We start from the raw sequence: 61,787 nt of genomic DNA, 5'->3' as shown, positions 1-61,787 counted from the left end.
CACGTGATACAAGCTGGAGGGAACAACATCAAAAAAATAGCCTGGGATTTTCGAACCATTTCCATGCCTCCCTGTCATTTGATAGCGACCGAACGGCAGCCGTGCATGGCAGTACCTTACGGAAGAAAAATAAATGTCTGACACATCAGAATTCATGTTCAGGGATCGTGTTTGTTGACATCCTATCAGCTTAAAGCATGAGTAAGCATACCAAACAAGCAGTTGTTATTCCTTTTATATACGACGTCAGTGGTGAAGTGGATCATTAAATTTCCACGTCTGGCGTCATCTTAAAGGTGCAGCACTGGGCACCTCCACAACAGACTCAGCCCTCGGTGGGTCATGCACTAATTAGTATGGAGATAAAGTGATGCCACTTGCTTTGATGTCCTCACCACGTCCTCCATGTGAGAAACAGTTACAGTAAAACAAGGAAATTCAAGAGTAATTAACACGAAGAGCTCTAAAGTGTAACATGTACAATCACCGCAAGATACAGTTCCACCAACAATACCGCTGAGTGGCCGGCCTGGCTAATGAGAGTGGCTGGCCTTGAGTGCATGTAACTTTTCTTGCGAGAACAACAACGTAGTAATGGCGGTGCTTGTCTCAACGCATTGTAGTGTATACTGTGCGGTCTTGCCATAACGTCCGCTTGCTAAATTAGAAGCTACGTGGGCAGTGCAGAACAATGCGGATGAGAATTTCCTTATTTACTTCATCATATGAGGGAAGTTTGTCGTATGGAAGGACTCGCCTGTGCACCATGAACAGCCGCATGCTGACTGAACTGATATCTGAATAGATAGGTGCAGGAGGAGGTTCCTTCACGCCTGCCCTCTCGCCCCTCCGGCCCTCCCTCAGCTCACGACCACCATGCTACGGATGGAGGGAGTTCGGGGCCCACCCCGCACCCCTCCCTGCAGGTGCCCCAGACCGGCACTCTCCCTAGGTGCGTGCCACCCCTGCACACACACACACACACACACACACACACACACACACACACACACAATTAGCAATTACTCCTAATTTATGGTTAGAATCCTATTTTAGAACTGTAATTGTTATTAACTTTTTTCACAGAACGCTTAACCTGCACTAATACCCGCCTGCCTCCCCCACAGCCCTGCCGCGGCCCGGGTCGTGCTCTGCAACAGCCCCTTTATACTCCAGCATTAGTCCTGCTTTATATGTAACAATTTTTCTTTCTAACAGGTGCATTAGTCCTTTAGAGTGCAAGTCCTTCGCCTCTCATATAAGTCCTCCCTCTCTTTATTACAGGCCAGTTGTTCATGGCACTTTCTCTCCTCTATAACATATTCATCGCCTCATGACAGAAGTGATGGTGCACAAGAGTGCCTTCATAACGTGTCACTCTGTCAGTAGCACTTCACTTCAGTACTTCAGTTGAACGTTTATAAGCGGAACCAGATCCACATTATAGTGATTGGCACGTCATGCTTTGTTTTCGTAAATAATACGTCTTTTCTTTTCTCCATAGCAAGTTGGCGTCATTTTCCCCGTTAAGAATCTGTTTTCCCCTCATGTCAGTCTTAATGTTAGTGATAACTGTTTAATTTCTTCCCTCTGAAGCGAAAAAATCATCAGGTTTGCAGAGTTAATCTTCTAATTATTAATGTAAATTTCTCAATGTGCAAGTAGCCTCTTCCAGCCTGTGTTGCGGGTCTGAATGGTCTGTTACTTTTGTATATGTTTCTCAGCTTAGTGAGCGCGTCATGGCGACATTAGTGCTGTCATTATCTGAACAAGGTGGTCTTCATAGCTCCAATGTGAAAGCACCTCCCCATTCCTCCTTTAATGCCTGCGTCTCTCACCTCGCCTCTACTCCCTCACTCCCCTGATCATCGTCGTTCTCTCTGCCTCCCTCTCTCCCCTTGTTATTTTTATCGCGTCCATTCCACATTCCCATGTCGCTCCACTTTATTTTCCTGTTATTCCTCTCTACACGTGTGCTTTTCCTCTTTTCCCATCCTCCTTCTTCTCTTGTTCCCTTGCTTCCCCCACCCGTCAACTCTTCTCCCTTTTACTATTTCTCCCTTCCTTTTTCCTCTTCCCCCATTGCCCCGCATCCCTTCCTCCCTTATTATCTTTCTATATCTGTCCAGGTTTTACGGTTTCCCTCGTATGCACCGATTGGCTTTACCTTTCCTCACAGCTCGCTGACTTTGCAGGCTCTGGTAAATGTAAATGTAATACGTGCTGCACACATTCTGTCACAGCTTTGGCTTGGTCTCCATCGTTACTCTGATGGCGCGGAGAAAGCAATGACTAACGGAAGGGAGTGAAAAAACATTCGAACATTAGGTCATACTTTAGAACGGTGACCTGACACCATGACCTCCTATCCATCCCAAAGGTCCAAAGGTCGGCCATTCATTATTCACTCTTGTGCCTCATAAATCATACATGCCCCCCCGTCTCATGAATCATACCTACTCCCCGTCCCGGTACTTGACAGGACTTCCTCTATTTTATCTCAACACCACCTCTCACGCCTTCCCAAACCCTCTTCCAGCACATTCATTCCCCACACATTACAGCCTGTAAGCTTCCGGGCATCGCTTATAACTCACCTGTGACATTTCTTAAACACTCCGACGCCATCAAAGCCACAGCAAAATTACTAACTATAGGGACTTTGAACAATCTTCATCTACTTCCTGCGGGCACCTCTGTGTATCCGCTCAGTACAAGGGTGTGCAAGTCCAGTATGAGCAGTGAGTCTTGCCAGCGCTCACTTCAGCACCTTGCTCATTTCACAGACCATACACGAACAACACTGAGGACTAAATCAGTACTTACTCGCTGATACACACACACACACACACACACACACACACACACACACACACACACAGAATATATATTCAGAATCAAAATCTCTGTTGAGTAAAAATCTTTCGACATGTCCATACCACAGACCACGGCTGCTGGTGCTGCTCACGAGGCCCACAACACTTCTCTCACTATTTACATCACTGAACATCTTTCACTGTTTACATCAATGAATCTCTCTCTCTCTCTCTCTCTCTCTCTCTCTCTCTCTCTCTCTCTCTCTCTCTCTCTCTCTCTCTCTCTCTCTCTCTCTCTCTCTCTCTCTCTCTCTCTCTCTCTCTCTCTCTCTCTCTTTTACTGTTTACCTCATGATCCTCCACCAACGCTGAGGAATGCAAAGAAGACAACTAGCACAACCGTAGCCTTGAAACCAAGACAACTTTTATCCAAACCTTTGCCTTTAACACGCTGTATCAACACTGCCACCATTGGAAAAGAACCACAGCACACTTATCAACGCCAGACAACCAGAGACAGATCCCCGAGAGGAACCCATCCCTGCGTCGGTTCAGAATAATCTTGACGCCACGCTGTTGTGATGGTCGCCACCTCCTCGACACATAGCAGGAGGATTAATCTTAACGCAGATGACACGTGCCTAGCATTCTCTTTGCAGTCTCACACATTAACTGGCAACCTAATCCTGTATTTCGAAATGCTCTGCTCTCTCTCTCTCTCTCTCTCTCTCTCTCTCTCTCTCTCTCTCTCTCTCTCTCTCTCTCTCTCTCTCTCTCTTTCCACGACCATTTTCAAAGACCACAGACATGATTAGTCAGGTTCTCAAGAGTGTTTCCCTTGTTAATAAAGTAGAGATATTGTTAATCTGTCACTAGAACTGTAAAAGTGTCCTTAAAAATTTGTTAACTTGAAGTAGAGCTTTTTGAAGGAAGAAGTGTTGCACAGAAGTGTTTCAGAGTATGGTCCATACAAACACGTCATGTTGTAGTTTCTCTTCCTCTCCCTCTGAAGGACCGTAAATTAAACATGACTACCCTGCCAGCCGCCACTGTAAGGTGAGGCCAACCTTCGGGAAATCGACGTAGTTCAACAAAATTCTGCGACGCAAAAGAACAGTCTATTTCATCTGGCCGGCTACTTACCTTCCATTGCATGTCATTTACACCATATTGTTCCCCTACCATCCCTCCCTCCACCTTCACCTAACATTTCCATATCTATTTCACCTCATTTCCATAATGCAGCCTCCTCACAAATACTTACTAGTGGTTCTTTCACAACTTTCCTATAATCTTACTCCCATATCTTCTAATATTCTTCACTCACTATATATTTTCTCCTTAGTTATTCCCACTGACACTAATATTTTCCCGGCTAGTAAATGGATGGCTGGTGTTCGAGTATTCTCGCACTGCTATATCAAAGTAACGATCTTATATGTACGAGATATCAGATCACAAGTAAACTGTCGAATGATCATTTAAGAAACAAATAAGAAACAACGCTCGCTCTCGTGTGTGTGTGTGTGTGTGTGTGTGTGTGTGTGTGTGTGTGTGTTAGTAAGATACACGCGTGATGCACCCCAATGCCTTACGTTAGATAAGAGCGAAGAAATGGATGTGTGCATACGTTTATAAATCACGTAATAAAGATGCTGAAAAATATACACACACATCCAGCTTGTTTATGTTGCGCTGCCTCTCGGTATCAGTCGCTTTTGCTTCTGCTCTTTTGGTTTCTCTTTCATCTGTTTGCTTTAGTTAAGTGCGATTTACTTGTCGGGCAGTGAATCTGTCTTTCTACCTACCTACCTATCTATCTATTTATCTACCTATCTATCTATCTATCTATCTATCTATCTATTTGTCTGTCTATATCTATCTATCTATCTATTTTACCTATCTCTCTCTCTCTCTCTCTCTCTCTCTCTCTCTCTCTCTCTCTCTCTCTCTCTCTCTCTCTCTCTCTCTCTCTCTCTCTCTCTCTCTCTCTACCCGAGCCCTTCTTTTATTCATATCCCTGACTAATGTAGGAATACAGTACCTTCCATTCTTCCAGCGCCACCCTGTCCCCGCGTCATCACCTCTCTCCTCTCCCTCTCTTTCCTTCCCTCCTCATTTTATCCTCCCTTTCTGCCAGAAGACTCCATCCTCGCTACATTTCACAGCCAGATGTCGCTTCTCTTTCTCTTTTCCCTTACAGTTTCTATTGTTTTTTTTTCCCTTTTTTCTCTTTTTGTCTCGCCATCTGTGTTTCTCTCTCTCTCTCTCTCTCTCTCTCTCTCTCTCTCTCTCTCTCTCTCTCTACGGAAAGGTGAAAGTCAGTGGCAGTTTAGTTGGAATTAATGTCAGTCAGTTCGAGGGATGCAACGTCGCTCGTAACACACACACACACACACACACACACACACACACACACACACACACACACACACACACACACACACACACACACACACACACACACACCTCTGTTGATAGGGAGGGACATGACCTTTGACCTATAAATCTCTACATGTGTGTGTGTGTGTGTGTGTGTGTGTGTGTGTGTGTGTGTGTGTGTGTGTGTGTGTGTGTGCGCGCGCGCACGTCGGTATTCTACTTCACCCTTTATCTAGGTATACCCTCCTCTCTCTCTCTCTCTCTCTCTCTCTCTCTCTCTCTCTCTCTCTCTCTCTCTCTCTCTCTCTCTGTCTGTCTGAAGTTGCTATACCGCCGCGCTGAAAGTCAAGGGTTAAGAGGAAGGGAGTTCAAGGGTCACTTCCTAGCAACACCACCACCACCATCACTACTACCACCACTGCCACCACACATAAGAGAGCTTAACAAGGGCACATTCCTAACCATAGACAAGTCTCTTAGGTGGTGGTAGCGGCGGCGGCGACGGCGGTTGTTGAGGTGGTTGTGGGGGAGGGCGTGGTGGGGCGCTGAGGGGGAGCTAACAGCCTCATTCAGAACGTAATTACCGCGCCCCACTTTTGCTTCCATTTCTGGGTACACTTTTTTCCCACCCTGCCGCAGAGAGAGAGAGAGAGAGAGAGAGAGAGTAGCCATCCAGGACAAAATCCTAACAAATATTACTGAATTTGAAAAAGAGAAAAGTATACGATTTTTTTTTCCCGAGCTTTTCGGTTGCGTGTCCGTGAAAAGCCTCTTGGTGTGTGTGTGTGTGTGTGTGTGTGTGTGTGTGTGTGTGTGTGTGGAGGGCTCATCATCGTAACAGGGATCAGGGGGTGTTGGCGAGGCGTCACCTGAGCGGCCCTCCTCACCCACACACTAGGACAGGAGTGGCACCCTGGTGACCCGCAGCGTTTCTGTTTCTGCCACCCAAGGAAATTTCGTCACACTTACATATTCTGTTGACACGCTGCTTGCAACTGGAGCCTAGGTGGGCTTTGGAGCTCGAAAACCAATCAGCTCCTGCGTTCTAAAACCAGACTGGACTCCCGCTTCTGGCTTTAGGTGAGCGGAATACAAGTGTGGGGGACGTGCGTCGTGAAGCGCGGGAGTGGCGCCGTGAAGTGACGCCCAGCCCTGCTGTGTTCGGCGAAGCGCTGCACTGCATGACGCATCGCTCGTTACAGGTGTCGCTGAGTCCAGTTCCGTCGTCATGTTCCTCCCCTGCACCTCATTTCGCGAGAGAGAGAGAGAGAGAGAGAGAGAGAGAGAGAGAGAGAGAGAGAGAGAGAGAGAGAGAGCACTTTGCCTTCACTTGATTTATTGTGTTATAGTAAAATTATTTATTGCAGTCTCTCACGGAAACACGCAATCGCATCGACTTAATCAAAGTTTATGCGATAGAATAACGATGGAAATTAAGTCGAATAAAATCGCATGTTCAGTTTAGCGTTGAAGGCTTGCTGTGTTTGTGTGTGTAGCTAGGAAGAGAGAGAGAGAGAGAGAGAGAGAGAGAGAGAGAGAGAGAGAGAGAGAGAGAGAGAGAGAGAGAGAGAGAGAGACCCATACTGACAAGGAAGACCAGAAGAAATATAATCAGTAGACTCAAATCAAAATAGCTCTTACGGTGATAAAGTCGAAGAGTTGATTGCACCGGTCTGAGTTTGTGCTTTGCTGACCGATGGGCCGCGTGGAGTAGCAGTGCCCGGTGACCATAGCCTATAACACGAATCATCCTCCATCACTCTCCGTTACGACGTTATTTTCTGGCCCAAAGAGAACACAGTAGCTCGAGCAGTGACAAAAAAGCAGCGATGGGGAAGATGATGGGCCCCATTTATCAGTAGATTATGAGATTGACGGTTGAAAGTTCGCTAGGGAGGAGGAAGTTGATAGCAGTCAGGAACGGTGGATGGTGAGAGGAGTTGGGGGGGGGGCATTGTTAGGCAGGGGAGAAGCTTTGGGGGAGAAAGGGTGATGAGGGAAGCAAGGCTGGTATGGCAGGGTCGGGAATTGGATGGAGGGCCACGTCGGGCTGTGACGAGGCTGTGTGTCACATTTTCTGTCACGTCAAATAGGAAAGAGCAGTAAAGAGTGGAGGCGAATGGCTGCCGCTGAAGAAGGGAGGGAAGTGGGGCACATCGGATACTGCCTTCATGGTGATGGGGACGGAGACAGAGAGAGAGAGAGAGAGAGAGAGAGAGAGAGAGATAATTACGTAACATTAGCAGACATAAAGACCTCATTATCCACTTAGAGCGATGGTTTGAAGATTCTTCTCCCGCTTGTCACGCAGATGAGATGGCCAGGTGCGATACGAGGCGCTCACCCACCTCCAGGCCTCACGTCCAAGTGGAACCTCATTATTAGTCACCATTATACTCTCTCTCTCTCTCTCTCTCTCTCTCTCTCTCTCTCTCTCTCTCTCTCTCTCTCTCTCTCTCTCTCTCTCATCCCCTTCCCTTCCCGGTGCTAGTGTTGCCATGGGCGTCAGAAGTGTGGGTGCGTGGGTCAGCCTGTCAGTTTCCTGTCCAACAGCCTCTCCCATCCAGCGTCCCGCCTCGCCTCGCCTCGCCTCCGTGGCCTCCTGTATCTTTTATGGAAACAAAAGAATTTTTCACAAATTTCTCTTTCAGAGTATTCCAAAATATTTTTCAAATTTTTGCAATTTCTGGACACTTTTGCATGTATGTTTATTTTTCACAGCCCTGTGAAATATATTATTTGGTGATGATTTTGAAGAACTTGTTGGAAGGAAACGTTAAGTGTTGTGTTGAGTATGTGGCGCCTCAACATAGCTAGCCTGGAACCATCGTTTCAGGGCGGGCCAAGGCAATCACTGGATTCGTCAAGTACCATCGCCGGGTCAGCGGTTGCTGCCTGCTTCCTTGCCACTGGCTGGCTGCTCGGCCGGCCGTGCTTTTCTCTTGATTGTGTTGTTCTTTTCTTTTCCTCGTCTGATTTATGCAACGGTATACAAATTGTTGGCGACAACTAGATGCAGCAACCCTTCTGAGATCTGCTGATAAAAGGAAATGTAAAGAAAGCTTGTTATCATCTGTCAACATAAAACAATACCACACACTGTCACCCACTGGTTGGCCTATTGTGTGGCACTCATCGGACGTCATCTCGGTCACCAGAAACACACACACACACACACACACACACACACACACACACACACACACACACACACACGGTCTTTTTTACTTTATCGCTGATTTTATTAAAGGTCTTCGTCTTCACAATGTGTTGTGATATATTGTCCGTCATATCTCTCTATCTATCTCTGTCTATCTATCTATCTATCTATCTATCTATTTATATATATATATATATATATATATATATATATATATATATATATATATATATATATATATATATATATATATATATATATATATATATATATATATATATATATATATATATATATATATATATATATATATATATATATATATATATATATATATCCCTACCTACTTAATAACTTTGTGGTGTAAACCAGCACAGCCACAGGGTGAGCGCCTCACATGTTCCACATCACCACACGAGCTGACATGTGTGCGTGTCTAGGAATATTGTGAATTCCTTTTAGAAAATGTGTCTTAGTCTTAGTGTCTCCAGACAAGGGGCAAGAGTCCTGGAGCAACCGCCACCATTGTTAACTTGACTCTCCCTTCCCAACAGACGGCCAAGCATAAGAACCAGCCAGGGGTATGATACTAGGTTTGTTATCTCTCAAGTTTTGCCTTGATTGTGCCTGTGTCTATCCCCTCCTGAGACCCTGCCACCCTCCCCACGCATTCCTGCATCCATGTCCCCTGAGCACCGTTTTCCGAGCACCTGTCACCCTCCCTCTCCACTCCCTCTTCATCTAAGGTCGTCCGTGTGTCACCGTCACTCCTTGCTCTGTGTTACAAACAGTGTTGCTTTGTGTGTATGTATATGTGTATATACCATGATGCTCCTCCAGTTACTACCGTGACCTTCGCCACAGACACCCGAGCGTCGTCACGTTCCCGCTGCCTTACCAGCATTTGACTTCATTATCTTCAGCAGTGCACGTACAGTTGCAGTCTGTCTCTGCCCATCACCGATGCAGCCGCGGTGCGTCACTGTCACCTCACATCTCAGTGGTGCCTGGATCGTTATGTTAGGAACTAGGTCCAGGCCTTGCCATTTCGTTCACCAACATACTGTTGATGTGAAGTAGATAGCATTACTGCAGCTATTGTTCATTCTATACCATGGGCCTGTGTCTAATTGGTGTGGGCAGCTGACGTGGTGAGCTGCGAGCACCAAGAACAAACACTTCAGGGAAGCAGCTTCACGTGTGAAAAACAGTACAGGCAACCATACAGGTGTATGAATGCCATACACCGTTCATATTGCATAATCTTGAAAAGAGGTGGCCTAAAAAAATCAAACCGTGTACCAAGTCAAAGTTAGTATGTACTTGTAAATTTAGGTGATAAATAAATATTTAAAAATATATTGACACTGAAGCTCACATCCCTAATGCAGCATTTAAGCTGTCAGGAAGCAATGCAAAACTTTTCTGCACGTCCAGGCATTTCCTCTAAAACAAAATGTTTGTATAATTTACTGTTAAAATAATACCGAATTCATTTCTTAGTTTTCGTGTTGGTTACAGGAAGTATGTAAAGACTACATTTAGCCGGCCTACCCTACTGATGCTCCCGTGTATCACCACTGGTACCACCAGGGGAGGGGACGCTAAGTGCGGGAAAACATCCACACCACCGATAAACGATCAGAATGAAGGATGAGTCCCGTGGAATGACAGAGGGCATGGCAGGATCGATGGGGTCTGCCGAGGCCGGGTGTTGTCGGAGACGTGCGCCGGATACCAGGCGGGTTGAGAGGCGGTGCGGGAAGCCGAGGCGCTGGTGCTTGGGAGTGCAGAAGCTCGCCTGGAAGGGCGTTTGATGAAAAGGGAATAATGCGTCGCCTCGTTAGACAAGGCAGCATCAGGCGGGGCTGCACGGCCGTTATTGGAAATGCTCCTGATTGATCACCGTCGACTGCAGACCAGTTAAAGTCCTCGTGAATGATTACTGACACACTAAAGTCCCCTTGACTGGCTACTGACAGGCAGAGACGAGCTTTGCTCTTCCTGCCTGATTACTGACTACCAGGCACCACCTGCTGTCCCTTGACTGATAACCGACAACTGGCGAGTAGCTGGATTCCTCTTGACTGATAACTGACTCCTGACGGACCAAATGAAGTCCTCTTAACTGATCACTTGATAACTGGAGGCCGTCCTAGTTTGCGCACAAGAAGAAGACGAAAACTGAGTTTTCTCCTGATTTTTTTTTCTATATTTATTTTATTAGTTTTCTCTTACTGGAAACAAGTGAGACGTGATGCTCACACAGGTTGCCGTGACACCTTGATGCACATTCTCGGATGGAGGCGCGTCAGAGCGTGGTGCCGAGCTGCTACGGCCAAAATGAGCATGTTGCATTAAAAAAAAAAATAGAGAGAGAGAGAGAGAGAGAGAGAGAGAGAGAGAGAGAGAGAGAGAGAGAGAGAGAGTCGAAAATGAAACGTACAGCTCACTAAGGAAACAGGAGAAAAAGTTACCTTGAATATTTTGCAAAGGATAAGGGGAGGGCGGGAGGACTCAAGGCAATGCATCTGGCAGAGTAAAGCATTGATAACGATAGGATTACGTGGAACGCTGTGGTCTCTGTGGTATGAGGACAACCTGCTTCTACTTCTGTGTTGCCTTCTTCATTGTGATCAGTGCCGGCAGAGTGGTGTGTGTGTGTGTGTGTGTGTGTGTGTGTGTGTGTGTGTGTGTGTGTGCGTGTGTGCGCGTGTGTGTGTAGGTGTGTGTGAAGAATTGCTTCCCTGCTTACCTCTCTCTCTCTCTCTCTCTCTCTCTCTCTCTCTCTCTCTCTCTCTCTCTCTCTCTCTCTCTCTCTCTCTCTCTCTCTCTCTCTCTCCCTTCATGTGCTACTCTTTCCCCTCATTTCCTTCCTTCAATTTCTCCTTTCCTCCCTTCCTTTCCTCTCGTCCTCCCTTCCTTTCCTCTCGTCCCTTCCCTCCCTTAAACGCGACCCACTTTTAGCAATGCGTCACATCCCATTCCTCCCTCCCTCTTGCCGTCCTTCCCTGCGCCTCTCCCTCCCCATCTCCCTAAAGTGGTGTGTGCTTTAAGTGGTTGGTAAGTGTTCTGCATTTCACATATTGGATGGTAATATTTGTGTGCTATTACTGTTATTATTATTATTATTATTATTATTATTATTATTATTATTATTATTATTATTATTATTATTATTGTTATTACTATTATTATTATTATTATTATTATTATGATTGTTGTTGTTGCTGTGGTTGTTATTGTATTTTGTATTATTAATCTTTCTATTTTTATTCCAGTCTCGTGTTTCAGAGAGAGAGAGAGAGAGAGAGAGAGAGAGAGAGAGAGAGAGAGAGAGAGAGAGAGAGAGAGAGAGAGAGAGGAATATAAGGATGAATTTATAGATGCGTGAATGAAGGAGATGGGATCAGAGGGAGAGGGACCAAGCGAGCGAGCGAGAGAGTGAGTGAGGGATGAATGGAGAAAGGGTTAGGGAGTGAAGAGAGAGAGAGAGAGAGAGAGAGAGAGAGAGAGAGAGAGAGAGAGAGAGAGAGAGAGAGAGAGAGAGAGAGAGAGACCAAGGTAGGAGCGGCTGTATTGGCTTGATAGGGAGAGCATTAACTTGACTGGCTGGCTGCACACACTACCTTTCCCTCTAACCTTCGTTCTCCGCCTTGCACTTCGCCTCCTCTCCTGTGCCGTGAGGTAGAGGCATGTTGCTGGTTGGAGAGAGAGAGAGAGAGAGAGAGAGAGAGAGAGAGAGAGAGAGAGAGAGAGAGAGAGAGAGAGAGAGAGAGGATGGTGATGGTGATGATAAAAAGGAAGAAGAATAAGGAAGTTGAAGCGGAAGAGAGAGAGAACAGAAGAAAAGAAAAGACGCATTGAGACAAACACACACACACACACACACACACACACACACACACACACACACAGAGAGAGAGAGAGAGAGAGAGAGAGAGAGAGAGAGAGAGAGAGAGAGAGAGAGAGAGAGAGAGAGAGAGAGAGAGAGAGAGAGAGAGAAATAGGTAGGCAAAAGATTGGCAACGTGTGTTGAATAGAAAAGCGAAAAGTGTGAGGAGGAGAAAGAGGAGAAGTAGGAAATACGAATATACGAGTATATTTCATATTTAGGAGGAGCGAGACTGCCTCTTCACTTATCGATCTCCTCACGAAAAAAAAAAAAAAAAAACACACCATCATGTCTCGGGGTCTGTTTTTGCTCCTTGGCTAAACTTTCTCTTGTCTTCGGTCCTCCGTGTAAGTGGTGGTCATTCTCTCTCTCTCTCTCTCTCTCTCTCTCTCTCTCTCTCTCTCTCTCTCTCTCTCTCTCTCTCTTGTTCTTGTCCTTATTTCTCTTTCATCCTTTCTTCTTCTTCTTCTTCTTCTTCTTCTTCTTCTTCTTCTTCTTCTTCTTCTTCTTCTTCTTCTTCTTCTTCTTCTTCTTCTTCTTCTTCTTCTTCTTCTTCTTCTTCTTCTTCTTCTTCTTCTTCTTCTTCTTCTTCTTCTTCTTGACCTCAATCATCCCTATTGCATCATCATAATTGCCTTCCTCCTCCTCCTCCTCCTCCTCCTCTTCTTCATACCCAGCTAATATTCTTATCCTTCTCCTCATTCATCTTCAAGAGAGAAAGAGAGAGAGAGAGACCACGAGGAAATTTTCAAGAAAATATATCCGTAATGAGCGAATGAAACTCTATGTCCTTTCTCCTCCTCCTCTTCCTCCTCTTCTTTCCATTAACAGAGGAAAGAAGTAATTAGCGAGCTCTGCCTATGCCAGTGTGTTGTGCTTACTGTCTGTTGCTGATTTTCGTATTAAGTGAAAAGAGAGAGAGGAGAGAGAGAGAGAGAGAGAGAGAGAGAGAGAGAGAGAGAGAGAGAGAGGAGAGAGAGAGAGAGAGAGAGAGAGAGTTTGGAATTAGATCACACGCTACACATCACATAGGGGGTCTTCCTTTGGGACTCGTGGGTAAAGACGTAAAGGTCACGTGCCAGCCGAAGACAAACAAAAATTGTGATGTTGCACTTAATGAAGAGCCGCGTATTAATTAACCCTTTGATTGCTATTTGATACATTTTTCTTTAATTATTAACCCCTCTGAGACATCTTTATTTGTCCTATAGCCACCTGAATAGAAATTGCAAAATCTATTCTTTTTAATCCCCTTATTTCCTGTAGATGCTTATAAAGATTTCATCCATAACTTCTGGTGCTGTTCATTGTTTCGTATCGTTGTGAAATATCATTGATCTTTAATGAATCGCGCAATGAAAATTTTCTTGTTAACTTTCGCTCGTTGATTAGCTCCTTGAAAGAGAAAAAAATATGAAATTGAAATGTTTGTTAAGCTATCCCCCTGCGGTGTTATAACAATATGAGGACCAAATCAGAACTTATAGCAAGTGTTTGGTCATATGGGGCATATGCCGGTGCTCTGTTAGCATTTATCACTCCGTCTTGGGATTCTGCTGGCGAGCCACAACAGCTGCAAATTCTTAATGATAAGGCAGGAAGTATGTTTTCAGTGCAGTGCCGTGCTCACCTTGCCCATTCCTGATCTACTCACCGTGCTCTCTGCCTCCCCATAGCTAGATCTGTAGTCTGATGCTTAACTTTCATGGAGACAGCGTTTCTTTGATGACTAATACAATAATTTGCCGTCTCTTGCTCTCTCTGTTCTTCCGATGGGTGAAAGGAATTCATGCCTCGGTAACAACACTCGTAAGCATCTTGTGTCTTGCCTTGTCACCTGAGAGATGGAAACTCGGGAAAGAGACTCGCTAAATGCTGCCCTTAGAAGTAGATGGAGAAAAGGTGGAGGAAATAGAACCTCAAAAAGAGAAGGTACTTAAGATGTGATGCTGCTTTCCTGAACCAATGTACTCGCAAGCCGTAGGAAGGCAATGGAAAAAAAAAATATTTGGGACCCTACCAGAGAACAAGTTGAAGGAACGAGGATAATAACTGACTCCAGGATTGTTAAGATGAACAGATCAAGGGTGAGAGCATGATTATGTAGTGTTAAAGATAGAATGTTTATAAAATCAGTAGTTAAATTAGCGATAACTAGAATATATTAACTTAAAGTTATCGCGAACTGTGAGATAGAACGCAGTGGTATTAAGGGTGCTTTTTTAACGTATTATGATCCTTTAATGTGTATCGAGGAGGTGGATAACGAACAGTAATGCGTTCCTTGTACTAATTATTGTGGACAGGTAGTAGTGACAGGCAGCCTGTAACGCACCGGACCTCTCGTTCTGCCCACCAAACCCTGTATTGGACAGTACCTCACGTCCCTTACTGCATATCGCTTGCACTGAAACACCCTCCGCGGTGAATGCTTGTCCCTAAAGAAACGCATATTCAAAAAAGAGCTTCCTTATAAAGTTTGTGTAGTTTATCCATCGTAAAGGAATTATTTTGATAACATTTAACGAACAAGGAATGGATGAGTGGTGGAGGGTCCTCTTCCTGGACGTATAAAGGGCATCTATGGTTTTCTCCCTGGAGGTAACGAAACGCGGGAGTCAGGGGCACAGGGAGGGGACGCTTCTCAGCCTGCTTCACTTAAACTGTAAATGGCTGCACCCTGAAAATATGGTCCACCCAAGTTCTGGAATATTCCGCCGCCGCCATCGTTATCTCGTGATCTGGAGACTGCGGGTTACGTTTTTTGTATCGTTAGCACTGTTGTTGTTGTTGTTGTTGCTGATGATGATAGTGGTGGTGGTGCTGTTGCTACAGTTACTTGTACTGGTGGTAGTGGTACTGCTGTTGTTGTTGCTGCTGCTGCTGCTGTTAGTGCTACTGCTGCTACTACTACTACTACTGCTACTACTACTGCTGCTGCTGCTGCTGCTGCTGCTGCTGCTGCTGCTGCTGCTACTACTACTACTGCTACTACTACTACTACTACTACTACTACTACTACTGCTACTACTACTACTACTACTACCCTACTGACACACGTGCTACACCACACCACAAGCTCCACGAACGTGCACCCACTCCTCACCCGGCAGCTGTTCGGGAGACCTCGGGGCGACATAAAAGGAGAGATAGAGTGGTGGTGGCCAGGCTAAGTGTCCGGTGCTGACACGCTTCCCTAAGGGGCCATGACGGCGTAGGCTTTGTTGTGGCCTACTTGATGTATTGCCGCGCTGGAAGAAGGGACAGTTAAGAGGACAATCTAAGGGTTACGCTCACAAGAAAGGTAGAGAGGAGAAAGAAAAATGAGAGCTTAGAGCGGAGCGAAGGAGAAAAATAGACGATGAGGAGTAAGAAAAAAATAAATGGTGAGTGAAGAACAGTAGAGAGAGGAGGAAGAGAAGGAGAAGGAAATAAAGGAAGTGGAGAGAGAGCTTACGAGGTGAAGGGAAAAGATTACGATAGGGAAGAAGAAAGATGAGAGTGGATAGCTGGGAAGAGAGGAAGTGGAAGGGGAATAAAGAGGGAAAAGTTGCCAAATTGGGAGAAGAGGAAGAGGAGGAGGAGGAGGAAGAAAGTGGGGGTAAGGATGACAAAATCAACTAGACGAGGCACCATTAGAGAGCTCGAGGCAGTAATGGTTTTAATTAGGAGAATTTAGCGGGACATTTTAGGTAAAGACGCCTTATCGGTCATTACTGCAGCGGTGGTGAAGGGGGAGGAAGGGAAGAGAGAGAGAGAGAGAGAGAGAGAGAGAGAGAGAGAGAGAGAGAGAGAGAGAGAGAGAGAGAGAGAGCCTTGAAAGTGCTGTCTCTCCTTCTGCTTCATTTTCACATATGCGTAATGTCAGTCGAAGTCCACACGGTAAGAGGAGGAGGAGGGAAGATTTTAAGGACAAGGAGGAGGTAGTAGTGGTGGTGGAAAAGACAAAGTTTGAGGAGGAGGAGGAGGAAGAGGAAGAGAAAGAAGAGGAAGAGGAGGAGGAGGAGGAATATGTGAAGAAAGAGAAGAGGAGGAGGAGGAAGAAGAATATGTGGAAGATGTTCGTACTATTATCAATTTTTAACCTGTACGCGGGGAAGGGCTAGTTCTGTAGCTGTAGATAACGGAAACATAGTTATTGTTTATTTTCGCCTAAAGCACGCCATTATCATCTCAAAAGAAAGGAAAAGTATGCAGAAATTGTGTAAATTCACGGGACAACCCAATATAGATCCTTGACATTTCCCGCATTCCAATCCATTCCCCCCCTCCCTCCCTTCCTGTCACAAAGGGATGAAAACATATTATAGTGCTTATTATTTTCAGTAACACAACCTACACAATCAAAAACACGGAGAGGCTGTATAAAAAAAAAAAAAATAGCTCCTACGCTTCCTGATTATTTGAAAGCCAGACACGATTGCTCGAGGACACCATGCTCTCTAGTACTGTGTGTGTGTGTGTGTGTGTGTGATTCACCTACGGTCGTCTCCTGGTCACCTAGCCAGCCGTTCCCCTACGGAGCTCAGAGATACAAAAAACGTAACCCGCAGTTTCCAGATCACGAGATAACGATGGCGGCGGCGGAATATTCCAGAACTTGGGTGGACCATATTTTCAGGGTGCAGCCATTTACAGTTTAAATGAAGCAGGCTGAGAAGCGTCCCCTCCCTGTGCCCCTGGCTCCCACGTTTCGTTACCTCCACAGAGAAAACCATAGATGCCCTTTATACGTCCAGGAAGAGGACCCTCCATCACTCATCCATTCCTTGTTCGTTAAATGTTATCAAAATAATTCCTTTACGATGGATAAACTACACAAACTTTATAAGGAAGCTCTTTTTTGAATATACGTTTCTTTAGGGACAAGCATTCACCGCGGAGGGTGTTTCAGTGCAAGCGATATGCAGTAAGGGACGTGAGGTACTGTCCAATACAGGGTATGGTGGGCAGAACGAGAGGTCCGGTGCGTTACAGGCTGCCTGTCACTACTACCTGTCCACAATAATTAGTACAAGGAACGCATTACTGTTCGTTATCCACCTCCTCGGTACACATTAAAAGATCATAATACGTTAAAAAAGCACCCTTAATACCACTGCGTTCTATCTCACAGTTCGCGATAACTTTAAGTTAATATATTCTAGTTATCGCTAATTTAACTACTGATTTTATAAACATTCTATCTTTAACACTACATAATCATGCTCTCACCCTTGATCTGTTCATCTTAACAATCCTGGAGTCAGTTATTATCCTCGTTCCTTCAACTTGTTCTCTGGTAGGGTCCCAAATATTTTTTTTTTCCATTGCCTTCCTACGGCTTGCGAGTACATTGGTTCAGGAAAGCAGCATCACATCTTAAGTACCTTCTCTTTTTGAGGTTCTATTTCCTCCACCTTTTCTCCATCTACTTCTAAGGGCAGCATTTAGCGAGTCTCTTTCCCGAGTTTCCATCTCTCAGGTGACAAGGCAAGACACAAGATGCTTACGAGTGTTGTTACCGAGGCATGAATTCCTTTCACCCATCGGAAGAACAGAGAGAGCAAGAGACGGCAAATTATTGTATTAGTCATCAAAGAAACGCTGTCTCCATGAAAGTTAAGCATCAGACTACAGATCTAGCTATGGGGAGGCAGAGAGCACGGTGAGTAGATCAGGAATGGGCAAGGTGAGCACGGCACTGCACTGAAAACATACTTCCTGCCTTATCATTAAGAATTCGCAGCTGTTGTGGCTCGCCAGCAGAATCCCAAGACGGAGTGATAAATGCTAACAGAGCACCGGCATATGCCCCATATGACCAAACACTTGCTATAAGTTCTGATTTGGTCCTCATATTGTTATAACACCGCAGGGGGATAGCTTAACAAACATTTCAATTTCATATTTTTCTCTTTCAAGGAGCTAATCGACGAGCGAAAGTTAACAAGAAAGTTTTCATTGCGCGATTCATTAAAGATCAATGATATTTCACAACGATACGAAACAATGAACAGCACCAGAAGTTATGGATGAAATCTTTATAAGCATCTACAGGAAATAAGGGGATTAAAAAGAATAGATTTTGCAATTTCTATCCAGTTTAAAGACTGGAGGTGGCTATAGGACAAATAAAGATGTCTCAGAGGGGTTAATAATTAAAGAAAAATGTATCAAATAGCAATCAAAGGGTTAATTAATACGCGGCTCTTCATTAAGTGCAACAACACAATTTTTGTTTGTCTTCGGCTGGCACGTGACCTTTACGTCTTTACCCACGAGTCCCAAAGGAAGACCCCCTATGTGATGTGTAGCGTGTGATCTAATTCCAAACTCTCTCTCTCTCTCTCTCTCTCTCTCTCTCTCTCTCTCTCTCTCTCTCTCTCTCTCTCTCTCTCTCTCTCTCTCTCTCTCTCTCTTCACTTAACACGAAAATCAGCAACAGACAGTAAGCACAACACACTGGCATAGGCAGAGCTCGCTAATTACTTCTTTCCTCTGTTAATGGAAAGAAGAGGAGGAAGAGGAGGAGGAGAAAGGACACAGAGTTTCATTCGCTCATTACGGATATATTTTCTTGAAAATTTCCTCGTGGTCTCTCTCTCTCTCCTTCTCTTTCTCTCTTGAAGATGAATGAGGAGAAGGATAAGAATATTAGCTGGGTATGAAGAGGAGGAGGAGGAGGAGGAAGGGAATTATGATGATGCAATAGGGATGATTGAGGTCAAGAAGAAGAAGAAGAAGAAGAAGAAGAAGAAGAAGAAGAAGAAGAAGAAGGTTTAGCATTAAGACAGGAGTGAGACAAGGGGGAGTGCTCTCTCCTTTGCTATTCATTATATACATGGACAGATGCCTGAAGGAAGTGTGTGTAAGGGAGGATAAAGAGATCACGCTGGCCTATGCAGACGATGTCGCTGTCGTGACAGGAAGCCAACAAGATCTTCAAGAGGCCATGACAAGATGGAATGATGTCTTAAATAGGGAAGGAATGAGAATGAACAAACAAAAAACAGAAATAATGAAAGTTGGCAGAATAAAGGAGGAATGTAATATTTACATAGAAAACGTTAAACTGAAGCAGACCGACAAATTTTGTTATCTGGGAGTACTTTTCGACGAGGAAAACAGACAGAATATAGAAATTTTAAATAGAATACAGAAGTACAATGCAAATGTCAGTGCATTGTATCCCATACTTAAAGATAAGAATATTCCAACAAAAGCTAAAACCCTAATATTTACAACAATACTAAGACCAGTACTTCTATATGGGTCAGAAACTTGGACACTGACAACAAGAACATCTTCACAAATACAAGCAGCAGAAATGAGAGTTCTGAGAATGATCCGAGGTGTGACCAGACTTGATAGAATTAGAAATGAAGAAACCAGAGAGAGATTAGGGATAACATCTGTACTGAAGATAATTGAAAAGAACAAATTGAGATGGTATGGACATGTCCGAAGAATGGAAGATACAAGATACGCAAGGAAGTTTCTAGAATTGGGTTCCTCTAGGCAGGAGGCCGGTGGGACGACCTAGGAAGCGATGGATGCAGGGAATTGAAGAAGCTGCTGAACGAAGAGGAAGAAATCTACAAGAAATAACCAGAGATGAGGATTTCATGGATAGAGACCTTTGGAGAAGATTCGTAGAGGCCAGACACTGACAGGCATTGCCTACCTTGCGTCTGGTGAGAAAGAAAGGTGAGAAAGTGGAGGTGTGGGGCGGAAGTGTTTCGGAATATGGCACGTATTGAGAAACCTCACAGACTGGAGCAGGGAGGGCATTGGATTCATTATCCTGCAGTAGTTCTGCCACTGCTCGTCTGCTGCCGCTCCCTTCTGCTGCAGGGCGGGCTGGCGTCTGGCCCTGTGCGGAAGCCGCCACCTCACGGCCGCCGAGACTGGTTACGCCGCGGTAGAGGGGGAAACCTTGGCTGTGGTGTGGTGCCTCCAGAAAGCCCGGCTGTTCTTGTTGGGGTGCCCGAACCTCACCATCGTCACCGACCACCGCCCTCTTACCAAGCTACTGGGGGACAGGGCCCTCACAGAAGTCATCAACCCACGACTCTTCTGGCTCAAGGAGCGAACGCTACAGTACCGCTTTCAAGTCAAATATCTGCCAGGAAAAAGGAACGCCGCAGCCGACTTCCTGTCCAGGTACCCAGCCCTCAGAAGCCCCACCACAGACACCGACGCCAACCTGGATGAGGACCTCACCGAGGCAGTAGCAGCCGTGGTCATCGCCACAGCCGAACACGAGGGTCACGTTCTCGACGAGTCAGCGGTAAGAAAATCTGCAGCCGACGACCCTGTCTACCAACTACTACTGGCCAGAGTGTTGGCCGCGGACTGGCACCTGCACAAGGCGCAAGAAGTGGCCTGCCTGCGCCCGTTCTATGGCGTGAGGGACCGGTTGGCAGTCTTTCAAGACCTTGTCACATACACCTTTGACCAGGATTGTGTGCGACTCGTGATTCCTGAGCCCCCCCGCCCACAGGTAGCAGCAAACTTACACGCTGGTCACCAAGGGCTAGATTCCATGCTGCGGAGGGCAAGGCAATGTGTATACTGGCCCGGGTTGGAAGGGGACCTGCAGCACTACTGGGCGTCGTGCACGTCATGCGAGACGCACGCTCCCTCTCAGCCCTCAGAAACACTCGTCATCACGCCGCTCCCAGAGTACCCATTCCAATCCACAGTGGCGGACATGTTTCAGCATGAGGGGCACACCTACATGGTCTACGCTGACAGGCTCACTGGATGGCTAGAACTCGCCCATTTCCCACACGGTGCTACATCTAATAAAATCAAGAGTCAAATGAGGCAGTACTTCACGCGATGGGGCGCCCCGGAACAGCTGTCCACTGGTGGGGGGCCGAACCTGGCGAGCGAGGAAATGTCGGAATTCCTCAAGAAGTGGGGTGTCATTGCACGCCTGTCCTCAGCACAGTACCCACAGTCAAACGGGCGGGCCGAAGCAGCGGTCAAGACAGCCAAAAGAATCATCAGAGCCAACACAGATAGCGGGGGCTCATTGGACACGGACAAAACCTCCCTCGCTGTGCTGCAATACCTTAACACCCCGCTGCGATCTGTCAACAAGTCCCCCGCCCAACTTGCCACCGGAAGGCAGCTGCGTGATGGCGTGCCAACGGCCCGACAACATTACAAGGTGGACAGGCACTGGGGAAGGACGCTGCGTGAGAGAGAAGTGAAAATGGGGGAGGAAGGCAACACCCTGATGGCAACCTGCACACCCAGACAGCTCCGGCCCCTGTCCCCCGGCACACGAGTAAGGATGCAGAACCAGGCCTCGGGCACGTGGGACCGCACGGGCTTGATCGTGGAGGCGCTGCCCTACAGGCAGTACACCGTCAGGCTTGATGGTAGCGGCCGAATAAGCCTCAGGAACAGGAAGCATCTGCGGCCCGTCGCTGAGTCAACCCCACCGCCCGCACCGCCAACCCTGCGCCCACCAACCCCGCCGGCCGCTCAACCAACCACGACACCCGCACAAGTCTCAACCCCCACCCAACCTCAGCTACGCCCCGCACCCAGGAGGCAGGTGCGGCGACCGGGGTGGCTGAGCGACTATGTGTAACACACACACACACACAGACAGACTTCAGGCCAGGTAAAACCATCGTTCTTCTAGTTTGTATTTTGTATTATTATTTTCAAAGGTATTGTTCTCTTTTTGTTCCTCACCCGTACGTGTATACTTACCTCCATTCCAAGTTTAGTTCGTTCCCCTCCCGTGCCGTCGTAGCCCGTTATGCTCATACACATATCAGATTAAAGGTCGATTCACACACATCAGTGACGTATCAGTGCCGTATCCGCTCAGTGCTTCAGTGTCAGTGAAAAAAAATATCGTTACTTTGAATTTGACTGACGCGTTCACACACGTCCGGCGCAGTACCGTGTTTTGACTCTCAGTGACCGTTACGTCTCCGTTCCGTGAAACTGAATATCGTCGCCACCGATATTTTTCAGATTTTCACGGACGCCGGAAGCTATGGATGACGAACTACTCATTGAACTGGTGCGGAACCATCCAGTTCTGTATGATCTCTCACAACCAAAATATATGGATTCCAACTTTAAACAAGATATATGGAATAAAATAGGAGAAGAAATGAAAGTAGATGGTAAGTACTCTTTTTAATATTGTGTACAGTAGTCTAACACATCACACCACACCACCACATCTCACCTCATATCAAACTACAACAACTCACATCACACCACACCACACCACACCACACCACAGCAGACCACACCTCATACCACACCACAACACCTCACATCACATTTTTCTTTTTCATTTATGTATTTGATATATTCTTAATTTTGTAGTCACACTACATGGCAGGTTTACTTTTGCTAGGTACCTAGACTTCTTATATGCAGTCATCAAAACTACCATGGCACAGATCCAGCCTCTGAATTAAAGTAATCTTTGTACAGCTCCCTTACAGCTAACGCATCTCTTGTTGCATTTCCACCCTGCAGAGGCAGATTTTCAAGTCTTGCTTCTGCTGTTTTAGGCACTGTTGCATTTACCACATGCGGGCGTGTTTCTACATCATATTTTCTAATGAAATTATGCAGAACACAGATTGCAAGTATCATGTGATCAACATTTTCTGGTTTTGCTTGAATTCTTCTGTTACATATTCTAAATTTTTGAGACAAAATGCCAAACGTATTTTCAACAACTCTTCTGGCACGAGACAGTCTGTAATTAAAGACACGCTTAGAATTATCCAAATCTTGTCCAGGATATGGTCGCATCAAATAAGTTTTTAGAGGGAATGCTTCATCACCAACCATTACATACGGAGCCTTAGTACTATTTGTGCCTGGCAATGTAGCATTCCCTGGTACTGATAATGTGCCTTGCTGTAGTGTTTTGCCTAGACCAGAATTTGCAAAAATTCCACCATCACTGCTCTTTCCATATGCACCAACATCAATTGTGATGAAATTGTAATGTGCATCAACAAGCGCCAACAAAACAACTGAAAATGTCTTCTTATAGTTAAAGTACAAAGAACCACTATTTGGGGGAGCCTGAATGGTAAAATGTTTCCCGTCCAAAGCTCCCAAGCAGTTAGGAAAATTCCAAAGTGTTGAAAAGTCACTAGCAATGGATTTCCACATCTCTGTTGAAGGTTTTGGTAGTACTTCGCTCATGAGATTTTCTGTTATTATCCTGCAAGTGTCCATAACAATTTTGTACACTGTGCTATGCCCCAAGCGGTAGCTGAACGAAATTGTCCTTAAGGAATCCCCTGTAGCTAGGTACCTGAAACAAGGAAATTTAACTTATATCAAAACTTTTGTTGTTTCAGGTTCAGCATGTAAAAGCAGATGGAACAATATAAGGGACAATTACAGAAAATCTATGAAGAAGACTTCAACTAAGAGTGGGCAAAGTGCAAAGAAAATTAAACTGTACAAATTTTCTGAGCAATTAAGCTTTTTAAAGTTATACATGCACGAGAGGGAAACAAAGGGAAACATCGCAAGTGAGGAACATGAAGGAAACAATCACGACGATGTTGTAGAAAACCAGGAGGACGAAGAAGAGAACATCCAGACAGATGCAGGGGAACCAACAGTATTGGACGGAGGCCTGCATGAAGATTTGCAGACACAACCATTGCCCTCACCAAAGCCTACTCTTGAAGCTAAAGTTAAGTCATTAGCAGGAAAATCAAAGAAGAGAGTGGCACCTCAACAAACAGCTTCTGCAAAATTAATGGAGTATTTGATAAGTAAACAAGAAAATCAAACCGCTTCCACCCCACCACACCCTGTTGACGCATTTCTAGCAGGCATTGCTCCAACTCTCAAGACTTTGACCCCTTATTATTTGAATGTAGCAAAATCTGAAATATTTGCTACAGTACAGAAATATGAAATGCAAATGCTTATCAATCAACAATCATTTGAAAGACTACCTGAGCCTTCAGCTTCTACATCATCAACTTCGACTCCACATCCCTCACCTCAGCCAGTGCAGGAACATACAACAGTAACATATGGAGATCAGCAACAGAAGTTATCTACTTATACATCAGTTCCAAACAGCGCCAATCCTTTGCAAAACTACTTTTCAACTTTTCAGGATTCTTAACTCTTCAATAGGCTATACAACTTAAAACATTAGAGTTATCACTAACGTCAAGAAACACACATAAGTAATGATGAATTTTGAGAGTGAGAAACAAATTAATGTACGTACTGTCACTTAGCATGAAAATAAACTTTTAAAAGTTTAAAGAGTCTATGAAATCTCCAGCACGGATTTAGATAGATAAGTGCAGTAAATGACCAACTACAAAGACGGAGTATTATTTTACCTTAAACAAACTGCTAATCGTTCCTCTGGTTTAATGGCCTTTCTCCAGTGGGTGTCTTGTTTCTTCAGTTGAGTTTTCATTTTATTGAACAATATCCAGAAGCAGTTTTTGGACATTCTAAAGTACTGAAAAAATTTGGTTTCATCATCTGTTAATTCCTTGAACAGAGTCGCAAACTCTCCTTCAGTTTCTCTTTTCTGCCACGCTTCATGTACCCACTTTCTTTTCTTCACTTTTTGTTCTGCCTCTTCCTCTTCATCAAGAATTATGGCAATCATTGCCAACTCCACGTCCGAAAACTTTGCCATCCTGGAAAACACTGATTTCACGGTGTACGGCAGCACCACGGATGTGTGTGAATAGACGTCACGGAAACAACACGGTATCACTGACACTGAACGGACACGGCACTGATACGTCACTGATGTGTGTGAATCGACCTTAAAGGAGAGATGTGTATCCCTGTGTCTCGCTCCCCTGCCAAGCTATCTTACAAACACTATGAAGGATAGGGCCCTGGAACCATCCCTCCACCACCAGGAGGCAGCACAACTATTAAACTCCTTCATTTTCCACCAAATACAAAAATGTGCAAGTAGACTTTACGTATCGTGTATCTTGTGGGTAAGGTACTTAAAGTGCTTAAAAAGTCACCTACCTCAGTTTTTTATGGGTTTTTATGATAACAGACTTGTAAGACATATTTCTTCTATAGTCGCAAGCTAGTAATTTCTGAACTGGAGGAATTTTTCAATTGTTATTTGAACCACACGGAAGGGCTATAATGGCAGACCTGTTCAGCTCTTGTCTCTTCATGGTCGACACTGCTGCCACCTACCGATCTTCTTCAGCACTAATATTGAATGCTCCAATCACATTTGATAATTTCCTTACCTCCAGCTGATGACATTAGCAATAAAGAAAACTAATAAGGTTTACTAATAAGGTTTAGGTAAAGTTAGGTTGTTAGGTCAGGTTAGGATAGATTAAGTTAATTATGTTTGGTTAGGTTAGGTTCGTTTAGGTTAGTTAGATTTGGTTAGGTTTAACATTTTCTTGATGATTTAAGTTTCTTGGGTTTCTGTGATTCATTCAGTGTGTAAGTCAAGTAAAAACGAAGAAAGTAAAATCACCATTGTATGGAAGGACTGGTACAAAGCAAAGATTTATCCAAATTTGCTTTTCACAGATTTAAGATTCTGAGGCAGCACAACAATTTGTCAAGTCACAAGTTTATTTGAAAGTTTTCTATTCTTTAGTGAATTAGAAACTCAGTGGCTAACTGAGAACTTTTTTGATGAAGATTATAAGGCAAGGCGCACATTGAGACGCAGGGCAGCACAGAGCAGGGCAGACGCAGGGCAGGGCAGGGCAGGGCAGCACAGCGCAGCACAGGCGTGGTGCGCACATTGAGAAGCAGGCTGTCGTCCTGTGCGGTAGTGTTGATCATGGCTGTTGCCAAAAATTACTTTGGAAACCTTAGTTCCGATTCCGACTCAGAAAACGAGTTCGAGAAAGTAATGTTATTATATGACATTTGTAGAGCAAAGAGGTCAGTGTGGAGGAGTGAATACTTGGAGAAGAGGAAAACACATGGAGAATTTGCCCATAACTCGTCCTTATAAGTTCCTCTCATATAATCAGGATGACTAGTGTCATACAGCACTCTTTGATGGCGAACAGCCTCTATGAGTTGCTCCGTGGACGACATTGTGAGTACTAAAGAGTGAGTTGCTATCAAGCTGCCCCGCACGTGGCACAGGAAACTGCGTTCGAACGACTGCGTCGCGCAAGCCGACACAGGTCTGCATCTGTGCTGTGCTGTCCTGCGTGTCAATATGCGTGCTTAGGTTTAAACCAGTAAGATGCAGTTTTCTGCCCTGCTCTGTGCTGTGTCGCCTGTGTTGCCAGCGTCTCAATGTGCGCCCGGCCTAACACATGTTTTTTGGCACGTGTAAAAGTGTAAAGAAATAGTACAGGTTGAGGTAGTAGTATTAGTACTGTAGTAGTAAGCATGCTCCTGGGTGTGATAATTATGTAAAAGGCTGGAACATGCTAGTTCATTATGTTGATTGTCAATTATACGTAAGAATTTTTGTGCTTGTGGTCAAAACTTCATAAGGCAGTGGTGGGGAGATGTTTGTTGTGTGTGTCAAACTCTTGATTTGTTAGTTAATTACTTGAGTACTTATCAGTGAGGGTTCCTTCTGCTGGTTATTGCACTCAGCTGCATCAGTCATCCTTTCTGATATAAATGTCTAATACTTCAAATTATTTTTTATTTATTTTTTTAATATTGTAATGCTTATTGGCTAACTTTGGTAATATGTACAAAGAGGAGAGAACATATTGTAATGTGTTTCACTTTGCAATGACATATTGCTTCAGGTAAACTTCAGAAGTGCAGTAGACATATTAGAAAATTTAGAAACAGTGGTAAATTGACATGGAGTCAACTGTAATAAAATATTATTAAAGAGACAGCCATAAGCTGTAGTTCCAAGCAGCAGCTACCCAACGAGCCACCACTTAACAGCTTAGCAGTACACTTTTACTTTTGGGCTGTTGTTCTTGAGTACTACATTACTGCCCTTTCTTATTATGAGACCATTAATTTCCTCAGATCTTAAGTAAAAGGGAATAACTGTGATTACTGGAGTTATATACTCAAGTGCAGCAGAAAGTGGAGAATAATAAGGTGGGGTAATACTTGCCATGTGCAGTCACCTGTGTGCCATGAGCCCATGACATGAGGTGGCATCCCTGAAGGCTTTGTCCTCTGATTAGGATTGATTTCAAAGGTCAAGGAAATTATGTCAGGTTCAAATGGGTTTGATTCCTATTGATGGTGCAATTGAAAAATAGAGTCATTATGAAAAAATACTTTTGAAAACTCCAGTAACAAGTTACCAGTACTAGGATGCCAATACATTTCAGAATGTGGCCCAAAGTACTTCAGTTTTGTTAAATACTCTGAAGAATATTTATAAATTTTGGAAGTACTGCACGTGAAAGAATCTTTATAAATTTTGGAAATACTGCACCTGTGTATTGTCCTGTTACATTGTCCATAAAGTAGGGAAAGGTAATGATAAATTTGAATAAGTAGATGAAGGAAACTGTTTACCATAGTGACTACCTAACTATGGTCTGCATTTTAAATATTCTATAAAGTAGGGAAAGGTAATGATAAATTTGAATAAGTAGATGACTTTACCATAGTGACTACCTAATTATGGTCTGCATTTTAAATATTCATCTCCAATAAGCCATTCAGAGAAAATCTGTGTTTGGTTAGCAGCCCTGCTACTACTGCCCCGTAGTTTGATTGAAACTCTGCCTTCCTTAAGAAATACTTATATTTCTTCACTTAACTTGTTCTTTGTTCTTTAATCTTTCTCTCCTATCTTTCTTTCTATGTCCTTTATTCCTTTCTCTTTGTCTTTTCTATTTTCTCTAATTTCTTTTTCTTTTCTTATTATCACATTTTTCATCCTTATTTTCTTCAGTTATTTTTTTTTCTCCATTCTCTCTCTCTCTCTCTCTCTCTCTCTCTCTCTCTCTCTCTCTCTCTCTCTCTCTCTCTCTCTCTCTCTCTCTCTCTCTCTCTCTCTCTCTCTCTCTCTCTCTCTGTAGTTGTAATCAGTCCCAGTAATGCAAAGCAGGTCAGCACAGCCCCTTCCTGGTGGTGTGAAAACAATTTTTTTCCTCCCATATCAATTCTTACTCCTTCCTCCTTTGAGGCAATCTTTTTTTTTCCACCTGACTTCCTTGTGTTGTTTTTCTGCTCCAATGACTAACATCTTTTTCTTCTCCTTTTGCCATTTCTCTAGAGTCAGGGGTTGGTGCCAGTTGTTTCTGTCTCTTGAATCTTCCTCTGTGACTCCTATCCTTTGCAATTCTACTGCAAATCCATCCCTCCATCTCACTCTCTGTCTTTCCCCCCACCATCTTTTTCCCTCCCTTGTGCAAATCCTGCTGTTCATCCTCTCAGTGGTGTTATTAGTGCACTTCATCCCCTTATGTTTGTCATTCTCTCATTTTTCTCTTTGTCTTGTTCACTTCACATCTCCTCCAACTCGCTCCATCGGTACAGTTTTCATCATGGTTCTGTTATTTATTCGCTAGTTGGGTTGGTACCTTGTAGATAAACCACATCTAGGCTACATCAGCACTCGGTCCATCGTTCCATATCAGTTTTCGCTAGTGTTCCTTGGTACTTGGTCCATCGGTACAGTTTTCTTTGTAAGTTTAGCTGTAGTTTCTCATCACACAGTCTGTCAGTTCATCATATGTTCAGCACTCAGTTCATTGGTTCATGTTTCTCGAGTGTTTTTCAGCACTCAATCTGTTGCTTCGTTATAAGTTCCACTACTTATCAACGGAACACGGTTCATTGTAGATTACACTTGTTATTCTCAGCTCTCAGTTCTGCTAGTTTTCCTCAGCATTCAGACCATCAGTACTGTTTTTAACCAAGTTTTGCTGGTAATCCTCGGTTCTTGGTCCATCGGTTCGTTATGTTTCCCTAGTTTTATTCAGCATTTGGTTTGTGTGTAGTTGAGCATAATTTCAAAATCAAGTCACTTATTAATGTATGTAAAAGTTGTAAAAACAGACTTCATAATAATTGAGTCTTTGTTAAAACACACATGGTAAACATCAGTTAGAGGAAGTCACTCTTAATGGCTTTAATGTGCATGTGAAATGCCATTTGAATAAGAAGAGCTATTAAATAAATTTGAGGTGTTTACAAGGATGGAAAATCTCATTGAAGAATAAATAACAGTGGTGGTGATCAGAACAGGAGGATATGCTTTGTGAGTCCCTCACCACAAATTAAACATCACTGGGCTCATCTTTTCTTCCAAATAGGTACTTATTAACAAGTACTATATTCCCCAGTATCGAAGATGCTTCACACTCGAGAATACCCCAATTTTGACAAATTTGAAAAAAATAAATAATGCAAGAATATTAGAGTAAAAACAAACAATCCTAAAAACTAAAAAAACATCACACAAAATATACAAAACAAACAGCAGTCATTGAAAATCAGGCCACATGTCCTTTTTATGTTAGGAATTGTTACAATTAGTGAATCATGATGGCAGCCACCTGTTAGTGAGTGATCACAATACTCTTGTTATAAATCAGATTTGCTGGTAAACCCTTTTAACACATCACAGTTTCACTTCTTTTGTAACTTTATGGTATTCCCTTAAAGTTGGGCTGTTTGAGGAGAGTGAAAATACTGGCATTGTTGATACACATGTAAAATACCACTGACCTGCCTTTTTTTTTTTTTTTGTAGGAGGGACACTGGCCAAGGGCAACAAAAATCCAATAAAAAAAATGCCCACTGAAATGCCAGTCCCATAAAAGGGTCAAAGCAGTAGTCAAAAATTAATGAATAAATATCTTGAAACCTCCCTCTTGAAGGAATTCAAGTCATAGGAAGGTGGAAATACAGAAGCAGGCAGGGAGTTCCAGAATTTACCAGAGAAAGGGATGAATGATTGAGAATACTGGTTAACTCTTGCGTTAGAGAGGTGGACAGAATAGGGGTAAGAGAAAGAAGACAGTCTTGTGCAGCAAGGCCGTGGGAGGAGGGGAGGCATGCAGTTAGCAAGATCAGAAGAGCAGTTAGCATGAAAATAGCGGTAGAAGACAGCTAGAGATGCAACATTGTGGCGGTGAGAGAGAGGCTGAAGACAGTCAGTTAGAAGAGAGGAGTTGATGAGACGAAAAGCTTTTGATTGCACTCTGTCTAGAAGAGCAGTATGAGTGGAATCCCCCAGACATGCGAAGCATACTCCATACATGGATGGATAAGGCCCTTGTACAGAGTTAGCAGCTGTGGGGGTGAGAAAAACTGGCGGAGACGTCTCAGAATGCCTAACTTCATAGAAGCTGTTTTAGTTAGAGATGAGATGTGAAGTTTCCAGTTCAGATTATGAGTAAAGAACAGACCGAGGATGTTCAGTGTAGAAGAGGGGGACAGTTGAGTGTCATTGAAGAAGAGGGGATAGTTGTCTGGAAGGTTGTGTCGAGTTGATAGATGGAGGAATTGAGTTTTTGAGGCATTGAACAATACCAAGTTTGCCCTGCCCCAGTCAGAAATTTTAGAAAGATCAGAAGTCAAGCATTCTTTGGCTTCCCTTCATGAAATGTTTACCTCCTGAAGGGTTGGATGTCTATGAAAAGACGTGGAAAAGTGCAGGGTGGTATCATCAGCATAGGAGTGGATAGGACAAGAAGTTTGGTTTAGAAGATCATTAATGAATAATAAGAAGAGAGTGGGTGACAGGACAGAACCCTGAGGAACACCACTGTTAAGAGATTTAGGAGAAGAACAGTGACCGTCTACCACAGCAGCAATAGAACGGTCAGAAAGGAAACTTGAGATGAAGTTACAGAGACCAGTATTCTCAATCATTCATCCCTTTCTCTGGTAAACTCTGGAACTCCCTGCCTGCTTCTGTATTTCCACCTTCCTATGACTTGAATTCCTTCAAGAGGGAGGTTTCAAGACACTTATCCACCAATTTTTGACCACTGCTTTGACCCTTTTATGGGACTGGCATTTCAGTGGGCATTTTTTTATTAGATTTTTGTTGCCCTTGGCCAGTATTCTTCCTACATGAAAAAAAAAAAAAAAAAAAAAGGAAGGCCAGAAGATCACCAGTACAGCAGCCTTGACAGAACCCATACCAGCAATCAGATAGAAGGTTGTGAAGTGATAGATGTTTAAGAATCTTCCTGTTGAGAATGGATTAAAAAACTTTAGATAGGCAGGTAATTAAAGCAATAGGACTGTAGTTTGTGAGATTAGAACGGTCACCCTTTTTAGGAACAGGTTGAATGTAGGCAAACTTCCAGCAAGAAGGAAAGTTAGATGTTGACAGACAGAGCTGAAAGAGCTTGACTAGGCAAGATGCAAGCATGGAGGCACAGTTTTGGAGAACAATAGGAGGGACCCCATCAGGTCCATAAGCCTTCCAAGAGTTTAGGCCAGCAAGGGCATGGAAAACATCATTATGAAGAATTATAATAGGTGGCATGAAGTAGTCAGAGGGCAGAGGAGAGGGAGGAACAAGCCCAGAATCATCCAAGGTAGAGTTTTTAGCAAAGGTTTGAGCGAAGAGTTCAGCTTTAGAAATAGATGTGATAGCAGTGGTGCCATCTGGTTGAAATATAGGAGGGAAAGAAGAAGAAACAAAGTTATTGGAGATATTTTTGGCTAGATGCCAGAAGTCATGAGGGGAGTTAGATCTTGAAAGGTTTTGACACTTTCTGTTAATGAAGGAGTTTTTGGCTAGTTGGAGAACAGACTTGGCATGGTACCGGGCATAAATATAAAGTGCATGAGATTCTGGTGATGGAAGGCTCAAGTACTTTTTGTGAGAAACCTCTCTATCATGTATAGCACGAGAACAAGCTGTGTTAAACCAAGGTTTGGAAGATTTAGGTCGAGAAAAAGAGTGAGGAATGTACGCCTCCATGCCAGATACTATCACCTCTGTTATGCGCTCAGCACACAAAGATGGGTCTCTGACACAGAAGCAGTAGTCATTCCAAGGAAAATCAGCAAAATACCTCCTCAGGTCCCCCTGACTAGCAGAGGCAAAACGTTAGAGGCACCTTCGCTTAGGGGGATCCTGAGGAGGGATTGGAGCGATAGGAGATATGAAATTGTGATCAGAGGAGCCCAATGGAGAAGAAAGGGTGACAGCATAAGCAGAAGAATTAGAGGTCAGGAAAAGTTCAAGAATGTTGGGCGTATCTCCAAGATGGTCAGGAATATGAGTAAGGTGTTGCACCATTTGCTCTAGGTTGTGGAGGATAGCAAAGTCAACAGAATAGCAGTGGAGGATAGCAAAATCAACAGAAAGGCAATCCAACCTGGGGACATTTATGGTCCCCTCCCCATATGGGGACTCCGAGGCTGGTGTAGGAGTCGCCATGATGATTTTGAAATTTTTGAGTGAAGGGTGTGTGTGTTATTAGGTGCTTGTAGTTTTGTGTGGAGGAAGAGAGTTGTCTTTAGAGGGCAGGCTGTGACTGCCCCCTTGTGTTGTGAGACACAAACACAACGTGCAGTGAGGTCACAGCTGGGTTTAATGATAAGTTCACAGCACCCCCTGAACAGTGCTTTAGACCTCACTGGGAGTAATTATCGTTTCGGCAGGTGTCTACTGCCTCCTCCTTTGACTACCCATATGGAAATAGGTTTTTGTTAATGCCTAGATTTTTTTTAAACTTTAATTTATGTACTACTTTAACCAATTATAATTTATGCACCTCATTGTGAGGCCATACTGAGAAGTTCAGATTACTGTCAAACATAGATAACCTTGCTTAGGATGAGCCTATGAAAACGTAACTTTCTCCAAGACATTTTTATTGACGCCGGGAAATACAGTAATCAGAGAATGGAAACAGACACACTGAATAACATCACATCAATTTGATTTGTACAGATTAATTTGCTTTGTATGTCTTTGTCATCCCTATAGCATAGTAGGGGTCACATGTCTTATGGTGCCTCTGTTCTCTCCCTACAGGTCCCTCCCGGAAATTGACGGTCTCAGTAAGGAGACTGTGCTCACCTCCTGGATGGCCAAGTTTGACATGATAATTAAAGGTAAGGATACAGAATGACCTTTTCTGTGTTACTGCTCTCACTGCTGCTGATGTTCCTTGCCGATGGCAATGATTAATAAGCCTAGTTTTCCTACCACTGTTATTGTTGAAAACTGTATACTAAGACTGCACACAATTTAAGAGCTATTATCATTGAACACAAAAATAGTATCTTAATTGCAGTGTTTTCATTTGAGTTAAATCTACATGTATTTGTAGTATTCTGGTCAATAATATAGTGTCTAATAACCTTTGAAAATCACTCATTCTTGAGATGTTGAGTATTTAAATATTTAGATGATTCTTAGCCATCTTGTTTTTAGCTGTTGAATTTGTCAGAGTTGTAGCTGTTATCCTACTCTGTCCTCTCACTCTTCTTCAGAAGCATATTTCAAGTTATTCACTTTACTACTTCTTTTGGTATAATTTTCATATTCTAGACATCTTTATTTTCTGTTCTAGATTGGTAATGTTTATGGATACTACAGTTCTTAATATTGAAATAGTCTGTCTGGATTGAGGCTGACTTATTCAATGTCAAATTTTCCTCCACCCTTAAGAGTGACTTGAACTTATGCCAGTGCATTATGCTGCATACACAGAGTAGTATGCAGCAGTCTGAGCAGTCTGTAGCAGTGTCTGAGCCCACCAAGCAAAGCCCATTCAGTGCTCTGTTCGCTGCACCATCCTGTTTGTGCTCCCACTCAACCTGCACATCTGTGCCCTTTCACCCCAATATGTTGTCAACATGGGCAAGGAAAAGGACTTAAGTGCACAGACCAGTGCCGAGATCATTGCCCTAAAGAGATCTGGTCTTCAAACAAAGGCAATCTCTGAACAGATTATTGTGTGTCCAAGGAGCATCTGGCACCCACACAATCTGTATCCACAAGGAGAGGCCTGGTAAGGCCAAGAAGACAGATATTCACTCCCAGGTTATTGTATAGCATGAGTTAGAGTCATACCCACATGTGACAACAAGGAAAGAAAAAGAAAGCAACCTATATACATTTGGTGAATGCTTTGTGAGAAACATTAATAGGTGCATCTCCACCAGCCATTGACCAGTGAAGAAATCCCTTTTGACTCTTAGGTAGAAAACTAATAGGGTCACTTTTGCAGAAAAATATATGGTTTTGACTGCAGAAAAGTGGCTAGGAGTACTGTGGAGTGATGAATCAGTCATAAACAATGGGGGTGAAAATGTGTACTGTTGGCCCAGTAGCGACTCTCTTGACCCCTGCTATATTCAAGCGACTGTTAAGCACACTGGCAAGACAACAACTGGTTGTGTCTTGCTTGGCTGACTCAGAAGTCCCTACTAATATGCCACTCTGTGTAGGCAGGTTAATGTATTGCATGATTTAAAGTCTCCTTAAGTGTGAAGCAAAATTTAACACTGAATTAGTCAGCCTTGCCCCAGGCAGACTAATTTAATGTCAAGTAGTGTACTAATTCATACTAATTTGATTTCAGGGTGCATTTGTAATTGTTGAACATTACTACTTTTATTTCATAATCATCTCCAGGCCCCCTTCTGGCCTCCTTTGATGAAAAACATCTGCTGCAGTTCATTTATAGATACACTCATCAGAACAATATTAGTACTCTACATATGAGATTATTTAGACATTCTCCATATATCTAAGTTCATGCTTCTTCCCACTCTAAGTTCTGCAGATTTCCTCTTACAGCACAGTAAACAGTTAAGGAGAAAGTTTTGCTTTGTTCAGCTTTTCTTTTTCCCCAGTTTGTTCCTTATCTTATGCACTGTGGCGTGCTTGAATTTCAAAGGATATGTTCTTCCACCTTCAGCCAATCTCTCTCTCTCTCTCTCTCTCTCTCTCTCTCTCTCTCTCTCTCTCTCTCTCTCTCTCTCTCTCTCTCTCTCTCTCTCTCTCTCTCTCTCTCTCTCTCTCTCTCTCGAAGGAAGAGATGGTTGTGGCAAACATTGTACACATGTTTAAAGAGAATCTGGATAAATATGGTTATGGAGACAGGACAAAATGAGCTTTGGCTTGTGCCCGGTACAATACAACTAGGTAAATACACACACACGTACAGGATTGAAAAGTATGACGAAAATGGAACAAGGCCAATGAAAAATAAGACTCATGTTACAAACAGCAGCAGAACATTTCTTGCAAAGAACAGGAAAATTGGCAAAAGTAGAGGGAATGAAGAAAACATAGATAAAAAGAGACATGAATGAAAAAGAGAGAAGTAAACTGAAAGAACTGAGAGTAGAGACCCAGTCAAAAAATGAGGAGAGAACACAGGAACAAGCAAGAAGATTCAGCTGGAACATTGTAGACATGAAAGTGAGGAAATGGTGGCACAAAAATGCCATGCAAGGTCACCAAGCAGAAGTTTAAAGATTATGTATACTAATTTAGATCTTTTGGTGTCAATCCAATTGGAACTTAAAGACTACTTTAAGAACAATAAACCAGATATAGTATGTTTAACAGAAACTAAACTAAAAGAGGAAATAAAGTTGGGATTTGCAAAGGAAGGATATAGCACATGTACGAGAGACAGAAAAGGAAAGGGAGTAGGAGTAATGTTTTGTTGTTGAACCTATTGGAACTTAAAAGACTAGTTAAAGAACAATAAACCAGATGTAGTATGTTTAACAGAAACCAAACTAAAAGAGGAAATAAAGTTGGGATTTGCAAAGGAAGGATATAGCACATGTAGGAGAGACAGAAAAGGAAAGGGAGTAGGAGTGATGATATTGGTAAAAGAGGATATTGTTGTTGAGGAAGTAGAATATGGTGATGGAATGGTGAAAACATTGAGTGTTGTGATTAAGATCAAAGGAAGTGAAAAAGGAAAATTATTGTGACTTACATACCACAAAAAACTAATGCATGGGAGATCAATAAATTTAAAAGTATGAAACTAGAAACAAAAAATATTATAAAGGAAATGATAAAGAAAAGTAACAAAGTGCTCTTAGTAGGAGACTTCATCACATCAGGAATTAACTGGAAGGAAATGGAAGTGAAAGAAAATGTTGGGTCATGGAGCAATGAACTAATGCAAACCATGATGATTAATATAATGAGACAATAGGTGAACAAGCCTACAAGATGCAGAGGACAAGAAGAATCATCACAGTTAGACTTTATGTTTACAAAAACTGCAGAAAGTAGACCAAGTATACATTGTTTGAGCACAATGGGAAGAAGTGATCATGTGATAATAGAATTAGTACCACAGGAGGAAAAAGTGTTGCACAGGAAAGAACAGTACAGTACAGTTCAGAGTTTAATAAACTTTATGGAAAAGTTAAATGGAAAAAGCTATTTGAAGGTATAGTAGTGCAAGAAAAATATGAGATATTTTTGAGCAAGTATAGAGAGGGGGGTGCAACAGTTTGTGCCAAGTTATAAAGTGAAAATTGGGAAACATGAATGGTATAATGCCAGGTGTATAGAAGGAAAAGAGAAAAAGGACAGGGCATGGAAGAAAATGATGAGACAACTGAACAGAAATACAGTGAAACCTTGGTTTTGGAACTTAATTCATTCCTGAATCCAGTTCGAAATCTGAAATGTTAAAAAACCGAAATTATTTTCCCCATAGGAATCATTGTAAAATAGATTCATCCGTTTTCAGACACCCATCCACCATGTCTTAGCAGGTAATGATCAACACTCCCACTGCTAAGATGGCTGCTCCACATCTCCAATTTAGGATTTTTTTTTTCTCTCCAGAAAGGATGTATTGAATAAACTTAATGACATAGAATTCATCAAAAGATATTGTTTAGACCATGCAGGTCTTTGTCACTGATCTAGTGAGGAAAGCCTTACAGAGTGACACAGAGAAGAGCAACCCATTTACCACCAAAATTAAGGAGATCATAACACTTAAACATCTTGCTGCTGGAAAAAGCTACTGGGAAAATGCAGTTGTGCAGTACTTCTGGCATTGTGGGTCATAGAGAGAGCCACAGGAGGCTCAGGATAACTCCAGAGTGCAGAACCTTGTTTGTTTACATCAAGGTTCTTCAACATCTTCAACAGGATCACATTTAACTTACTTCAAAGATTGATTTACTGTCTTACCCTCTGTGTCTCTCCTCCAAATATATAAAAATGAAAGAAATTTTTATAGAAACTATAAATTAGTAATATATGGCTGCTTTTGCTACGTCTTGTAGTATTTGAAATCAAGTTATTTTGTTCTAAAACCAAATTATGGTACGGCAACTGAAGCAATTATGAGTTAAGATTTTTGTTCGAAAAGGGAGATGTTCGGTAACCAAGGTCCCACTGTGCTAGAGAAGAATACAGAAAGGCAAGGAATGAATATACTATAGAAAAAGAAGAAGTAATTAGTAGTAAGTAAGAAGAGAAGAAGAAAGAAACTTTGAAAGTGACATAGTAGGAAAAATAGTAGGAAAATAGTAGGAAAATGTAAGGAAGGATCCAAACTTCTACAGATACATAAACAGGAAAATGAAGCATAAGGATAGCATAAACAAGTTAAAAAGGGAAGGGAGAATTTATGGAACCACTGAGGAGATGAGTGAACTAATGAATGAGAGCTTTCAGTCTCTATTTACAAAGGAAGTCAAATTTGTGGCACCAAAAGTGGCATCACAGAATGAAGGAATACAGGAGATACAAGTAAAGAGACAACAAATCAAGAGGCTGTTGGAAGAGCTGGATGTTAGAAAAGCTATGAGACCAGATCAAATAAATGCATACATATTAAAATAATGCAGAGAACAAATGAAGAACCCATATGGAATATAATTAACAGCTTGTTGAGAGAAGGAAAAGTACCAAGGGAATGGAAAAGAGCTAACATAGTGCCAATATACATGGGGAGAAATAAAATGGAAACATTAAATTGTAGACTGGTGTCACTAACAAGTATTGTAAGCAGGCTTGTGAAATAGTAATTAAAGACAGATGAGTGGAATATCTAAAAGATGAAACAATATTTACAGAAAAGCAATTTGGATTCAGGAAAGGGAGATCCTGTGTCACAAATCTTCTGAGTTTCTATATGAGAGTGCAAGAAAAGGATGGATGGGTTGGTGTAGTATACCTGGATCTCAGATAAGCATTCAATAAAGCTCCCCACAAAAGCCTCATGTGGAAGTTAGAGAATGGAGGAGGACTAAAAGGAGCAACATTGAAATGGATGGAGGATTACTTACAAGGGAGGGAAATGAGAACAATAATCAGAGACACTAATTCAACTTGGTGGAAAGTGACAAGTGGGGTACTGCAAGATCTGCGTTGGCACCTATTATGTTTCAAATATATGTAAATGATATGACAGAGGATCTAAATAATTATATAAACCTGTTTGCTGATGATGCAAAAATAGTGAAAAAATAAAGGATGAAAATGACTGCAAGGAGTTACAAAAGGATATTGACAAGATACATGCATGGAGCCAAAGATGGAAACTAGAATTTAATACAGAAAATGCCATGTGTTGGAAATAGGAAAAGTAAAAAGAGACCTTCATGGAAGTACAAAATGGGAGGAGAAATAATAACAAAAAGTAATGAAGAAAAAGATTTGGGAGTAATGATCCACAGCACACTATCACCTGAAAGACAAATAAAGATTATATTCGGCTCTACATATAGCTTGTTAACAAACATTAATGTGGTGTTTAACTATTTAGATAAATAAATGATGAAGAAAATTATAACAAGCATATGTCCTAAATTGGAATATGCAGTAGTAGTTTGGGCTCCACAGAGATAAAAAGATATGTGGAAACTGGAAAGAATACAGAGGATAGCGACAAAGATGGTACTAGAATTGAAAGACTTAAACCATGAAGAAAGACTTCAAGAGATGAGTTTACTAACACTGCAAGAGAGAAGAGAAAAAGAAGGCCTGATAACAATGTACAACTTAGTAAACAATATAGAAAGAATAGACAAAAATTACTTGATACCACAGATGGAGGAGGGAGAGAGATGAATGAGGGGGCATGGGAATAAAATAAAGAAGAGTGGCTGTTCATATGACATCAAGAAATGCAGCTTCTGGTGTAGAACTATTGAAACCTGGAATGATTTGAAGGAAGAGGTGGTTGTGGCAAACAGTGTACACATGTTTAAAGAGAAACAAGATAAATATGGTTATGGAGACAAGACAAAATGAGCTTTGGTTCATACCCTGTACAATACAACTAGGTAAATACACACACACAGACACACACACACACACACACACACACACACACACACACACACACACACACACACACACACACACACACACACACACACACACACACAAATGCTTGGGATAGATGGAAGAAGAGGAAAACTGAGAGCAGATAGGAGGAATATATTGATGCTAAAAGCAAGTACATTGAGATAGTAAGAATGGAGAGAAGAAACTATGAAAGAGATATATTAGATAATTGTATAAATTGACCCAAACTATTCTGTAGATATATTAATGGGAAGATGAAAAAGAAGGAAGGTGTATCAAGACTGAATGTTGAAGGAAAAATCTATGATGATGCACAGGACATGGCAGATGTTATGAATAGTTTCAGATCAGTGTTTACTGTGGAAGGGGAGTTTGATGCTGGAAGGGATAAGTTGGTGAGGAATATACTAAGTACAGTCCCAGTCAGTTATGAAGAAATACTTAAGATGATGGAAGAACTTGAAATAAATAAAGCAACTGGTCCAGATGGAGTATCAAACTGGATATTGAAGGAATGTAAAGAACAACTGGCTGATAAAATTCACAGTCTAGCAGTGACATCACTATCACAAGGAAGAGTACCAAAAGATTGGAAGAGACCAAATATTACATCAATATATAAAGGAGGAAATAAGGAAAATCCACTAAATTATAGATCAGTGTCCTTGACTAGGATAGTCAATATTGTGCAGGAGAGAGACAGATGGGTGGATGGTGTCTACTTAGACTTGAAGAAGGCATTTGACAAAGTACCACACCGAAGATTGCTATGGAAGATAAAAAATTATGAAGAAACTGGAGGAAGACTGTTGGAGTGCATGAAGGATTATCTGGATGATAGAGAGATGAGAACTGTAATACAAGACCAAAATTCATCTTGGCTGAAAGTAACTGTTGGTGTCCCATAAGGGTCAGTATTGGGACTGATAATGTTTGTAATATATGTGAATGACATAAAATGAAGAAATAGTTAGTTATATGAACTTATTTGCAGATGATGCTAAGCTGATGAGAAGGGTAGAAAATGTAAATGACTGTATAGTACTGCAAGATGATTTAAATAAGATAAATAGATGGAGTAAATCTTGGTAAATGGAATTCAGTTTAAGTAAATGTAAAGTAATGGAGTTTTAGTAAGAGTAAGAAAAGAATACAATATCATTATGAGATGGATGGTGTGAAGTTAAAGAAGTCAAAAGAGGAAGTGGATTTGGGAGTAACAGTTACTGAAAATTTGACTCTGGACAGACACATTGATAAAATTACTGGAGAGACGATGAATTTGTTAAAAAGAGTAAGAATGGCATTCTCATATTTGGATAAAGAAATTATTAAAAAAGTTGTTGATTTCCATGATAAGACCAAGATTGGAATATATGGCAGTTGTTTGGTCTCCTCATACAAAGAGGAATATTATAAAATTAGAAAGAGTACACAGAGCAGTCACTAAGATGGTTCTGGAGTTGAGTAAATCAACCTATGAAGAGGGATTAAGAATGCTGGAAATTCCTACTCTTGAAAATAGGAGAGAGAGAGAGAGAGAGAGAGAGAGAGAGAGAGAGAGAGAGAGAGAGAGGGGAGATTTAATAAACATTTATAGAATGATAAAATGGTATGGAAAATGTGGACAAAGAAGGTTTTATAAATCTAGACACACAGAGTACAAGGGGACACAATAAGAAGCTGAAGAAAGTTAACTGTAGAAGAGACATTAAGAAGTATAGTTTTCCTCACAGAAGTGTGAACAAATGGAATGAACTCAGTGAAGACATTGTCAATGCCGTAACTGTCAATGCTTTTAAGACCAAACTAGATAGATACAGAGATGGGATACTATGACATTACTTCCCTCCTGTAAACCACAACTAGGTAAACTATGTAAATACACATATTTAATTGAACCAGTATATGACATAAAAAAAGTTCTCATTATCAACTTGAAGAGTGCCTGGGGAATGGAAGAGAGCAGACATAGTGCCAATTTATAAAAGTGTAAAGAAAGAAGAACCACTAAACTATCAATGACCAACTTAGTATGTATGATCTGTGAAAAAGTGATAAAGAAGCAGTGGACAAAATTTCTAGAGAAGCATGATATAATAACAGGAAAACAGTATGGCTTTAGACAAAAACGATCATATATAACAAATTTGATGAGCTTCTATTCAAAAGTGACTGATATAACATAGGAAAGGGATGGATGGGTAGACTGTGTGTATTTAGATCTAAAAAAAACCTTTGGACAAAGTTCCCCACTACAGGCTACTATGGAAGCTAGAAAATGTGGGAGGATTAAATAGAAAAAATATTAAACAGGATGAAAGGCTACTTAAGGGAAGAAAAATGAGAACAGTAGTAAAAGATGTAAAATCAAAATGGAGAAAAGTAAATAGTGGAGTACCACAAAGATCATTGCTAGCACCAATACTTTTCCTAATCAACATAAATGATATGCCTGAAGTAGTAAAGAGTTACATGAGTTAGCTTGCAGGTGATGCAAAATCACAAAGACATATAAGAAACAACAAAGATTGTGAAATTCTATAAGATAATTTGAATAAAATTTGGGATGGGGGTAAGAAATGGGAGATGGAATTTAATGTGAAAAAAAAATGTCTTGTAATAGAAATGGGAAAAAAGTGAGGAGACTAAAATGGGCATATAAAATGGGAAAGTTTGGAGCAAGCTAAGTGAGGAGGTAGTATCAGTAACAAGTGTACACAACTTCCAGGAAAAGATGGACAAGTGTAGATATGGAGACGGGACCACATGAGCATAGATCAGGCCCTGTAAATTACAACTAGGTAATTACACACACACACAAAAAAAAAAAAAAGAAAAGAAAGAAAAGAAAAGAAAAAAAATTAATCTTTTGCCAAATTTGTGAATGACTAGACTTTTTGCCTTTATTGTGTTTGGATTACCTATCCCCATTCATCTACTTTTTTTTTTCAGAGGCTACTTGTGAATCAAATGATATTCATAGTAATACATCTTACTTATTGATGATCATAGTATGAAGCATCTTTCCTTAGTAATAATATAAAGACACAAAATAATATAAAGACACAAAAAAGTGTTTTGTCACAACAAAACTGTTGTTGGTGGTGGAAGGTTTGCTCCCAGTGATGATCACAAAAACTGTGACTAAGCATCTGCTTTCACTTCTTGTGTTTCTTCATAAGTAAAGTCAAGCCATCCCTCTCCTCTAATTTCTGATGATTATGAATATTTATGCTAGATATGTGTTATATCTATAGTTTCTATTTTTTAATTATTATTCTCATTTTTTGCAGTAGATAAATTGATTTCTCTTCTTAACTATTGATATTCATATTCTTCCTTTAAGGATCTTTGTAGTTTTAGATGTATATTTCTTGGTTATGTGCTTTAATTTCTCTCCCTTGCACAAATATCTCCATTGGGTGATGATAGGATCACTTTATCAGGAAGCATTGATATCTCCCATCTTGCACACCTTTTTGGCTACTTGCTCTATCCAGTCTTGATTTGTGTGACCTAGTTATTTTTTTCATATTGCTTTGGTCTTCTAAATTACATTGTTTATCAGTGCTAATGATTAACTTTTGTTCATATGCCTAGATACTTCCAGTATATTTTGCAGCTCTAATCAGTGTTTGATTTTCATTCCATTTGACATTTTAAGCACTTAGATATTACCCATAGTCATAGTTATTTATAATGAGCCATCATCCAAGCTATACTGGTAATTTCTCTTGTTATCCATTTTGCAACAATATATCAATTTGAAGCTCTTCTACCTCAATTTATCAACATCAATATATGTGATCTTGTTGCTTTAGTGACAGTTTTTGTTTGACTTGCCTTCTACACTGACATCCACCTCTGTTAAAACTGAGGTGGTGCCACAGGTTTCTGCCTTCATGTCCAGGGAGAGGCTATTTTCATTGTCCCTACAAAATGTTTTGTCTTGAGCAGTAACACAGAACACTGAGATTGTGTAATGAAGCAAAGTTAATACTGGTTGATTGTGTAATGAAGCAAAGTTAATACTGGCTGGTGATGAGTACCCTGTGTGGCTTCAGAATCATGTTACTGCTACCTAAAAATAACCTGCCTCCAGTGTTGTCACACAAGTTTGTATGTTTTCAGTTACTGGATCAAATTTCAGAATTCCTTTCTTCTGCTGTTTAGTCACACACTGCTTTAGTTCAAAGGATTGATTAGATTATTCTTGATTCAGCAGGTGAAGAAGACAGCAAGAGGCCAGGTCGGATGCAGCAACCGCTCAACAGTGAGCTCATTATGCCTAAAGAGCAACTCTTTGACATGTTTCAGCAAATCTTAGGCATCAAGAAATTTGAGCACCAGCTGCTGTTCAATGCACTTCAGGTGGGCACTTTGTACTTCCCTACTCTATCATTTACTATGTGATTTAACTATGTATTTTGTGATCAGCTGAATAATACATGAAAAAACTTCTCAAGTAATCCATGTTAGACAAAATATGTTGTGGAAAATATTTTAGAAATTATTAATTCCTGTTTGAAGTATATATGTTCTGATATAGCATGTATCAATAATAGTTATTTGTAAGATCATAAAAAGAAAAGTTAGGTTTTGATGACAAACATGTATATTGGAGCAAAAATAGCAACACCAATCCTCCTTTGAATAGGTAATTATGTAGAGAATGTGAGAGTTATAGGTTATATGGTTTTCCTTTTGAAATTAGATAAATGGTGTTGGTATATTTGATTGTGTTCTCCCCATTTTTTTTTTTTTTTTTATGCTCATATGTTCCTCAGTTCTTAGTTTGCCCTGCCTCTATATATGATATCTGGATTCTGTTAGTCTAGTTTCCAAGTCTGGCTGTTGCTGCTGCTGCTGTGCTGGTGGGGCCATCTTACCCATCACTTGGTTTCTTAGTTTTTATTTTTATTTATATACTATTGTCCTGAACTAAAAAAAAAAATGTATTTGAATTTTATAATTCCATATTTATGCCAAACCAGACTTTATTAACAACATGGAGATGAATTAGTCATGTGTACTTGACTCAGGAATACAGAGATGGTTCCCTTACATGGAAGCAGTAATTATTCAGTCGTAAATCACAATAATGCCTCTTCAGGTCTCCCTTATTAATGGAGGCAAAACATCAGAGGCACCTTGGCTCTGGAGGATCTTGAGGAGGATTTGGAGTGACAGGGCAAGGTACAAATATGAGGTTAAGATAGGAGGAGCCCAGAAGAGAAGACAGTAACAAAATTAGATGTTAGGAAAAGATCGAGAATGTTGGTCATATCTTCAAGATGGAGAGGGTGTTACACTAATTGCTTTAGGTCATGAAGGATAGCAAAGTTTAACATAAGCTCACTTGATTGTTCAGTGAAGGGAGGTGATAACCAAAGCTGGTGGTGAACACTGAGATCTCCAAGAATGGATATCTTCACAAAAAGGAAATGAATCAGGATGTGCTCCACTTTGAAAGTTAAATAGCTGAAGAATTTTCAATAGTTAGAGGAGTTAGGTATGAGGTCTAAGAGTAAATTCAAAGTGAGATGGCAGAAAATTAGGTTGGTGTTCTATTTTTCATTACCTTCTTACCATTGACTATCCTTGTTTATATTACCAGCTGAACAGCCAAGATGAACAAGCTGCAGCTATCCGGAGAGAGTTGGATGGACGCATGCAAAAGGTTGCAGAACTAGAGAGGGTGAGTAAATATTTCTTTTTTATATAAACATAAGTGTATACAGACTTGTCAAGGCAAGAAAGCAATTGTGTGTGAAGAAGTGAATGGAGAGTAACAGTGGTGAGTGTATGAAAATGATGTGGTCTTGTCAACTCTTGGGAGGGGGTGTGGTGCCCATTAGTGTATGGACATAGTTGGAGTGTGGGACACTCTATAGGAAGTACCCTGCATCTCCTGTAGTCTCAGGATTAGAGTAGCTGTGAAGTAGGGAGCAGTCTCATAATGAAGCAACAGAGGTAAACCAGTGACAGGGTTCCTGAAGTGTAGTATGAGGCCATGAGGAGGGTTGGCATTAAAAAACTCACCCCCAAGAAAAAAAAATAAAAATAAAATAAAAATAAAAATAAAAAAAACAAAAAAAGGCCTTTTTTTTTTTTTTTTTTTTTTTTTTTTTTTTTTTTTTTTTTTTTTTTACATATCAAAATTTAGTTCTATATCATATTGACAAATAAGTTCTTTATATGTACATATACATAAACAGTGTAAATATAATCAAGTCTGACCTGTTCATTTCCTGTAAAGCACAAGTTAACACAGGCTTTGTCCAACTGGACCAACCTGTATCACCATGATCTAAACAAGTGTCTGTTCTCCATTAACAGCAAGTGTCAAAATCTGTCAAGATCTAACTCCTCTTATGACTTCTGGCACCTCGCCAAAAACATCTCCAATAACTTTGCTTCTTCATCTTTCCCTCCTTTATTTCGAGCTGATGGCAACACTGCCATCTAATCTATTTCTAAAGCTGAACTCTTCACTCAAACCTTTGCTAAAAACTTTACCTTGGATGATTCAGAGCTTGTTCCCCCCTCTCCTCCACCCTCTGACTACTTCATTCTACCCATCATTAAAATCCTTTGCAGTGATATTTACTATGGTCTCATTGGCCTAAACCCTTGGAAGGCTTATGGATGTGATGGACTCCCTCCTATTGTTCAATGAAACTGTGCCTCTGTGCTTGCACCTTGCCTAGTCAAATTCTTTCAACTCTGTCTATCAACATCTACCCTTCCTTCTTGCAGAAAGTTTGCCTACATTCAGCCTGTCCCTAAAAAGGATGACCATTCTAATCCCTCAAACTACAGTCCTATTGCTTTAATTTCTTGCCTTTCTAAAGTTTTGAATCTATCCTCAACAATGAGATTCTGAAACACCTATCACTTCACAACCTTCTATCTAATTGCCAGTATGGGTTCTGTCAAGGCTGTTCTACTGGTGATCTTTTGGCTTTCCTTATTGAGTCTTGATCATCCTCTTTTAGGGATTTTGATGAAACTTTTGCTGTTGCCTTAGACATATCAAAAGCTTTTGATAGAGTCTGCCACAAGGCTTTGATTTCCAAACTACCCACATATGGCTTCTATCCTTTTCTCCGTAACTTCATCTCAAGTCTCTTTTCTGACTGTTCTATTGTTGCTGTGGTAAAAAGTCACTGTCCTTTCCTAAATCTATTAACAGTGGTGTTCCTCAGGGTTCTGTCCTGTCATCTACTCTCTTCCTATTATTCATCAATGATCTTCTAAACCAAACTTCTTGTCCTATCCACTCCTATGCTGATAATACCACCCTGTACTTTTCCAGGTCTTTTCATAGACATCCAACCCTTCAGGAAGTAAACAGTTCATGTAGGAGGGACACTGGCCTAGGGCAACAAAAATCCAATAAAAAAAATGCCCACTGAAATGCCAGTCCCATAAAAGGGTCAAAGCAGTAGTCAAAAATTGATGAATAAGTGTCTTGAAACCTCCTTGAAGGAATTCAAGTCATAGGAAGGTGGAAATACAGAAGCAGGCAGGGAGTTCCAGAATTTACCAGAGAAAGGGATGAATGATTGAGAATACTGGTTAACTCTTGCGGTAGAGAAGTGGACAGAATAGGGGCGAGAGAAAGAAGAAAGTCTTGTGCAGCGAGGCCGCGGGAGGAGGGGAGGCATGCAGTTAGCAAGATCAGAAGAGCAGTTAGCATGAAAATAGCAGTAGAAGACAGCTAGAGATGCAACATTGCGGCGGTGAGAGAGAGGCTGAAGACAGTCAGTTAGAGGAGAGGAGATGATGAGATAAAAAGCTTTTGATTGCACTCTGTCTAGAAGAGCAGTATGAGTGGAACCCCCTAGACATGTGAAGTATACTCCATACATGGACAGATAAGGCCCTTGTACAGAGTTAGCAGCTGGGTGGGTGAGAAAAACTGGCGGAGACGTCTCAGAACGCCTAACTTCATAGAAGCTGTTTTAGCTAGAGATGAGATATGAAGTTTCCAGTTCAGATTATAAGTAAAGGACAGACCAAGGATGTTCAGTGTAGAAGAGGGGGACAGTTGAGTGTCATTGAAGAAGAGGGGATAATTGTCTGGAAGGTTGTGTCGAGTTGATAGATGGAGGAATTGATTTTTTGAGGCATTGAACAATACCAAGTTTGCTCTGCCCCAGTCGGAAATTTTAGAAAGATCAGAAGCCAAGCATTCCGTGGCTTCTCTGCGTGAAATGTTTATCTCCTGAAGGGTTGGACGTCTGTGAAAGGACGTGGAAAAGTGTAGGGTGGTATCATCAGCGTATGAGTGGATATTACAAGAAGTTTGGTTTAGAAGATCATTAATGAATAATAAGAAGAGAGTGGATGACAGGACAGAACCCTGAAGAACACCACTGTTAATAGATTTAGAAAAAGAACAGTGACCGTCTACCACAGCAGCAATAGAGCAGTCAGAAAGGAAACTTGAAATGAAGTTAGAGAGAGAAGGATAGAAGCCATAGGAGGGTAGTTTGGAAATCAAAGCTTTGTGCCAGATTCTATCAAAAGCTTTTGATATGTCCAAGGCAACAGCAAAAGTTTCACCAAGATCTCTAAAAGAGGATGACCAAGACTCAGTAAGGAAAGCCAGAAGATCACCAGTAGAGCGGCCTTGACGGAACCCATACTGGCAATCAGATAGAAGGTTGTGAAGTGATAGATGTTTAAGAATCTTTAGATAGGCAGGAAATTAAAGCAATAGGACGGTAGTTTGTGGGATTAGAATGGTCACCCTTTTTAGAAACAGGCTGAATGTAGGCAAACTTCCAGGAAGAAGGAAAGGTAGATGTTGACAGACAGAGCTGAAAGATTTTGACTAGGCAAGGTACAAGCAAGACACTATCACCTCTGTTATGTGCTCAGCACACAAAGATGGATCTCTGACACGGAAGCAGTAGTCATTCCAAGGAAAATCAGCAAAATACCTCCTCAGGTCCCCCTAACTAGCAGAGGCAAAACTCCAGAAGCACCTTCGCTTAGGGAGATCCTGAGGAGGGATTGGAGCGATAGGACAAGATACAGATATGAGATTGTGATCGGAGGAGCCCAATGGAGAAGGAAGGGTGACAGCATAAGCAGAAGAATTAGAGATCAGGAAAAGGTCAAGAATGTTGGGCGTATCTCCAAGACGGTCAGGAATACGAGTAGGGTGTTGCACCAATTGCTCTAGGTCATGGAGGATAGCAAAGTTGAAGGCTAGTTCACCAGGATGGTCAGTGAAGGGAGAGGAAAGCCAAAGCTGGTGGTGAACATTGAAGTCTCCAAGAATGGAGATCTCTGCAAAAGGGAAGAGGGTCAGAATGTGCTCCACTTTGGAAGTTAAGTAGTCAAAGAATTTCTTATAGTCAGAGGAGTTAGGTGAAAGGTATACAGCACAGATAAATTTAGTTTGAGAGTGACTCTGTAGTCGTAGCCAGATGGTGGAAAACTGTGGAGGAAGAGAGTTGTCTTTAGAGGGCAGGCTGTGACTGCCCCCTTGTGTTGTGAGACAGAAAGGGAAATGTTCATTGAGGTCACAGCTGGGTTTAATGATAAGTTCTCAGCATCCCCTGAACAGTGCTTTAGACCTCACTGGGAGTAATTATCATTTCGGTAGGTGTCTACTACCTCCTCCTCCTACTAGATGCCTTATGCTCCAAATGCACTCTCACAACACTCTCTCTCTCTCTCTCTCTCTCTCTCTCTCTCTCTCTCTCTCTCTCTCTCTCTCTCTCTCTCTCTCTCTCTCTCTCTCTCTCTCTCTCTCTCTCTCTCTCTCTCTCTTATTAGCAGACTGCTATTAAACTCACTCACAGCAAGGAAACCCATGCTCAGCAAGGCATAAAGAATGGGGGAGGGAGGGGGTGAAGAATAGGGGGGGTGAGAGGCTTGTCTCACTCTCCACACAATGCACTATTATGCTCTAGAAGGAATATTAAGTTCATAAAAATCACTATGTGCTCGTTAAAGGGGCTGGGTGAGATTGAATTCTTTTATAGTAAAGTATAACTATCCTCTTTTAGTCAATAAATTCAGCTCTCACAAATGAGGGGAAGTAGGGGAAAATTTAGGAAGATTAATGCTGGGTGAGCAGCCCACATTTTATATATAAAATACAATGTATCACAGCGGGGCGGGTATGACTCATTGTCTCGCTTCCTTCCTCTTGCCTTTCTTTCTTCTCTCTATTCCTTCTTTCTATTCTTTTTATTCTTTCATTCTGGCCCCTAGACTGCCCTGCATATACGAGTATATATATATATATATATATATATATATATATATATATATATATATATATATATATATATATATATATATATATATATATATATATATATATATATATATATATATATATATATATATATATATATATATATATATATATATATATATATATATATATATGTATATATATATATATATATATATATATGTATTTCATTAAATGTGATCACTAGGTCAGCATTTATTATTTTCTTTAACATATTTTCTTTATATCTTATGAGAGTCTTATTCTCAATTGAAATTTGTTTGATGACTTATCTGTAGCTAGCCATGCTTGCTATATCACGATTTTGGGTTCCTTAACCCTTCCTCAGTAGTGGTGGAATGACTGGACACGCTGGGAGGCTGATATTTATGCCATGAGTTGAGGCGTTGGTCTGGCCTGTAAGAGGCACTGATTGGCTGGTACAGCACAAGTGGTGGACTCGTTATGTGGGTGCGGTGGGAGGCGCTGATTAGTTGGCTTCAGTTGGCTGGTGGGCTTGCTATGTGGCAGCAGTGCTTGATCCCTTCTCAAGCTCAGCAGGGTCTGTAAATCCTTAGCTTGTACATTGAGCCTGGGGTTGAATTCTTTTATGTACAGTGCTTCAAGTATTACAATCCATCTCGCATCTGTACACATATCTAAACACTGAAATTTTAGATATTTGTACAGGTGCAAGACATGTGTAAGAGAGAATCTCCCCATGTATATGCTTAAAATATATATATATATATATATATATATATATATATATATATATATATATATATATATATATATATATATATATATATATATATATATATATACACACACACACACACACACACACACACACACACACACACACACACACACACACACACACACACACACACACACACACACACAAGGATCTCGGTGTTACAGTGACTGTGAACCTGAGCCCAGAGAGACACATTAGCAAAATTACAGGAGAAACCTATAGAAACCTTCATCCTATATTTGCCTTTGCAAATATAGGATGAAGAGATGGTCAGGAAGATGATTGTGTCGCTGATAAGACCTAGACTAGAATATGCAGCAGTACTGTGGTTGCCATACAAGAAAAAGGATATAAGGAAGTTGGAGAGAGTTCAGAGAGCAGCTATGAAGATAGTACCAAGTTTCAGGGACTTGTCATATGAAAAGAGACTGGAAAGGCTACATCTACCAACTTTGGAAAAGAGGAGAGAAAGGGGAGACTTGATTGTGATATATAAAGCATATGAGGGAGTAGAAGAGGTGGACCAGAGCGACTTAATGGTCTGGGATACACAGGACACTAGAGGACATGGGAAGAGGCTGAAGAGGAGTGCTTGTAGAAGAGATGTCAAAAAATATAGTTTCCCATGTAGAAGTATTGATGTATGGAACAGTCTGGATGAGGAGATAGTAAATGCAGAAAGTATACATGGATTCAAGGCTAAGTTGGATATTAAAAGATAGGGAGATGGGACAGCACGAGCATAGCTCTTTTTCCATAAAGCACAACTAGGTAAAACACAGTCAGTGCTGTAACTGTCCGTACTTTTAAGACCAAACTGGATAGGTATAGAGACAGGATACTATGAGATTACTCCCCTCCTGTAAAACACAACTAGGTAGATACACACACACACACACACACACACACACACACACACACACACACACACACACACACACACACACACACACACACACACACACTCAAGAGAACAAAGTCAATTTGGTTTCAGAAAAGGAAGGTTATATGTGGCAAATTTACTAAGTTTCTATTTAAGAGTAATAGAGGAAGTACAAAACAGAGATGGGTCGATAGATGCAGTGTACTTGGACATCAAAACAGCTTTTGATAAAGTTCCACATAAAAGACTGTTGTGGAAGATGGAATATATAGGACTGAGAGGAACAATGCTAAAATGGATGAGAGACTACTTAAATAATAGAGAAATGAGAACTGTGATCAGGGACACCTGTTGGAGTAATGTAACAAGTGGAGTACCACAGGGGTCAGTGTTAGCACCCATTATGCTGCAAATATACATCAATGATATGCAGGAGGGTTTGACCAGATATATTAATCTGTTTGCTGCTGATGCAAAATTGTTGAGTAATAAAGAGCCATGTTGTTTGTATAGAGTTGCTTAGAGATATTGACAAGATTTATGGGTGGAGCAAGAAGTGGAAATTGGAATTTAATGCTAAGAAATGCCATGTGATAGAATTGGGAAAGAGTAAAAGAAGACCTGCATGGGACTATAAAATGGGGGAGGAAGTAATAATGAGGAGCAAGGAGGAAAAAGACCTAGGAGTGGCTTTTCAAGATACCCTGGCACCAGAATGGTATATAACTGAGATATTTGCCTCAATTTACAGGATGTTAACAAATATTAGGAGGGCATTTCATTACATGGAAAAGACTATGATGAAAAAAAAATTATAGCCACTATGCTACGTCCCAGACTGGAATATGCAGCAGTGGTGTGGTCTCCGCATGTGAAGAAAGACATAAAGAAGTTGGAAAGAATTCAGAGGGCAGCTACAAAGATGGTACTGGAGCTGAAAGACCTAACATACTAAGAGAGGTTGAAGGAAATGGGACTGCCAACTTTGCAAGTTAGAAGAAAAAGAGGAGATCTAATAACGATGTATAAAATCTGGTGTTGCTGGAAGAAGATGAAGCTGGACGGATGAGAGGGCACTCAAAGAAGATCAAGAAGAGTCAGTGTTTGAGGGACATCAAAAAGTACAGTTTTCCACATAGAACTGTGGATATCTGGAATGATCTAAATGAAGAGGTTGTTACAGCACCAAACATGCACAAATTTAAGGAAATGCTGGATAAATATAGATATGGAGACAGGACACTATGAGCCCTGCTCAAGCCCTGTACTATACAACTAGGTAAATACAGTGGAACCTTGGTTACTGAGCGCCTCCCTTTTCAAAGTTAGTTTTTTAACAAAATTTTGAACTCATTATTGTTTCGGTTGTGGTACCATAATTTGGTTCTAGAACAGTCACTTGCTTTCAGATAGTAAAAGACACAGCAAAAGCTGCCTTTTATTACTAATTCATAGTTTCTATAAATATTTATTTTGTTTTTATATAGTTGGAGAAGAGACAGAGTGTAAGAGTAATTAAATTTTTGAAAGAAGGTAAAATGTGATCCTGTTGAAAAGCCTTGATGTAAACAAACAGTTTTCAGCACTCAGGAGTAATCCCAAGCCACCTGTGGCTCTCTCAATGACCCCCAACACCATCATTACTGCACAGCTGCATTTTTCCAGTAGCTTTTCCCAGCAGCAAGATGTCTAAGTTTTATGATCACCTTCATTTTGGCGGTAAGTGGGTTGCTCTTTTCTGTGTCCTGTAAAGCTTGCCTCATTAGATCAGTCTAAACAGTATCTTTTGATGAGTTCTGTGTCACTAAGTTTATTCAATACATCCTTTTTGTATAAATAATTTGAGCTGGAGATGTTGTGAAGGAGCCATTTTGGCTGTGGGAGCATCTGTCATAAGCCACTAAGTGTAGACTGGTGTCTGGGAATGGACTAATCCATTTTACATTGGTGAAATAGTTTCTGTTTTTTAATGTTTCAGATTTCAAATGGCATTCAGGAACAAGTTAAGTTTGAGGACTGAGGTTCCAATATATATATATATATATATATATATATATATATATATATATATATATATATATATATATATATATATATATATATATATATATATATATATATATATATATATATATATATATATATATATATATATATATATATATATATATATATATATATATATATATATATATATTTACCTAGTTTTGTTTTACAGGAAAAGAGGTATGCTCATGCTGTCCTGTCTCCATATCTATAAGCATTCAGCTTAACTTTAAATTCATGAATATTTTTTGCTTGTGTGTATGTGTGTGTGTGTGTGTGTATCATAGAAATCACTATTTCTAACTTTATAGGTATGGATACTGAAATTTGCTTATCTAGGAGCATAGTTGAAAGTTCCTACAAAGAACCTTAGGTACTTAAACTTAGATATCTGGTGATGACTTACCTAAAGAAAGTCATAATAGAATGGGTCCAGTGTACTGTAAATACTAGCTAGCTAGCACCAGTCAGCAGACTGTGCACTGCTCTCAGCCACTCAATGTGTATCTCAGCTCTGTCCCCACTTCCCTTGCTTGTGATGCTGCTAGAGGTATTTTTTTAGAATGCAAAATTATTGTGCTTATATGTAATTTTTTTGTTTCTACTTTTTATAAGTGAATGTAAACATATGTGTTGGTGTCCATCATGATTGTGTTTGTCACCCCACAAAAAATGCACTCAAAATTTGGCAATAACTTATAAAAATTACTTGGAATAACTTTCCATCATATTTTATTACAATTTTAATACAATAAATTTACAAAGTTAATTAAAAAGTACAATAAAAAATTATTTGAAATAATTTTATATTTTATTACAATACTAATGCAATTAGTTTACATAGCTGATCAGAATCACAATAAAAGAAATGCTTTGAGTAACTTTATTGTATTTTATTACAATACTAATACAATTAATTTACAAAGATAATCAAAAAGTACAATCACTGTATTGTTTACAGAAACAAAAGTATGCATATCAAGCTTCATTTAAGAAATGAAAATGATACCAGTATCTCAGAATCTACATAATTAACAGTTATTTTTATGAAAACTAAAACTATGCTTTCTGATAATTTTTAGATGTGGCACATTGGGGCATTTCCCTGAGCAGCTCCTCATATATATCATTATGAGTAGTACTATACAGAGTATAGAAGTAGATATAAGAAAGAGAAAGCAGGAGAGAAAGAATGGAAAGAAGAGATAGAGAGAAAAGAAAGAGAGAGGGAAAAAGTGAGTGGGCAGTGTGCGATAATTCATGTCTGTTCCATGTATAATTTCTATAAAATTGTGCGTTACCCACCCGAACTTAATCCCCTTAAAATTGCATTTACTTCCTCTTATCCCCAAGAACTGTAGTTGATAAATAATGAATAGAAGAGTTGCCCTCCCTTATAAGGTAATAAAATTTCACAAGCCCCCAAATAAACACAGTAATTTTTATAACTTAGCCTTTGTTTTAAACTAAGCATGAGTGCTGTGAGTTTTGAGTATAGCATGCAGAGTGGGCCAGGTTTCTCATCCCCAACCATTCTCCTCTCACTTCTCTCCCCATACTCTGTACCTTCTCTCTCATGGGAAATCCCTGCCCATTCCTTGTCTTCTCTCTTCCTACCAATGCACTCCCACCAGTCAGTGGTGAGCTGACATGCAGAAGCAAAGGGCATACAGTTAGAGCTAGTCATTTCAGGTGTGTTAAGGCAATATTACAGGGGGCATAATTGTAAAGTACCTATGGGAGATGATAGTGTTATGCCTCACTCTACTTGTTGTTATTTGGCCCTACAGGAGGCTGTGATCTGGGCGGCTCTAAATATTATTTGGAAGGGCATCATTTGCCCTGTGTCTTGCCACTCATGCGTGTGTGAGTATTGGTTCCATGCGCAGTTCTAGTTTGTCCTGGTGTCCAATGTGAAATGAACATGCACCTGTCCTCTCCCCTTTTAATGAAATCCCTGTGTTTTGAGTGTTCTTGTGTTTGTTAAATGTTACTGTATGTGTCCTTAGTGTCCTTGTCTTTGCCAGAGAACTAGTTCATGTGGAGGTCTATGTTCAACCATCTCTTTCTCCAGGCTCTCCAGTTTTAAGGAAGTTTGAGCCTGTCATCAGAGGGACTGAAGACAAGTTGATCTCAGGCTTATAGTGATATAATATCCTTTTGGGCAGTGGGTGGTTAGTCACATGGGAGATAGTCCTCAGGGTATCATACCCTCATATTGTGGTGTCTTCGCTGCCTGAGCTCCCTAGAACGTGACTCGATGAGTCTTTTTGCAGTTATTGGGAGAAGCTGGCAGTGTATACTTCGTTCCCTTTTGGCTTGATAGCTGTTTGTAACCAGCCAATTGCCTGGATTCATATTGTTTGTGCCCTGCACTAGGCTACAAGAAAGGTACTTTAGGGAGAAGTTGAACCAAAGGAGTGGCAGCTGGGAGAGGAGCTGGATCTGGTCATAACAATATATACATGTGTGTGTGTGTGTGTGTGTGTGTGTGTATATATATATATATATATATATATATATATATATATATATATATATATATATATATATATATATATATATATATATATATATATATATATATATATATATATATATATATATATATATATATATTTTTTTTTTTTTTTTTTTTTTTTTTTTTTTTTTTTTTTTTTTTTTTTTTGTGCTTCTATGTTGCACAATTTTGCTGTGTCCCTAATCTGTAAGACTAGCTTTTGTGGGTTCAAGGGAATGCTTTGTTTTATAATTTTTACTTAACTTGTATTATTTACATATATTTACACTCAGATGATCATACACGACTTCCAACAACAACAAAAAACTACAAAAATTGTTTCATCTCTCTTGAAATAAATTCCATTAAATATCTTCAACACTTCACATTACACTTCCAATTCAAATCACTTCACATATTTAATACTCAATGGTAAATCAGATTCTACACAAATCTCACAACTAATATTTAATGAGGAACCCATCTTACACCTACCCAATCCCTCTCTGTCAATATATAACACCAACATCTTATTCTGACTGCATTACAACTGTCTGGCTCTACTTACTTGGTACTGTGACTGGTGGCTTGCCAATCTTGACCCTCTCTGGTCTGACAGCTCTGTCTAGCTTGTTTCTCTGTCTGCTTCTGTCTATTCCTGTCTCCTACACCTCATAATTCAGTAAAATCCCTCTTATCCAGCATCAACGGGACCGCCAACATGCCGGATACTTGAATGCTGCCGGATACTTGAATAGAAGTGAAATTACGTCCACAATCACCACCCTACACTCACGCATCTTACCATAACAAAGATCAGCTGATCTTAATCAGCAGCTGATCTGATCAGCTGCTTAAGTGTAAGCACAACACACTTCCTCTTTTCTACAACTTTAGGCATGATGAAGATGTCAGGCGATAAACAGTGCACACGCGGCACAGAGTCACTGAGTAAACACAGTGCAGTGGGCTGCGGCTGGCACGAAGCAGTACGCTCTGGTGGCGAGGGGACAAAGTATGCCTCGCGCGGGAATTTTAATCGATTTTATGAGTACACATTGATTTTTTATTGATTTTAAGGCTCTGGGAAAAATGTGCCGGATACTTGAAGCTGCCGGATACTCAAATGGCGGATGAGAGGGATTTTACTGTATACACATGATGTTAGAGCGACCTTTTGCCCCAACAAGGCTTCCATTGCTATAAGATTTATTTTCCAATACTTCTGTCATGCAGTTCATTTTCCTGTAACTTTTAATAAGGTTAATTTTCGAGTAACTATATTTATTTTCTCATTCTTTGTTCATTTTCCTATACTCTGTAAGGTTCACTGTCAAGTAACTATATTTATATTCCCATATTTTGATCATACAGTGTATTTTCCCTCAAGTTTCAATAAGGTTCATTCTCAAGTAACTCTGGTAATCACATCTAATCAGAACAAGGAGGCAGCATTTCCTATGGTGTGCCAGCTGTCCGTGTTGTCCATGTCATCTGCTAACAGTGACCTATGCTTCCCTCGTATACTAATTCAGTGATAGCCACCTGGGTATCTCTTCGTGTAATCTGGTGCTAATCTCCAGCTTTATTAGTCTTGTTCTCCTCGGTGGTCATGTCTCGTCTCTTATCTGTAAGGGTGGCAATAGCTTCCTGGTATCTCCTTTTGTGTTTATCATCTTCCTCCCTCATTTGTTCTTTCTACTTAGAATGTTTTTTTTAATCAGAAAGGATGTATTGAAAGAATTTAGTGAAACTGAACTCATCAAAAGATATTGTTTAGACCAAGCAGGCATTCTCTTTGTCACTGATCTAGTGAGGGAAGCCTTACAGAGTGACACAGAGAGGAGCAATTCACTTACTGCCAAAATTGAGGTGATCATAACACTTAGACATCTTGCTGCTGGGAAAAGCTACTGGGAAAATGCAGTTGTGCAGTACTTATGGCATTGTGGGTCATAGAGATAGCCACAGGAGGCTTGGGATTACTCCTGAGTGCCAAAAGTTGTTTGTTTACATTGAGGTTCTTCAACATCTTCAAAGACAGTAATTCATACTGTCTTACCTTCTGTCTCTCCTCCAAATATATAAAAACAAAGGAAATTTTTATAGAAACTATAAATTATTAACAAATGGTCACTTTTGCTGTCTTGTAGTATTTAAAATCATGTAACTTTGTTCAAAAACTGAATCATGGTACAGTAACCAAAGCAATTATGAGTTAAAATTTTTGTTTAAAAACTGAGTTGTTTGAAAAGGGAGATGTTCGGTAACCGAGTTCCAATATATATATATATATATATATATATATATATATATATATATATATATATATATATATATATATATATATATATATGTGAGAGAGAGAGAGAGATATCCAAGAACTTAAACATAAACATGACTTTCCAGAATCGCAAGCTGATGCCCAAGTTTGTGGTGAAAGAAGTGGAGTCCCTTTATCTGGAGGAGCTTAAGACTTCAATAAACCTCTTAATGGCCAACCTAGAGAGTCTTCCTGTTTCAAAATGTTCACAGGAAGGCAAATATGGGTTACAAAAACTCAGAAAGTACAATCATAGGTAAGTCTCTGACCCTCTGTGCTCTTTTTCCCTCTCTCTGTTCTTTTTCTTTCTATTTTATTTTTTCAGGCATTACACTGGCCGCCAATGAAAGCGGCGCGTGTTATTTTTGTGTTAGTGGCGCGTGTTGTTTTTGTGTTTTTTCGTACCATGCATACCATTAAATTTGCCTTAATCATCTATTACTATCATTAAAAATATAATTTCTTTACCTTACCTAATATTTTGTGCTGTTTCCCTTCCTCTTTATGACAGATTCCAACCGACGTGGTACAGAATCTGCTAGTTTTTCCAGATATGTAGGTGACAGTTCTCCCCACACTTGCACGACCGCCTGCTTGAGCTTCGCTACACTGCTCGTGTCCAGATCCTGGAGCTTCTTTTTCATCATACTCCACACATTTTCAATCGGGTTTAGGTCTGGACTGTTTGCTGGCCAACTTTCAAAATAATTAAGTTCACACATGCCAAACCATTCCCTTACAATGTTGGCCGTATGGCATGACGCACCGTCCTGCATGAAGGTTTCACCGTTACACTTGTCGAAGCACTCTTCAAGATTGTCATGCAGCAGGTCAAGATATGTTTCTGTGTTCATTGACACTCCTTTGTCAAGCATAACTAAGTTGCCAACACCAAAGTAGCTGAAACACCCCCACACCATCACAGAGGAGGGATGCTTAACTGCGTTTACAGTGTACCGTTCGTCATATCTGTCCGAGTTTCTTGGTCGGCGTACTCTTTTGTGTGGTGTTCCTGTCACATAGAACATGCTCTCATCTGACCACACTACTCTTCTCCACTTCTCTAATGGCCAGTCTTTATGGTCCTGAGCAAATCTGACTCTTTTAGCTTTGTGGGCGGGTGTAAGCAGTGGTTTCTTTGCAGCACGGTAACTTTTCATGTCGAGGTCCTCCAGTGTCCGCCGCTGTATTGTCCTTATGGAGACATGTGTCAGCAGATCAGGGTAATTTTGTTTAATTTCTCTTCCTGTGAGGAATGGCGAGACACTTAGGTGACGCTTAATCAGTGTCAGTGTCCTCTTTGATAAAATACGGCTGCGTCCAGGGGCAGTTTTCTTCACTGGTGCTAATTTTCCGGTATTGTCTCTGCATCGCTTCAACCAGCGTTGTACTGTTCTTAGTGGGAGTCCTGTCTCCTTTGAAATATGCTTAGAGCCAAAACCACCCTTCCGGAGTGAGTCAATAAGGGCTATATTGACTGGGGATATTTGATGTTTACGTGCCATTGACACTTAAGTTTCCACACCAATATGAAAGAGAACGAAGAAAACTGACACACTGTGCGGGGGAGCGGGGTAAGCAAGTGTACTTCCTTACGTGAGCAAGTGACAACTGAGTGATAATTTTTTGAAGTGTGACGGTTGATAGATGTTTAAAGAGCCGGCCTATGTTGCCACTTCTAGATATTAGCCACATTCTTTTCAAATGAGCTACAGTTCTTCCCGCGCTATGAGATACGGGTTTGTTTATAATGCGCGCCACTTTCATTGGCGGCTGGGTGTATGTCTATTCTGCCTTTGGCCTCTAGTGGAAGATGAGTGCTGATATTCACATCCACTTGCCTTTGCTATTTCCCCATGAACGTAGAGCTGTGTGCCTCCACCATAGACTGTATTGTCTATTTTTTATGCTTACATGATTTTTGTTGATAGGATAATTAATTTTGTTATGTGCTTTTACCACATCATAGCATTTTCTTAGAGTATTTTGAACACTGCTGATTTTCAAAAGCATATTTTATTGTGCTCTTGTATTATTTGGTTTGTAAAATGCATTTATCTCATCCTCACAGTCTTTTCTGTTTACTTTAGAACTTCAGAAACTTTTATATAGTTACCCATTTTTAGAATTCTAAAATATTTTTTGCAAGGGAGAGTTCCAACAGGAAGCTATGCATGCTTTGACATTATCCAGTTTTTATTATCCTGTTACATATTGCATTTTAATTAAACTTTGAGCCAACTGTTGGTATACTCGTATATATATATATATATATATATATATATATATATATATATATATATATATATATATATATATATATATATATATATATATATATATATATATATATATATATATATATATATATATGCAAACATACAGTATAGCTTTAACCAAAATAATTTATCATGTTTTCACTTGATTCCCTCTTAATCAAATATGGTTGGTGTGCAGAGGCCTGTGTCTTTTTATTTTAATTCAACTCCATTTAGTTAGATTGCAGTGAAAAGACCATCTGTAGCTTTTGATTTTGTCACTACCAACCTCCTCCCACTGATTCTTGTTTTTGGCGGAGAGGGAAAACATTTGTGTGTGTGTGTGTGTGTGTATGTGTGTGTGTGTGTGTGTGTATATATATATATATATATATATATATATATATATATATATATATATATATATATATATATATATATATATATATATATATATATATATATAACACATACCCACTCAATACACAGATTTAAACATATTTACTTAAGCATGAATTTTCAGCAGATTAGTCACGGACAATTTCCATGACATGTTGACATTTTCTAGAGTAAGTAATATCATCATACTATGTATATACAGTTAAAACTTCTACATTGAGCCTTTTATAAGAAATGGAAAAATATATATATAAAAAAAACTAGAAAATGATCACCAGTGGGAATCTTTTTTGGGGGGAGTCAACAGATTGCTTTTGTTCCAACTTCTCATTTTCAGATGGGCTCCCAAAATTCTGCCCCCCGTGCTAGAGTTTCTTGTAGGGATCTTCGCCACGATAGGCTGCCCCTCCCTTATTGCAAACGTAGCAGCCTTTTGGTATATTTTTAAAATTTCTAGTCCATGTTTTAATACCCTGTTTCTATCCAGTTGTGTCATTAACCATTTGGCTGAAACTATGATATTGTCTTAGTATCCTGTACTTTGCATCATACTACTACTACTACTACTACTACTACCATCACTGCTGCTGCTGCTGCTGCTGCTACTACTACTATTTCTATTACTACTACTATTAATGCTAATACTACTATTACTACTATTACAACAACAACAACAACAACAACAACAACAACAACTACTACTACTACTACTACTACTACTACTACTACTACTACTACTACTACTACTACTACTACTACACTACTACTACTACTACTACTACTACTCTTACTATGATCACTACTATTACTACCATTACTTGAAATTATATTAATTTTGTACATTATTTATAAAAAACTTATTTAACATTATGTATCCTTAAATACCATAA

General features: G+C 40.7%; 4 protein-coding genes across 10 annotated transcripts in view; 3 read left to right on the top strand and 1 right to left on the bottom strand.

Moving 5' to 3' along the window:
• The first annotated feature begins 22,039 nt into the window (after nucleotides 1-22,039).
• On the top strand, nucleotides 22,040-24,594 carry LOC135098063 (transcription factor Adf-1-like). Its single transcript, XM_064000273.1, has 2 exons — nucleotides 22,040-22,392; nucleotides 23,599-24,594. The coding sequence occupies exons 1-2, from the start codon at nucleotides 22,260-22,262 to the stop codon at nucleotides 24,384-24,386; spliced, it is 921 nt and encodes a 306-aa protein (XP_063856343.1). The 5' UTR covers nucleotides 22,040-22,259; the 3' UTR covers nucleotides 24,387-24,594.
• LOC135098062 (uncharacterized) lies at nucleotides 22,393-25,061 on the bottom strand. The gene is made up of 2 exons (XM_064000272.1): nucleotides 24,613-25,061; nucleotides 22,393-23,552 (listed from the first exon to the last, which is right to left on the bottom strand). The coding sequence occupies exons 1-2, from the start codon at nucleotides 24,918-24,920 to the stop codon at nucleotides 22,664-22,666; spliced, it is 1,197 nt and encodes a 398-aa protein (XP_063856342.1). The 5' UTR covers nucleotides 24,921-25,061; the 3' UTR covers nucleotides 22,393-22,663.
• A 10,401-nt stretch (nucleotides 25,062-35,462) lies between these two features.
• On the top strand, nucleotides 35,463-45,830 carry LOC135098067 (calcium-dependent secretion activator 2-like). Its single transcript, XM_064000278.1, has 5 exons — nucleotides 35,463-35,579; nucleotides 37,046-37,199; nucleotides 43,690-43,835; nucleotides 45,082-45,162; nucleotides 45,804-45,830. The coding sequence occupies exons 1-5, from the start codon at nucleotides 35,463-35,465 to the stop codon at nucleotides 45,828-45,830; spliced, it is 525 nt and encodes a 174-aa protein (XP_063856348.1).
• Nucleotides 45,831-58,354: 12,524 nt separating this feature from the next.
• Nucleotides 58,355-61,787, top strand: part of LOC135098060 (calcium-dependent secretion activator-like) — a 316,893-nt gene continuing 313,460 nt past the window's right edge. For all 7 annotated transcript variants that reach the window (XM_064000265.1, XM_064000266.1, XM_064000264.1 and 4 more), the window contains exon 1: nucleotides 58,355-58,496. The gene's annotated coding sequence lies outside the window, so the exon portion shown is untranslated. The remainder of the gene's footprint in view (nucleotides 58,497-61,787) is intronic.

The sequence above is a fragment of the Scylla paramamosain genome, unplaced genomic scaffold (genome assembly GCF_035594125.1).
Source record: "Scylla paramamosain isolate STU-SP2022 unplaced genomic scaffold, ASM3559412v1 Contig43, whole genome shotgun sequence".
In the NCBI taxonomy this organism is placed as follows: domain Eukaryota; kingdom Metazoa; phylum Arthropoda; class Malacostraca; order Decapoda; family Portunidae; genus Scylla; species Scylla paramamosain.
Note: the sequence above shows the minus strand (reverse complement) of the source record. Positions and strands in the feature narration are given on the sequence as shown.

What these genes read in the sequence shown, in the direction of transcription:
- LOC135098067 (XM_064000278.1), top strand. Translation starts at nt 35,463, where the DNA reads ATGAATGAAAAAGAGAGAAGTAAACTGAAAGAACTGAGAGTAGAGACC. An exon ending in GGAACATTGTAGACATGAAA is followed by an intron (nt 35,580 to 37,045) that starts GTGAGGAAATGG and finishes TAGACCATGCAG; the next exon opens with GTCTTTGTCACTGATCTAGT. An exon ending in TGCTGTTCAATGCACTTCAG is followed by an intron (nt 43,836 to 45,081) that starts GTGGGCACTTTG and finishes TTATATTACCAG; the next exon opens with CTGAACAGCCAAGATGAACA.
- LOC135098062 (XM_064000272.1), bottom strand. Translation starts at nt 24,920, where the DNA reads ATGGCAAAGTTTTCGGACGTGGAGTTGGCAATGATTGCCATAATTCTT. An exon ending in CGATTAGCAGTTTGTTTAAG is followed by an intron (nt 23,553 to 24,612) that starts GTAAAATAATAC and finishes TCCTTGTTTCAG; the next exon opens with GTACCTAGCTACAGGGGATT.
- LOC135098063 (XM_064000273.1), top strand. Translation starts at nt 22,260, where the DNA reads ATGGATGACGAACTACTCATTGAACTGGTGCGGAACCATCCAGTTCTG. An exon ending in AGAAGAAATGAAAGTAGATG is followed by an intron (nt 22,393 to 23,598) that starts GTAAGTACTCTT and finishes TTGTTGTTTCAG; the next exon opens with GTTCAGCATGTAAAAGCAGA.